Here is a 72,089-nt window from a genome sequence, read left to right on the forward strand (position 1 = left end):
TCCCAAATATAATTGGCTTTAATGGACGAATTTGTTTTAACACATCATCACCAGATAACCGTTTGGGTGCTGTCTTCCTTTCTCTTTTACCATTAAATTGTGACTTCTTATTACGCCATTTGTGGTCTAAGGCCAAAAAACGACGATGTCCCATATAACATATCTTATATCCATTTCGTAACCTACAATGAGTAGTTTCATTATGACAACAAGGACACGCCAAATTTCCCTTTGTACTCCAACCAGAAATAACAGCATATGCAGGAAAGTCATGGATAGTCCACAACACTGCTACTCTCATCTGAAAGTTCTCCTTTGTTGAAGCATCATATGTACACACCCCATCTTCCCACAATTCTTTCAGCTCATCAATCAACGGCCTCAAGAATACATCAATGTCATTCCCAGGACCCTTTGGACCTGGTATAAGTAATGACATCAATGAGTAAGGCTCCTTCATGCACATCCAAGGGGGAAGATTATATGGAAATAAGATAATAGGCCAGACACTGTATTTAATACTCATATTTCCAAATGGGTTAAACCCATCTGTAGCTAGTCCAAGCCTAACATTACGGGGATCCATTGCGAATGACTCATGAATTTGGTCAAATTTTTTCCAAGCTTCACAATCTGCTGGATGTCGTAACACTCCATCATTAACACGTTTTTCATGGTGCCATTTCATATCCGCAGCAGTCTTTGTTGACATAAACAATCGTTGTAGCCTTGATTTAAGTGGAAAATACCGCAAAACCTTCCATGGTACCTTTTTATTTTTCCCTTTACCACCCTTATTTGGCTGCCATCTTGAAAGTTTACAAACTGGACATTGAGTTGCTTCTGAATACTCCTTATTATAAAGTGCACAATCATCTTTGCACACATCTATCTTCTCATAATGGAGGCCTAGATCGTTGACAATCTTTTTTGCCTCATAGTTCGAGTTAGGTAGTCTCTCACACATAGGAAATGCATCCTTTAACAACTCCATTAACATACTAAAGGACTTGTTGCTCCATGATGATATGCACTTTATGTGCAATAACTTGACTATGAAGGACAAACTTGAATACTTTTCACAATCTGGATACAAAGGCTGTTTAACCTCTTCCAACAATCTATAAAATTTCTTTGCATCTCCATTTGGCTCTTGTGGTTCATTTCCACTTGATTCCTTGCCATGCACCACTTGTGGATAAGCATCCTTGATCATATCAAACATATCACCATATAACATACCATCATCATCATCACCTTCCACTTCACTATCACCTTCCTCTTCACTATCACCTTCTCCATGAAGGTACCAAGTAGTATAATCTCTCCTTATACCCCTAAATAAAAGATGATATTGGACCTCATCCCGAGTCCTACGATACCTGTTGCTACAATCAATACACAGACAGTTGATTATCATATCTCCATCTGTTGAATGTTTAAATGCATACTCAAGAAAGTTTTCAACTCCATTAATATACTCCGTGCAAGATCTAGTAGGAAGATGCATCCAAGATTTATCAACCGTCATTTTATCTACACCATTTAAAGCATTGTATTAATCATAACTAACATTGATGGTGAAAATAGTAAATATTCATAAGTCAATTTTAAACAAACATGAGCTAAGTTTCATACCGGATTGGAACAAAAACCACTCTTTATCGTTTCTTCAACAAATGTTCTGCAAACAATATTAAGGCCTGCAAATTGTAAAGAAAATCAATGCTTATGCTTCAACCATCTTGTAAGAAGCAACACCATACAAGCAATACAGGTCCCATACAGGCTCAAATATTGATTCAAACTACAAATATACGTTGGCTTTCATTATATATGCCCCATTCTTCCTTTCTTTCGGTGTTTTTTGTTAATGGGATTTCTTTTGGTATTTAGTGACAAAATACGTTGGTTTCCATTAAAGGGGTTCCCAAATGCTGAATCTTCCAGCATATTCCATACATTAATAAGGAATTAACATTATAGCAAGTCGTTGTTCAATGCAATCCCGTAACAAAGGAAGAAAGAGTACTGCAAACTTCAAAGTAATTAATGATGCTAGGTGTAACTATCAGTATTATCTTAATGAATTCAACCAATATCTGAAATATTCAACAATGAGAGCCAGAGAGAAGAGAAATAGAATCTTTCCATTAAGGGAATATTCTGACATAAAATCATAACATTGGCAGGTTAATTCTGCCTTATGTGCCAATAGAAGCAAAAGGTTTAAATTCAGTGTGTCTATATATATATATATATATATACGAACTAGAACGGTAAAAGGTAATGGGATTATGATGAAAGACCTAACTTTTCACACGAATAAAGACTAAAGAGCAAGGGTTTGGAATTAGGCGAAGTGGAATATGATTGAAAGATTAGAGAAAGACAAAAGTGGAAATTAAGGCATGAAATGCACCTAAATTGGGTTTTGTTTTTAAAGCCATTGTGGTCTCTAAGCAATTAGCATTTCCTTCCCCTGAATTGGATACAAATTAATAGGCCATGAGGTAGATACAAATAACGTTACCAAAACAAAAACAAACTTAAACCTTAATTACCCAACCACATCCCATAGCATTACCATGCACCTAAGCCAAATTTGATGATAAATAAAATCCAAAACAATCAAGCTTGATTACTATGCAGACCTAGATCGTTATTGAATTCTCGTTAATGAGACTTTTTAAACTTGAATATCTCGAAAACTTATCAACATAATAGTAACAGCCCATTGGCATATAATTTTGTTTCAAACAATTTATGTAAACTAAACTATATATATATATATATATACACACACTGATTTTGAAGGATTAGATTAATCACATGTAATCTATATATTCACTGTGTTTTTCTTATTTTATTGACCTCACAACGTATGGTTAAAATCAAATTAGTATCAGCATTAGAAGATCTTTTGTAGCACAAAATATAAAGCCATGCCATATAGCCAGACTATTGGTCCACACTATACAAATGTCTCTCCTGTAAAAACTCCATCTCCTCAAACCAAAACAACTAACTCAGTATAAGTGCTTTGAAACCCAAGTCTCTCCTCAAATTAATAACAAAGATATGAGCAAAGTTTAAGAACATACCAGTAAATAAATCTGCTTCTGCAGCTCTGCTTTGTCTTTTTCTATGCTACCTTGCACGAGGTTAAAGACAAAGTAGTGTCCAGTAATGGAGAAAAAGGAGAATAGTTCAAAGGAAACAAACCTATAAAAATTGTCTATTTAAGGAGATGAAAGTTGTTCATGTATAAATGAGAGCGCAAATTAGTCTGAACTAATCTGAACGGTTTTAACAACTTTTTTCTTAAAATTACTAGACAGAGACCAGGTTTGTTATTGAACTTTTTATGTTTTGTTGTTTGGTACACAAAATTAAAAGACCAAACAGTCATTATTAAGCAACTAATGTAATGAGGAAGATAATGAAGGTTAGAGATTCTATATATATGTGAAAGGTTGAGGCTTTTTCTTAGAAGAAGATGGGGAAAAAGGAGTGGGGTGGGGGTGGGGGTGGGTTCCTAATAATTTTGTAGCAGGGTTTGAGTGCTTCACTAAAATTCCCAACAAATATTTTAAAAATAATAATAATAAAATAAAATAAAAAACTATCCAAACTCATAAGTCAAACTTGTTTGAAGAAAACCATTTTCAAGAGTGGCCTTCTATCTTGCTGCAGTTTACCCAGGTACCATATATAATTTCCAACCATCTTGCTAGAGGCATTACTTGCTCTTTGCAACCAAATCCCAAAAGGGACTGAGTCTATTTTATTTCTATAGCCACTAACCCGGAAGAGGTTTGAATCCATTTTTCTATTGCCTATTTCCATTAACCATCCGATGACACCAGGTAAAATATGGACGACATGTTTTAATAAACGACACTTATTTGGTACTTAACAAAACTAATTATTGGCCCTTGCTTCATACAATTTTTCCTTTAATTTATTAATTTATAAATATTATAAGTAGACATGTTACAAGAAAAATTATTCTTCATTTAAAAGAAAATGTATTATTATTATTATTATATAAACGTTTGTTATTATTTTATGTTGTCCACTTTTAATTTGTGACTAAATTTGATTACACTCCACTGTCGGTACTCCGGTTCTGGGTTAGGGTCTCCAATTAGATTTGCTGATTGAGGCCATGGGATTGTGGCATTGGAGTTTAAAAGCATTTCAAATTTAGGGATTTTTTTTGAGATGGTTGAGGTTTGGATTGGGTTGTCCAGGTGTGGTGAGAGGGTAAATTTGTCTCACTAGTAGAACTGTTTAATTCATGTGTGCCAATAATCGTGTGACATGTGTTTACAATTTAAAAAAAATAAATTAGTTTGGTCAATATCAAATATCACGTCAGCATTCCATTAAGTCATGTAGGACCTAAATTAACAAACATTGACGGAAGAATGAAAGTAGAACATTTTGCAAAGTTTAGGAATAAAAAAAAAAAAAACTTTTGTATAAGTTTAGGGATAAAAATGATATTTTACCCTTTAATTTATTTTAATTTTTAGAAAATCAGAATACCCAAAATTTGAAACCCAATTTTGTTCCTCTCCTCTATTTTCATGGGATCTTTCCGGAGAATGACATAGAACTTGACCTCCATTGAATGCAATTTTCAAAGGTTTAGAACTCCCGTTATCAGCCTCCATCGTGCTTAGGTCCACACAGGTTTGTGAGCTATTGCACCAGAACTCACTTTTCATTTTCCATAACTCAAACAACTCAAGATTTGGATTAAGGACGGTGGTGAGAGTGGGTTTGCAAACATGAAGGTAAAACTAGTTGGACCATCTGTTTCCTTTGGTTGTTATATGGGATTTAGATTTGGGTTAATACAAAAATTAATTATCATAGAAAAATCAAAACACAAAATCAAAGATCAAATTGGACCTACTTGAATTATAAATGGTTTCTTAGAGATTTTATCGTAACACACGGTCATGAGCTGTAAGGTTGAATTTACTCAATCATTTTGTTAGCTTTATTCTATGCCAAATTTGCTTGTAATTCAATATTTAAAAGCCCTATATTTAGGTGGGAATCATGTAAGAGTAGTGTGTGAAAGAGTGTGAAGAAAAGCTCAAGAGTGTGCACTCAAGAAGGACCTTGTAATTGGATCTCGCGACTGGCGAGTCGCCAAAAATGGCGCACGTGTGAAGCATGCAAGGGAGTTGAAGAGTCATGTCAGCTATTGCACTACAAGACAAAACATCCAGTCTGACCAGGCCATTAGCTCGCGACTCAAACTTGCGACTCATTCCAATCGCAAGCTCGAGTCGCTAGAACATTCTGTTTGTTACAAAACTGACTCTTCGCATTCCATACACCCACTACTATATATACACCCTTATATCCACGAAATGTAGAGAGCTTTAAGAGAGAATTTTGAGAGATAAACCCTAAAGAAGAATAAGATTGACTCATCTACAATCTTCATCCTTTGATTCTCAAAATTCCTCTACTCTCACCCTCTCCATTGTTATATCCTTGAGAGGTACTTTAGCCAAATTCTTATCTCACCATACCCATATTTGTGAGAAGGCTTTTTGGCGCTAGGGAAGCAGTTAAGAAGATACCAATTTATTTTGATTGATGTAATGGGTGATTGCGAGATTCGGTAAACTAGAGAAGACAAGGTTCGACGTAACCCTGTTAGAGTAAGAAGCTTGGAGGGCTTAATGTACTGGGTAGATTAGACTTGGAGGGTCTTCTACTATTCATATATCCCAATTTTATTCTCTAGTGGATTATTGACTGCTTGGAGGGTGGCAGAGAGGTTTTTCACTAAGGACTTCGGTTTCTTCTTCGATAACACATCGTTGTATTGTCTTTGTGTTTGCATCTCTCTTCCCTTCATCTTTGCCTTTTAATTACTGCTGTGGTTTTGACTAATTTTGGTTTAGATTGTTTTACTGACTTTGTTTTAGCTTATCTTCATATTCCACACATATATTGTTTGATTATAAGCTTGTGTTGGTAATTTGTAAATTGGGGGTCTAAACGTTCATAGGTGTTTTACACACTTTTTGAATATTCATGAGCCAACAATCCAAAGATGCGAAAAAGCTAAACCTCTGCACAGCCAAACCAATGCTTCATACTGTTACCAAATCCACAAAAACAAAGTGTGATTGCATTCTATGGTTCTTGTTGCTGTGTTTTACCTTGCCATCTTGGTTTCTTGGGATTTTCATTTTAATTTCTAAAGTAATGTTTCATCTGCATGGCAGCGGTGAGATGGTTTCTGATTTTGGGATTTCTAAAATCTCTAATTTTCTTAAAACAACAAAAAAATAAATGTTAAGTTTTGACAGGTCATATGTTGAGACCCGATGTGTCAATCTATTTCCAACAACTGACATGGCACCTTTGTTTTAGTATTTTTATTAGTAGATTAATGACATGGTATAATTTGAACCACTTATTTCAAAATAAAAAGTCCACATTAAAATAAATTTATGTGGTAGAATATGTTAGGAACTCTTGATTTTGTCCTTTGATAATTGTTTTAACTTTTAAATGGTTTGGAATGAGAATTAAAATTTAGACCATTTTGCTTAAATGGTGTTTAATTATGATAGGCCAAAAACGAAATGACCCCTTGTGATAAATTAACCAATTAATTTAGCCAAGTGAATTAATTAAGTTAATTAACATGCAAATGCGTGGTAGCACAAACAAATCACCAATAAACTAAGTATGCAGCGGAAAATAAATTTGACACAGTGATTTGTTTACGAATGGGGAATATCTACACGGCAAAAACCCCATTGAGTGATTTTCAGGTCACCACTCCAGAAATTCCACTATTATCACAACAAGCGGTTACAAGTAAAGTAATTCTAGTATCTTATACCAACCTATAGTTGAACCCTTATCCCAATACCTAATTGGATTTGTTCTGTAGTGACAATTTCTCCTTTTGATGCACGGCTACCAAGTACGTGACTAACCAATTGCGTAGATCCCAATACACAACTTCAATCACCAACTAGAGAAGGTTGTTGGCTGCAAAGTTCTTCAGTTCATCCACACAATGAAGATCAAGAAGATGCTTAGTCACAAAACTCTACGGTGCACAAACACAGCAACTTCTTCAGAAGAGATGAACTAGGGCAAACTTTGTCTCCAATCACAATTTGCTTAAACAGACTTTTCTCAAAGTTTGTGCAACTTGTGTACTCTTTGACAGCCCTTAAAATAATCCTTTTATATGTCTAGGGTTAGAAGAAAAGAAGTCCCAAAGACACATTCACAGATTCCAAGAAAATAATACAGAAAATCTGTTTTACTTAAATCTCGACAGATAGAAGGTGTCGAGCAGGTGTCGAGCACACGAGCTGAAACAACTTTCTTAAGCTCGATAGATGCAGCTGTCGAGCTTTAATGAATTTGCACTGTTCAGCTTGTTTCTTGGATAGACTTGATGACTTCAACACTTGATCTTGAAACACAGTTTCTTGAAGTATTAAAAACACCTAGATCTACCCAATTACAAGTAAAGTGTATTTTGTCAAAGGATTAGCCAATTACATAAAATAGTGACATATATTCCTAACAAGTGAATCACATATGTCCTAACAATCTCTCCCTTTGGCAATCCGTGACAAAACCACAACAAACAAATGAACATATGAGAGAAGTCATAAAACACTCAACTCATATTCACTTGTTGAATACAATAAAATCTATCTTAACATAAACTCTTGAAAAACTTTGCAAGAAGAGAGTTTATGACAAGTAGACTTTGACAACCTGTATTTTTGAAATACTTTAAACAAAACTCATTAAGGCATCTTTGTGTAAAATAGAAATAATAGATTGCATACAAGTAATAAAAAGAATGTGCATAAAGAGAGAAAAGAAACAACACATGTAAGGGGTAGGTGAAAAAAAAAAACATACATCTACATATAGAGAAGAATAAGTACAATGTATGTCAATAAATGGTCACAAGACCTAAGGTACAAGAACAATGTATCTATAAAAGAAAGAAAAGAAAAGATACATAAAATCCTTACTATATCCCTCAAGATATCAACACTCCCCCTAACAAAAAAAAAAAAACTCCTATACTAACTCTCCCCCTAAGTATGACCACTCTCATATATCAAAACTACTCTCCCTTTTTGTCACGAGTGACAAAGGATAGAGTGTCAAGTAGACATCTCATCAGTAGAGCTAGCATCTCCATCATCATCATCATCCTCATCCTTAGAATCAAAATCAGAAGCCACTGGAGAAGGTGGAGGAGAAGCCTTAGAAGCAAAACCGCCTATGATCGCCTGCCGTCTAGCAATGCGGCCAACACGGACGTTCACCTGATACAACTTTGTAGAGAGTGTATCTAGGCAAGCACCCATGCCTTGAAGTTGCGCCATGATGTCTCCTAGTGACCTGAACTGCACCTCACTACTTTTAACGGTAGCATAGCCTATGGAACAAATATGAGTGAAGTGGTCGGACACAGGAAAAGGGACAGAAAAATGGCGTAATATCCTCGTGATAGCAGAAGGAAAGATGAGCTTATCACGGGACGTCGAATCTAGATGAACATCTATAATAGAAAGAATAAAATGAGAAGGGAAATCAATAATAAGATGTTCAAGGAGAGATAACAACAACCGAGCACGAGGCTCTGTGATGGAGTTATAATGAGAGAGAGGATGGAGTACAAAGGTCATCATCATGTTCAAAAACCGAGGGCCTTTTACAAAGCCCGAACAGTAAGTAAACTGGTGCTCACCCCACTCGAAAGGATGCTCACAAAAAGCAGATTTGAGCTCATCCTTGGACACAATCCGTAGAAGCTCACAACTAGGGTAGTTAAGGAACTCTACCCTAGGAACCCGAAGCATATCTGCAATAAGCTGCAGTGTGACAGGAATGCGCGTACCTCAAACACGAGTGAAGAAAAGAGGTACTGAATGATCAATCTCGTGCATGTTAAAGTAAAACTCTTGGATAAGCACGAGAAGACAAGTGATCGAGACGTCACACAGTGACTCCCATCCCCGACTGTGAATGACATCGAGAAGGTCAGTGTCGGTGAAATCCGCCAGAATGACTTGGCGTTCTGAATGAATGTCGTGCCTAGAAAAGTTCTCTGAGAATGCCTTGTGGGCATCATCATCATGGAACCGAAGAGAGATGGGAGCAGAATCAGAAGACGAAGATGTCCCGGAATGAAGAGGGTTCCGAGATGGAGTAAATTTACGCTTAGGTGCCATAGACACTCCTAACATAAACAAAGAGAGATGGAGAGACAGAAAGACAGTAAAAAAAGCTCAAAAAAAATTCAGATATAGCAAGTATATTGAAATGGAGTACATATGCATGGGAAATGCATGAACATGTGACATTCAAAGTAAATTGCATCATAGGCTCAACCTAATCCAATCCTACCAGCACACAATCAATTGAACATATCTAAAATGCATGATAATATAGTTATTATGCTAATGTGATGCAATACATGAGATTTTAAACTCATTTAACCAAATCCCATCCCAAAATTTCAATAAACACTCATCAATTTTGAAAAACCTCAAAATTTTTCAAAATCCCCAAAACCTAGGTTTCAAAACATGAAATTCATGAAGAATGAGAGATTAGAAGCTTACCAAGTGAAGAAACTCTTGAAAAAGCTTGAAGAAATCTTAAGGAGAAGATTGGGAGAGAGATGAGAGTGTTTGGGAGATGAAGAGATAGAGCTATCGAGAGAGAGATCGAGAGAAATGAGGTTCGGATCGCACGAGGAAGAATATATAGAACCTCAATAAAGCTAGACAAATGAAGGTGTTGAGAGGTGTCAAGCAAAGTGTCAAGCCAAGTGTTGAGGATTTGGCCGTCGACAGATACAGGTGTCGAGAAAGTGTCGAGGTACAAAAATATCAAACACAAGAGATGAGGCTCGATCAATCCACCAAGTGTCGAGAAGCTATCGAGGGGATATGAACTTTCTCGATCGACCCACTAGATGTCGAGATTGTGATAAGAAAAAGCTTGGAAGCTCGACAGACAGGCGGGTGTTGAGAGGTGTCAAGCTAGCTTTTAAAAACAGTTTTTCGAGAAGAGAAAAACACAGACATGAATGCAATCAACCATGCAATTCAACCAATGATCCAAACACCATATTAACCTCTCAAAATCATCTCTCAACAGTAATTTTAAGCACATGGATCCCAAAAATACACACACACACTAAACAAGTCTAACCAATTTTATATTTCAAAAACAAGTTAAGACAATTTAGTGAGCATACATTAATACATATAAAACCTTATAATGGCCAAATCACATTATACTTGCACATGTATCAAGAGTAGCAAAGAATATTGCGTGTTGTGTGTGAAAAACATCGCAAGATCGCATAAGTGTATACATGTTATGACGATTTGAGATATGAGAAAATCACTTTAACTCACACACAATCATAAGTGTTTGATGGGGACTATCATCTTCGCGGTACATCCTATAACTCCCACATCTCTTAGAATACACGCTTGCAATCATATTTAAAAGCATTTTGATTTTTTTTCTTTGCATATTTTTCTTTTTAAGCAAATCATAAATGGGCATATAAGAGATAGAAAAGAAATACTCAATTTTGTTAAGCTTTTGACATTCCAATTTTGCTATGCTGAAGCACATAAATGTCATTGACATTGCACTTTTACTATGCCGAAGCATACAGATGTCATATTATGATTGGCGAGCAACAATAGTGAAATGGTTATTTATGCCTTTCTCTTACAATTTTCTAGTCCTTCCCGTCAAAAAGAGTGATATGAGTGTTAAGTACAAGAGATAACTTAATCTTACTCATAACAAACAAGAGTCACAAAACTTATTTGCTTAGTTGTGCATGGAGATGCTCATTTAAGCTACAAAAGATATAAAATTTAGAAAACTTTGTTTCAATGGCCATCCAAGGTACACAAGTACCAATTTACACAAAAAATACATTGTTTTTGTATTTTTCTGATTTTTCAATTTTTTTTTATATAAAAAAAATAAAAACAAAGCAAAACTGAAAAATAACCAAACAAAAACATGTTAAAACAAAGCAAAGCAAAGCATAAAACTAGACTGACTCAAAACTTGAAAGTAAAACAAACAAGTAATGCACACACAAAAACAAGAAGAAAGAAAGAGAAAAGTGATAGAATCACTTGGAGTCCTTTTTCTTCTACACCTTGGAATAACCTTTCCTTTGATTAAACCCTTGAACCGACAATGAGGAGGAAGAATTAAAACCGTTCAAGTTCGAAAGGAACATGAGGGCTTTGAGAAGATCTCCAAGGGGAGCAATAGAGGATTGAAGCTGATTCTGGCTTCCAGATGCTATCATGCCGTTGCTCTATTGAGTGATTAACCACTTATAGCAATTTGGTCGAGTATGACTGGCAACTCTATAATGATGATAGAGATGCTGCTTCTTTTGTTTAGGCTTTTAAGAGTTAGCCTTCTTAGCCCTAAGGTTCTAGCTTCCTTCTTATCTTTCTTAGGAGGTGTTCCTAAGATAGATTTACCCTTGTCTATGTTCTCACTAGCTAATTCATTTTTAACAACATTGTTTTCAATTTCAACATTATTAGCAAGAGGAACAAAAATAGTAGTACTAATTGGAGCAATATTAGAGGAAAAGAAACAATACCCTAAACTTGTTCGATCAGAAGCAGATTTCTGAAAACTGAGCATCTCATCAAACTTTGCACTTAAAGTCCTCTCCAATTGAGCCCTGACTTGAAATAGCCTCGCTTCAAGCTTCTTAGTCTTCTAAGCCAAGAAATTATTCTCCAACCTCAGTGCTCCAATAGTCTGATTAACTTCATCAAACTTTGTGGAAAACACTTCACGATCAAGTTCCATATCACTGAGCTTCTTGGTGGTTAGCCTATAAAGTTTCTCATGTTTCTCAAAAGGCTTGTATAATTTCTCATAGGTTGTATAGATATCATCTTAATCATCCATCTTCTCAAACTTAGACTCCACCAATTCCTCTTTTTCATCCACATCTTCAACAATCCCATCAGTAGGATTGACAGTGATAGTGAAGGCATTCAGGATTCTCTCATCCTCATTGTTGGAATCATCCTCAGGCTCTATGTCACTCAAAGTAGTAGCAAGTGCCTTACTCTTCCCAATACTCTTAAGATATGTAGGACACTCCTGTTTCGTGTGACTAAAGCCTTGACACCTAAAGCACTTAGGTCCTGTGGGAACAGTGTACTAACTGCCATCCCGTGCATCCTTCTTCCCTTTGTCTTGGCTCTTGAACTGAGAAGAACTAGATTGCCTACGGTCCTTATCAAAACCCTGTCCATTGGCATTCTTCATAAACTTTTTGAACTGCCTAGTGATGTAAGACTTCATCTTAGAATCTTCATCGTCGGAAGACTAATCTGTATCACTGCTCTTGGCCTTCAGTGCCATACTCTTGCCCTTACCTGTTTTGCCAATCCTAGTCAACCCTAACTCGTAAGTCTGCAGATTACCAACCGACTCAATCAAAGGAATCTTGTCAATAACCTTTGATTCCTCTATCGCCGTGATCTTGGCATGGAATCTCTCAAGCAAAGATCTGGGCACTTTTTCCACAATCTTGGGTTTAGGAATGGTTTCCCCAAGATTGAATGCTGAGTTTACTATGTCTTTGAGCTTGGCATAGAACTTATTGAACGACTCATCCTCCTCTATCTTAATCTCTTCGAAGCTTGTAGTGAGCCTCTATAGTTTCGAATCCTTGATAGCCTTTATTCCCTCATAGGTTGTTTAGAGAATGATCCAAGCCTCCTTAGCAATTTCAGTGGAGGATATCTTCCTGAACTCCTCATTGGTGACCACACTAAATAAGGCATTCAATGCCCTGCTATTGAAGTTTGCCGCCTTAATCTTGGCATCATCCCAATCTGCTGGTACTTCCTTTGGCTTGGTCTAGCCTATCTCAACAACCTGCCACACTTTCTTATCTAAAGACTGCAAGAAAGCTCTCATGCGTACTTTCCAATATACATAGTTAGAGCCATCAAATAAAAGAGGTATGATTAAAAACTATCCTCTATCCATGACAAACAAGGGTCAATGGATCAACACAACAAAGATTAACTCTAATAAGATTATGCCTGCTCTGATGCGACTTGATAGGCCAAAAATGAATTGACACCTTGTGATAAATTTAACCAATTAATTTAGGCAAGTTAATTAATTAAGTTAATTAACATGCAAACGCGTGGTAGCACAAACAAATCACCAATAAACTAAGTATGCAGCGGAAAATAAATTTGACACGGTGATTTGTTTACGAATAGGGAAAACCAACATGGCAAAAATCCTATCTGGTGATTTTCAGGTCACCACTCCTGAAATTCCACTATTATCACAACAAACGGTTATAAGTAAAGGATTCACAGTACCTTATACCAACTTATAGTTGAACCCTTACCCCAATACCCAATTGGACTTGTTCTGTAGTGACAATTTCTCCTTTTGATGCACGGCTCCGAAGCACGTGACTAACCAATTGCGTGGATCCCAGTACGTAACTTCAATCACTAACTAAAGAAGGTTGTTAGTTACAAAGTTTTTCAGTTCATCCACACAATAAAGATCAAGAAGATGCTTGGTCACAAAACCCTACGGTGCACAAACACAACAACTTCTTCAGAAGAAATGAACTAGGGCAAAACTTTGTCTCCAATCACAATTTGCTTCAACAGACTTTTCTCAAAACTTGTGCAACTTGTGTACTCTTTGACAACCCTTAAAATAATTCTTTTATATGTTTAGGTTTAGGAGAAAAGAAGTCCCAAAGACACATTCACGGATTCCAAGAAAACAGAATAGAAAATTTGTTTTACTTAAACCTCGACAGATAGAAGGTGTTGAGTAGCTGTCGAGTAGGTGTCGAGCACACAGGCTGAAACAGCTTTCTTAAGCTCGATAGATGCAGTTGTCGAGCCAACTGTTGAGATTTAATGAATTTGCATTATTCAACTTGTTTCTTGGATAGACTTGATGACTTCAACACTTGATCTTGAAATACAGTTTCTTGAAGTATTAAAAACACCTATATCTACCCAATTATAAGTAAAGTGCATTTTGTCAAAAAATTAGCCAATTACATAAAATAATGACATATATTCCTAACAAGTGAATCACATATGTACTAACAAATTAAACTGTGTTTTATAATAGATTCATGTCTTACTAGGAGGGTTTGTGAATTGGATTCAAATCCTCTAGATTTCTTAGGGTACTTTACTAAATAAATTTTCTTAAATCTTAATCATTCTTTAATGATTTAATAGTTTAGATGTTGCCATGTCAACATTCTACTAACAATAATCTTAATTGTTTTGTTTGCAACATTATTTTATTATTTTAAGTGTATTGTTTTTGGAATGCAGACATGGCAGAATCTAGACCCTTAAATCATAAAAAAAATGGTTAAGATTTAAAGAAATTTATTGGTAGAGTACCCAAAAAAATCTAGAAGATTTGAATCCTTTGAATTATGCATCTTTTCTTTTCTTTTTCTTTTTTTTCTTTTGTAAAAAGATTTGAGTCATGTTTTGGGTTTTCGGGGACTTTTTTAATCTATTAGCAATAATAACATGTTCGAAGTAGATATTTAGTGTTTTAGAAACTTTTGGCTTGAAAGAGGTAAGATAGGCAAAAATATTAGGTGTTTGTGTTTTGATGGGAAGAAAAGAGAGAGAGAGAGAGAGAGAGAGAGAGAACTAACTAAGTCCACAAATATATGAGTGTAGCCAACCCATATCCTGGAGGTGTTTAAAAGAAAAGAAAGAAAAAAACAATCCTCTAGACTCATGTAGAAGGCAGACTTCTACTTACATAATCCATGCCTTACTCTTAATGCGGGCCTTGCTTTGTAAAGCATTTTGATCTTTTCGACGTACCATTTCCTTGTTGGGTTACACTTACACATGCATGGACTTCAATTTACAACAGAAACACATGCAAGGTTAAGCAAATCTAGAGTGACCAAGGATTATTTTTTAGGGGTCAATAGGAAACATAAATTATACAAAATTTAAAACAAAAGAGTGCTTGAATATATCAATATCACAAAAAACAAAACCGAAATACATAAAGTTTTACAATTGCTTTCTATGGTTTGTCATATTTTGAAATTGTTACATGATTTTTGCATTATCAATCCTACAACCTACATATTTTTTAATGTACACAACCAAGTTATTATTCATTTATTGATCTCCCATTTAATTGATTTATTTCAAATTTGTTAAGATCTAAAAGAGCTTTATTTATTTATTAAGGTTTAAGATTAACAAATTTCTACTTATGTTGTTGGGCTCATTATTTTTTTTCCCAAATTTTAAATCAAATTGGTTTTTTGTGTGTGTGTGTGTGTGTGTGTGGTGTTTAGAAATGCTAAGATATTGTTAAGAGGATTATATTCAAACTTATTTTAGCTAAGCTTAAAAAAATTCCAAAATCAAGGTGTTTAAAATTTTATTTTAGAGAGGTCTTTTTTTTTTTTGGAACCCCTGGGATCCAAGTGGAGCTGCCCATGAGGGTGACCATTGTGTTATCCCGCCGCCACCGGTGGATCAAATGGATCCATGTTAATATTTGGCTAACCCATTTGGAGACCTTAAGTCAAATCGAGTCAAGTCTACCGCCTTGCCCAGCAGCAGAGCTACACAGCCAAGGATCCTTTATAATATTTATAATTATTAAACATTTTTTTAAGATATAACCTATAAAATTAGGAGTTGGCCACGTCAGCACCAAAAATTCATAGGTCTGGCCTCATCCATCAACTTGTGGGTTTAAAATCAATGTCATGTGTTCTCATGTGAAATTTATGTTCCAACACCAATTATAACATACCATGTATTCATGTTTATTTTCTTTATAAAAAATCAAAGTTTAAAATTTTATAAAAATAAAAAATTAGAGAATTAAATTGGATAGAAAATTTGTGTTATGAATCTAGTATGTCAAATGAGAACCAAGCCAAGAAAGTCATCATTGACTCCAATATAACCATCCATGCATGAACCTAATTACCAAACCAGTAATTCTAAAGAATATCCATTTGTCCATACGTAGTTCTTCTTTCCTTGGAACAAAGACAATGTTGTTAATAAAATAGAGGTATAAAAGGTTTATGTCTTGCTCATATAAAGTTAATTTAACATTTTCACGCATATGGGGGATTGAGAAAGCATTTCTGCATTTAAAAAATAAAAGCCGTCTAGCTAGTTGCTCGCAGACCTTTGAAGAGTCTAAATTGATTATAAATTGTAACCCCTAAATCTTGATTTCATCGTCACTGTCTAACATTATTATACAGTCCACTTGTTGTTTGCCTCATGTGAAAGGGAGGGTGGACACGTTACCTTGCTTGTAGACTGGAATATGGATGACTAGCCCCAAATCCAAGTGAAATTATTATCGAGGCATGTGTGAATGTATGAAAAACCAATGTTTTATGAGAAATTTGCCTTTTTTTTTTTTTTTCCTCTTTTGAGAACGTAATCATCTTACGTAGAAAACTTATTATTTTATATAATAATGCTACTATTGCAACTAAAAATTTTATTATTTTATGTAAAATGAAGTCATTCATATGTGATGCAAGATCATATTTGCAACAATCAGCATAAAATCCTAACTTGATTTATCGTAATAAAGAGCTTAAATTTATTGGTACCATATCATATACTATATAATCAAAATTAGGTTTTAGAAGTCATGGTTGATCCTCCTCCTCCAAGTGAAAATTATATTAACCGTCTAATGGAGATTACAACATTGCCTCAAGTAAATATCATATTTAATTATCAAATGTACTATTTTATCAATTTCCAGATAGAAACAAAAATTTAATCATTCTTATCAACTTTTCCTCTATGGCTTCGTCATTTTTTTAAAAAAGGTTTAATTGTTGTTATCAACTTTCTTGTCTTTTCACTTTTTTCTAAATTATATAATGAGTATGAAATCACAAGTCTATTGTTAAGTGACAAAAAAAAGTGGTAATCGGAAAATCAGCAAGATTATGCCAAATCAAGTTGAACGATTTTTCTTTGCTCACTCTCGATCTACTTCCAATGATTCGATTATATATATCTTTCATTTTGTAGTGAATTGAACGAATTTACACATTCATAATCATCAGGATTATGCCAAGTCAAGTCAAAGTCTAGATGTATCAGCCAAATATTCTAAATATTTTTTATTTGAAATTCTAATATTCGAGTGACGAAATGCATGTGTTTTGAAAACTTATATTTTCCATTATTTAAAACTTCTACCAAAAATAATTATTGTGTGTGTAATTACAGTTTTTTCTTTTTGAATATGTAATTGCATTTGATTAGGAACTTCATTTTCTTCCAATGCATTTGTTTTGTATTTCCACGCTTAATCTGAGAATTTTTTTTTTTTTTTTTTTGTAAGAAAAAAATTCCTTCTAGACATTTTTAATTGAAAAACTTATATCACTAACCTTTTTGTACTGACAAATTCTAGTAAGCTTCCCATCAGATTGACAGAATCTAATTTGATGTATCATGTGAACCCAAGAAAAGTCATCATTGACGTTGGTATTAATGGTCAATACAACCATCCACGAATCTAAATCCTCTTTCCTTAGGAACAAAGGCATAGTCGGTATTAAAATAAATGTATTAAAGGTTTTTTTTTATAAATAATATATTTTAATGTTGGTATCATGCTCATGATAAACTTAATTTAACATTTGCATGCACATGCCGAATTGTGAAAGCATTTCTACATTAAAAAAAAAAAAAAAAAAAAAAAAAAAAAAAAGCCGTATTGTTTCATGCAAAGACTTTTCAATTGTCCGAGGATTTCCATGTTGACTAATTCCTTGCATGAGTACCAGTTTTGTTTTTTACTTGCCAACACTCATTGATGGTCACTATAATAAATCATCTATAAATAGTTACAAAAGTGATTATTTTGTGCAACCCAATTCAACTTTCAAGCTACTAATTGACATTCTTTCATTTAGTTTTCTCCCTTCTCTGTTCTCACCCTTAGAACCCACCAAATTTGAAGAAAAAAGCTCCTAAGATTGAGGGAGATGATGGAAATTATTTCTCATCTACTTGCTGCAAGCTCGAAATGTGTGAAAATACAAGAGCTTATTTAGACCCCCAATTCAAATTATGGCTTGGTTGATTTTACACTAACTTAATACTAAGTGCGGAATAGTGTAAACGCAAGCAAACAAGCAAGAGAGCTACTCTAATTCATATTTAAAGCAACACAATAGTAAAATGAAACGAGCAAGAGTAGGGAAGAAAGATGCAAACACTAATAACAACGAGACGTGTTATCAAAGAGGAAACCGAAGAACTCGGCGAAAACCTCTCCGTCGCCCTCCAAGAGGTAATCGATCCACTAGACAATCAGTTGGGATACATAGGTAAGCAAGAGACCCTCCAAGCCTAATCTATCCTCTGTACCTAAGCCCTCTAAGCTCCTACTCCAATAAGGCTTCTCGGAACCATGTCTTGTCTAGCTCTCCAGATCCTGCAATCAACCTGATTGCATCCGCCAAGCCTCACTGGCTTCTTTTGGCAATTACCTAAAACTTCCCCAGCTCCAAAACACTCTCTACACTTTGAATAGGTGTGGGTTATGTTTGGGTACAAATCTCCTCTCAAGGTATGACAATGGGAGAGGAATGGAGAAAATGCTACAATGATTTCTCACTAAGAATGAGTAGCTTTCTCTCAAAAAGATGAGTGTGTGTGTTGTAGACAACCTATCTATGGTTTTTCTCTATAAATGGCCTCGCTTACATTTGTGGGTAATAAGGGTATATATAGTATGGGTGAAGGGTAAGGAATTCACACATAAAAATCCTCCAAGCAGAATCTTTCACGACTATCTCGCGGGAAGGCCTTACCCGCGAGACACTCGCGAAAACAACAGCCTAGCACGACTCTTCAGCTTCCAGTGATGTGCTCCTCACGTGCTCTTTTGCGGCTTAGCTTCTCACGTGCTTCTCGCGAAATCCACTGATTCTTCATTTAAGCTTGAGTCTTCACCAATCTTAATACTAAACCCAATACAATAAAATCCCACAAAATATAAGGAATAAAATAAGAACAATTACAACACTTTTTGTCATGAAATAAAGCCAAGATAAAACATAGTTGTAAATTACAACTTTACAATCTCCCCCTTTGGCTATTCCGTGACAAAACACCCTATAACAGACTCCAGACTTAAATGTGAGTTTGGGAATAATAGCAAAACTCACTCACACCTAAATCTAGAAGTTGTGTAGTACTTTGAACATATATACTTGTAACCTGAAATACTTGCACAAAACACACTAGACCCTCAAGGTAAATCAAGTGATAAAAAGACAAGTATAATGTAACAAGTAAAATGCAATCAAGTAAACATGTTGTGAAACATATGAACAACTTGATCAAACACATAACAGTCATATAGAAATGACCACAATGATCATATAGCAAAGCAAATGATCATCCGAACATGCAATCAATGAAGCATAATAGTATAAGGATAAATGCATGTCCAACACTCGACCAATGCAAAATAGATGAAGTATATGCATCTAGGAACAAAATCCTACTGGGGCATAAGAGCATGATGCAATGAGAGCAGCAAAGCATAGATGATACTAAACAAAACTCAAAGCACCATAAAGCAACGAGAAAACAAGCATAAAGTAAAACAAGGTTTTCTCATAAAAGAATGTCTTCTCCCACTTGGTATATGCATCTCCCCTATGATTTTCTCCCCCTACGAATGTGCACAAGGTAAAATTACTCCCCCTAAGAGTGTTCCCATGAGTCATATAGAAATGACAACACAAACCTGTATACTCTTCGGTATACTCTCCCCTTTTTTGTCATGAATAGAAAAAACAATCAAGAGGAATGAGGGAAAGAAAAGAAGATATGAGCAAGGGTATGATGCATGAGGGGTGCAAGATGAATGAGAAAATGAAGCTCAAACATAAGACAAAAACATAAAGAAAATGCTACAAAGCATAAAGAACATGACATGCTAAGGATGATGGAACATGATTGAAGAGGAAAGTTTCAAGGATCTCAATGAAATCAAATCATATGATTGTTAATCTCAAGATCCTTTATTTTGGTGGTAAGCAATACACCTAAGTTTATTGATTTTATTGGTGTTGATAGATTTGATTCAATTGTCAATTCTTATTTGGTAAATCTCTACAATTATTTGAAGACTAAGGAAAAAGAAATTCAAGTTGATTTGTTTATTCCATTGATGAGTTGCAAGTATGGAAAGAAAATCATGGGGCTCAAGAATTCGAAGTATTTGTTTATTTGGAGTGGAAGATTTTAGATTTCAAAGATGAACTCAATGACGAGTATGTTTCAAGTGGAGGGGTCTGATGTAGGACAAAATCTACAATTTATTTTTTGTAATTATTTAATTTTAATATTTTATGTAAAAAACGTTATTTTAGATTTAGGTGATTTATTTCCTTATTTTTAGGTGCTTTTACTGCTTTTAGGTCAAATTTGGTTCCTATTATGGTTAGGTATTAATTAGGAGTTACTTTAGAATATAGGCCCCTAAGTCTGTACACATTTTTTAACAATTATTCAATCAATAAAATTCAAAATTTTGTCTTTCTATTTTCTGGTGGATTCTAGACCCTTTCTCCTTGTGGATTTAAGGAACTCTCATAGATTCGAGGTTATTTTCAGAAGCAAATGTGTTTTGTTTCTTGTTTTCTAGAAGTAGACGTGTTCCGCTTCTTGCCACTTCCGCATCACACATCACTTTTCCAATTTTATGACAATCCCCTGGTAACAAAAGATATATATAAAAATAAAATAAAAAAACAAACTACACCACATGCAAATGTTACTAATGACATTTCAACATCAAAACGTTAATTATTTTTAAAAATTTTATGAAATATAAATTAGCAATTCAAACAATTCCCTACTTTTCCTGTAGCTTGTTACAAAACAGAACATAAACATTCAACATCAATCATAGGAAAACTAAAAAATTATATAATTAAAGAATAAAAATTATTCACAAAAAAAAGAAAAGGAAATGATAGGTAGATGAAAGAAATGACTAATCAAACCTTAGGAATTGTTGGAATGCGTTTTGCTGAGCATAAATCAGGACTATTAAAATTGTGAAGAAAAATAAAATTGGAATAGAATGAGAACCTCTTCCTATATAAGATACTGGAATATGGATGAGTAGCCCCAAATCCAAGTGAAATCATTATCGAGGCATGTTTGAATGTATGAAAAACTAATGTTTTATGTGAAATTCACCATTTTTTTTTTTTTTTTTTTTTGAGAACGTATTCATCTTATGTAGAAAACTTATCATTTTATATAATAATCCTCCTATTGCAACTAAAAATTTTATTACTTCATGCAAAATGAAGTCATTCATATATGATGCAAGATCATATTCGCAAAAATCAACGTAAAATCCTAACTTGATTTATGGTAATAAGGACCTTAAATTTATTAATACCATATTAATAAAAGTTAGGTTTTAGAAGTTGTGGTTGATCCTACTCTTTCAAGTGAAAATTATATTAATTATCTCATGGAGATTGCAACATTGCTTCAAGTAAATATCATATTTAATTACCAAATATACTATTTTATCAATTTCCAGATAGAAATACCAATTTAATCGTTTTTATCAACTTTGCCTTTATGGCTTCATCATTTTTTTTTAAGGTTTAATTGTTGTTATCAACATTTTTGTCTTTTCACTTCTTTTTTTTTTTTTTTAATTATAAAATGAGTACGAAATCACAAGTCTAGCTCCACTGTTTAGTGACAAAAAAAGTGGTAATCTGTAAATCAGCAAGATTATGCCAAATCAAGTTGAATGATTTTTCTCTGCTCACGCTCTCGATCTACTTCCAATGATTCGATTTATATATATATATATATATATATATATATATATCTCATTTTGTAGTGAATTGAATGAATTACACATTCATAATCAACAGGATTATGCCAAGTCAAGCCGAAGTCTCAATGTATTAGTCAAATATTCTAAATATTTTTATATGAAATTTTAATATTCGAGTGACGGAATGCATGTGTTTTGAAAACTTACATTTTCCATTATTTAAAATTTCAACCAAAAATAATTATTGTGTATGCGTAATTACACCCTTTTTTTTTTTTTTTTTTGAATATGTGATTGCATTTGATTAGGAACTTCATTTTCTTCCAATGCATTTGTTTTGTATTTCCACGCTTAATCTGAGATTTTTTTTTTGGGTAGAAAAAAATTCCTTCTAGACATTTTTAATTGAAAAACTTATATCACTAACCTTTTTGTACTAACAAACTCTAGTAAGCTTCCAATCAGATTGACAGAATCTAAATTGATGTATCATGTGAACCCAAGAAAAGTCATCATTGACGTTGGAGTTAATGGTCAATACAACCATCCACAAATCTAAATCCTCTTTCCTTAGGAACAAAGGCATAGTCGGTATTAAAATAAATGTATTTAAGGATTTTTTATTATAAATAATATATTTTAATGTTGATATCATGCTCATGATAAACTTAATTTAACATTTGCATGCACATGCCGAATTGTGAAAGCATTTCTACATTAAAAAAAACAAGCCGTATTGTTTCATGCAAAGACTTTTCAATTGTCCGAGGATTTCCATTTTGACCAATTCCTTGCATGAGTACTAGCTTTGTTTTTTACTTGCCAACACTCATTGGTTACTATAATAACCCATCTATAAATAGTTACAAAAGTGATTATTTTGTGCAACCCAATTCAACTTTCAAGCTACCAATTGACATTCTTTCATTTGGTTTTCTCTTTTCTCTGTTCTCACCCTTAGAACCCACCAAATTTGAAGTAAAAAGCTCCTAAGATTGAGGGAGATGATGGAAATTATTTCTCATCTACTTGCAATTTCGGGAGTCTTAGTATTGGTGTCACTTTTATACAACCTTAGGAGGGTTAGAATTGTTAGTAACAAAAATAATGGTATCTTACCCCCAGAACCATCAGGTGCCTTACCAATCATAGGTCACATTCATAAATTTCTTGGCAAAATCCCAATGTTCCGAACCATGGCAGCCATGGCTGACAAACATGGTCCAACCTTCATGTTCCGATTCGGCATGAAACGTGCACTTGTGATTAGCAATCACGAGGCAGTCAAGGAGTGTTTCACTACAAACGACAAGACTTTCGCATCTCGTCCAATGTCCAGCCATGGAAAGTACCTTGTTTACAACTATGCAGCATTTGGGTTTGCACCATATGGAACATATTGGCGAGAGATGCGAAAGCTAGTCATGATTGAACTCCTCTCTAGTCGCCACCTAGAGACTCTTAAAAGCATGAGAGTCTCTGAGGTTGACACTTTGGTTAAAGATTTGTACTCTCTTTGCAAAAGCAACAAGCACAACAACAACCAAGCTAAGGTGGTTATTAGTGACTGGATTGGACGCCTAGGCTTGAATATAATCACCAAAGTGATTGCAGGGAAGAGATATTTTGGTAATGATGGAACTGATGAAGAGGCACAACATATAGGGAAAATTATTAAAGATTTTATGTATGCAGCTGGGGTCCCAGTAATTTCGGATTTAATTCCATTTCTAAAATGGATTGATCTGTTTGGGCAAGTGAAATTCATGAAGCGTGTTGCAAAGGAATTTGATTCTCTAGTAGGAAGTTGGGTTGATGAACATACTACGAGGAGGGTCAATGGTGACGAGCCAAGTGACAAGTTGGACTTCATTGATGTGATGCTATCTAAGATTGAAGAGAACTCTATGTTTGGCCACACGCGTGAAACCATCGTCAAGGCAACAGCAACGGTATGTTTTTGTCTTATAAAGTTAAAAGACATTCAATTTTACAATTTGTTAATTTGTGCCATTATAAGCGGTAGACATCTTTTGCCCTCTACTCCACATACACCCAATGTCGAGTTTTTTTTCATCTAAATATGACATCTATCTAGAGATTGTTTGAGAGGAAATTATAACATACTAGCTAGCGAGATCAATAAAAAATTCCACTTAATTTAAAAGAGGCAAGTCTTCCACCTAGTACTCCCGTGCACAGAGAACGGAATACAAAGCCCACATGTGGCAATTTTAGAACACATGTTGTGCTTGTGCCACACTAATACACAAGAGCCCAAACCAAGGCCCTTTATAAATGTAAACCTTAAACCCATAAAAAGAATATTCCTTAGTAAGTAACACGGAGGACAACAAAATAAAACCCAAAATTACAAGAGGAAAAACCAATACCCTGGCTACTACTATTGAAACATCCTTCAACTAAAGTGATATTCTTTGTTTGTCCTAACCCCTAATTTGATAAATCTTTGAAACAAGCAGAGCTAGTACTTCATTCATAATGGACTAAAGAATTTTAGAAGTTGCACACCGTAATTAATCAAGGTCCGAGTCCTGGTCCTAGTTCGACTTCTTGACATTGGTTCATTCCAATAATATCATAGTTATAAGTTGTAAAATATATAATTTATTTTACTTATAAATGCAGTGCACTAGAATGAAATTCTAATTCTAATTGTGGTCTCAATTACTTGTTGTAGATGCTCATCTTAGGTGGGTCAGACACTACATCTATTAACTTGACTTGGCTCCTGTCTTTATTATTAAACAACCGACATGCTTTAAAGCATGCCCAAGAAGAGCTCGATCTCAAAGTAGGAAGAGAAAGATGGGTGGAAGAGCATGATATAAATGACCTTGTTTACCTCCAAGCCATAATCAAGGAATCCCTGCGCTTATACCCACCAGTCCCTCTGTCTGTCCCACATGAGGCAATGGAAGATTGTCATGTATGTGACTATTACATTCCAAAAGGTACTCATTTGTTTGTAAATGTGTGGAAGTTGCATCGAGACCCAAGAGTTTGGGAGAACCCTGAAGAGTTTTTGCCAGAGAGGTTCCTCACAAGCCATGCAAATGTAGATGCCTCAGGTCAACATTTTGAGTTCATACCATTTGGTTCTGGGAGACGATCTTGCCCTGGTTCAAAATTTGCCTTTCAAGTGTCACACTTGACACTAGCTCGCTTGCTTCAGGGATTTGAGTTTCAAACACCATTGAATATGCCAGTGGACATGACTGAAGGCCTAAGCATTAACTTGCCTAGAGCAACTCCTCTTGAAGTTCTCCTCACTCCACGCCTTTCCTCCAAACTCTATCAAATCTAGACAAATATACAAACAATGCTTGCCCAAAGTATCTGTAGTGTGCACCTTATTTTGAAATTAGTTTGCCTTAACATCTTTCTATTTTTCTTGTTTACAATCAATAAATTGGGTTTGCTTCATGAAATGCTATAAATTTTGAAGTTCACTTGGTGTGTAAAACACTAGTGAATGTTTAGACCCCCAATTTCAAAATAACCAACACAAGCTTATATCCAAACAATATATGTTCGGAATGATAAGTACAAGCTATACCCAAATAAACAAACTACTCTAAACCATAAATAATCACATCTACAACAACATTTAAAAGGCAAGAGTAAGGGTTATAGAAATGCAAATACAAAAATAACACCAGCACGTGTTATTGAAGAGGAAACCGAAGAACTCAGCAAAAAACCTCTCTGCTGCCCTCCAAGCAGTAAAATGATCCACTAGAAAATTAGTTGGGATATATGAATAGTAATAGACCCTCCAAACCTAATCTACCCGATGCACCTAAGCCCTCCAAGCTTCTTGCTCCAACAAGGTTAAGCCTAACCATGTTTTCTCTAGCTTTCCAGATCCCGCAATAAGCCCATTTCATCAACCAAATGAATTGGTCCTCTCTAAACTGCTTCCCAAGCACCAAATAACCTTCTCATTGATATCGGTATGGTGAGGTGAGGATTTGACTAAGTATCCTCTTAAGGGTATGATAATGAAGAGGGTGACAGTAGAGGAATTTGGAGAATCAAATGTCTAAGATTGTAGATGAGTCAATCTTGTTTTTCTCTATGGTTTATCTCTCAAAATTCTCTCTAAAAGCTCTCTACATTTTTTGGGTATAAGGGTATTTATAGTAGGTTATGTGAGGAATATGAAAAGTCATTTTTTTTCTGCAAAACAGGGGTTTTGGTGACTCACTTGCGACTGGGACAAGTTGCGAGTTTCACTCACGAAATAACTAACTAGCCATACTATCCTTTTTGTCCTATAGTGCTCCAGCTGTCATGACCTTTCAACTTCCTGCATGCTTCACACTTGTGGCACTTTGGCAAGTCATCAGTTGTGAAAATGCTCTTGATTGCACACACACTTGAATTCTTTACACTCTCTCACACACAACCCTTACATGATTCCTACCTAAATATAAGGTATCTTTTTGCTGAATTACAAGCGAATTTGGCACAGAATAAAGCCAGCCCATGGTTGAATAAATTCAACTTTACAAATTTTATTAATTATAAAAACCTCATAAACTAATGTAATAATTAATAGATGTGATTGATGAAACTTTCCTTTCAAGTTAGTAGAGTATTTTTCTTAATTATAATGAGATTTGTTGCATGGGATTAAAACAATTAAGTTGATAATATTTAAAGGCTGTAGATAATTAGGCTTTTGGGATAATTATATTCAAAATAATTATTTTAAAAATCCTAATTATCTCTTTGGGATGAGGTTTATCATGAACATAACTCTAAAATTCGTCCAAATACAGTTTTAGGTTTGGAAAACACTTAAAAAACGTATCAATCAAGTAGCAACTTTCAGATTCACGTTCCAAGGCACTTTGGTATAGTAGAACTCAAAATTCGGACTAGGCTATTTCTGTCAAAGTTGTAGAGAATCAAACTTCCCTTGAGCTGTCAAAATTTGAGCTCAATCCGAATTTTGAGTAAAAGGATATGATCAAAATACTGAAACTTATCCAAATCTCCATTTTTTATGATTTTCCCCGTACGTTTATTAAGCTGATTGGACTTAATTTTTAAGCAAACCTAGCTTATTTTCTAAGTAACTAACACCTCTATAAATAGGGGAGGCCTCCCAACATTAAGGACCCTTTTTCTTACTACTCTCTCCTCTTACATTAAAGTAGTTTTGGAAGCTTTGCTTTGGGAATTTCTTTTTTGCTAAGAGGCTTCACTTAAATCCTTAGAAATTCACTCTCTTTAATCTTTAGGATGGTTCTCCGCTAGTGGATTAAGTTCATGCAAGTATGATTTTCACTTTGTTTCCATAGCATACTTTAATGTATGCTTTATTTTACATGGATGTGATGTTGTTTTTGTGTTTAGATAACCATGTTTGTCATATGATATTATGTGTTCTTCTTTGCTTTCCAAAATTTTTCACATGATTAACTAATGACCATGCCTAAATCTAGGGTTGAATCTTGCTTTAAGATTTTAGATCTGCAAATTTTCTTTGTGTTTTTCTTAAATAAAAGTCAGATCTGCAATTTTTCTCATGTTTTTCTTAAACTAAAATCAAATTTGCAATTTTCTCCATGTTTTCTTAAATTAAAAACAGGAAACCGAATTTGTATTTTATTTATAAAATCTTATTTGTAATTTATTACAAAAATCTAGTCTGTTTTTAATAAAAAATCTGATCTACATTTTTTTAAAATAAAAATCTTATTGTTTTTTTAAAATAAAAAAATTAAAAACTAGATCAGTTTTTCTTTCAATAAAAAATTTGTGTTTTCAACTTATTTTAGTTTTTAGTTTTTTTTGGTAAATCTTTTTTTCTCCTCTCCGTAGGAGTCTTTTTTCTCATCTAGGGTGAGACTTTCTTTCCGCCGCCACCTTTCGTCTAAACCTAAACCCATCTCCGATCTCTACCACCCCCACCCTCCACGATCTTCTTTCCTTACTCTTCCCTTTCAACACGATGGACTATGACGTTATCGCCAAACTCCAAAGAATATCTTTGACGGAGACAGAAGGCAGAACAATCACGGTGAACCCCAGGCAGCAAACCAAAACCTTAAACGACTATTCCCTTAGCCTCATTGGCCGCTTCCTCACTGACAAAGATCTCAATCATAGAGCCGCAAAAACGCTTCTGCGTTCTGTCTGGAAGCTTGGTACAGACCTCCGGATAGTCGATGTGGGAGAGGGCCTATACTTGTTCCGTTTTAAACTTGAGAGCCAACTACAGTGGGTCCTTGACAACGGCCCATGGAGCTTTGATAACTACCTCTTGGTACTTCGGCGGTGGCAGAAGGGTATGACAGCCCATGCAGTGGAGTTTACGCATGCAACGTTCTGGGTGCAGGTATGGGGTCTGCCGTTCGACCTCATGACTGAGGATGTAGCGAGAGACATTGGTTCAGAACTGGGCTCGGTTACTAAGGTCGACAACAAACCTTTTGACTCAGATCAAGCACGCTTTCTGCGCATCAGAGTGGACCTCCCGTTGGACCAACCACTTAGACGAGGAAGCCCGATTGTGAACCCGGAAGGTGATAGTTTCATGGTTGCGTTCAAATACGAGAGGTTGGTGGGCCTTTGTTTTACTTGTGGTTGTCTGGGACATGAGATGAAACAGTGTACTGTTCATCAACCAACTGGTAAGCAGGAGCGCCCATATGGGTACTGGATGAAGGCGGGCGGGAAGCGATGGGGAGACCGGTCTGAAGAGACCCCGGCTAGTCCGCCACCGCACCATGAGGAGCCAAGGACAGAGTCGGCGCCGAATGAAAAGCCACCGCAACCACCAAGCCACCTAGCCGAGTGGTCACCTAGGGGCCCACCATTGACCATGGCTCCTGTACACTCTGACAAAGAACACGTCCCGACCTCTACGGCTGACCTTATTGACCCCACTACCCAAGACGAATTTCCCGAGGATATCAATGTAAACCCAGTGGCAACTCCCTTATGCTCTCAGGTCCAAACTTTGGAACCACCCATGCCATGCAAAACTATTGCACCATCCTTGGACATTGACCACCTACGTAAAACCCATATGAATACTCCATCCCCACAATATCCCTGTACAAACCCTGTTCAACCTTCTTGGAAAAGAATAGTACGAACCCCGACACAGTCTATGGTGGTGGACGAAGGTGGCTCTGTGCACATTGGTTCGAAACGTGGACATTACCTGAATGGGGACACTGATTTGGCTAATCTGGGATGTGGAAAAAGACCAAGAATTTCGAGTACTCATGATTCTTTAACTGCGACAACGGCGGAGGCTGCTATCCAGCCCCGCCGAGCACAATGATTGTCCTAAGTTGGAACTGCCGGGGGCTTGGGAACTGCCGTGCAGTTCAAGTACTCGCTGACCTAGTGAGAAAACAAGGACCCAAAATTTTGTTTCTCATGGAAACAAAATTAACTAAAACTGAAATGGAACCCATACAAAGAGAGCTGCACTTTCATTCCATGACCATAGTACCTAGTAGAGGAAGGAGTGGAGGGCTTGCACTCATGTGGAAGGATGATGTCTTGCTTAACACCCAAACTGTATCTCCTAATCATATTGATGCCTATGTTTCTTATCCTGTGCAGGTGCAGTGGAGGTTGACGGGGATTTACGGCCACCCCGAGGACCATCGGAAAAGTGAAACTTGGTATCTTATGCGTCACCTGCACAGCTACACGTCCCTACCATGGCTATGCATTGGTGACTTTAATGAGATATTGTCCTCGGATGAAAAGAATGGTCGAATACCTAAGCCGTTGGGACTGATGCAAGCCTTCAGGAGCACACTTCTCCATTGCGGGCTAGTTGACTTGGGTTACAGTGGGAGGATCTTCACGTGGCGAAATGGGAGGCAGGAGATGGAGTTTGTGGAGGAGCGGTTGGACAGAGCTTGTGCGAATAATGCATGGTCGGAACTCTTCCCTAGAGCAAGCGTGGTACATCTTAATGTCGCATACTCAGACCATGACCCCATCCAACTGAATATTGACAACTCAAGCCCACAAATTGTTCGTCGGAAACGTTTACAACGTTTTGAGGAGAAGTGGGTGGCTCATACGGAATGTGAAGACAGAATTAGAACTTCTTGGGCTCAGGAGGTACTGCCAGGAAGTCCGATGTTTCGCTTATTCGAAAAAATAAAGAGGTGCCGCCTGGACCTTCTTAGCTGGAGCCGGGTCACTTTCGGGGATACTAGAACCAAGTTGAATCAAAAGCAGAGGGAGTTAGATGAGCTTACAAGTGGGGACTTCTCATCAAATTTGGGCAGGATTACGGAGGTCAAAAAATCCATCACCGAGCTTTTACATCATGAGGAGGTCTTCTGGAAACAGCGGTCTAGAGCTGTATGGCTTCCTGCTGGGGATAAGAACACAAAGTTCTTTCACCAGCGTGCAAGCCATAGACGACGCCTAAATCATATCAACGGTTTGCATGATGGGCAGGGAGTTTGGCAAACAGATGAGGGTAGGGTGGCCTTTATAGCTGAGGAGTATTACAGAGAATTGTTTACCTCCAATAATCCGATGCACATGGATGAGGTGTTAGACTCTATAGACCGGGTTGTCACAGACGGCATGAATGAAACTTTAGTGCAGCCGTACACTGAGGATGAGGTTCATACAGCATTGTTCCAGATGCACCCCTCAAAAGCCCCGGGACCGGATGGTATGTCTCCTTTTTTCTTTCAAAAGTACTGGCATATTGTAGGGCAAGATGTTATCTCTGCTGTGCTCTCGGTTTTACATTCAGGGAGATGCCTCCGTAAAATGAACTTTACTCACATTGTGCTTGTCCCAAAAGTAAATGACCCCCAGCATATTACTGAATTCCGTCCGATCAGCTTGAGTAATGTGGTCTCTAGAATTGTATCTAAGGTGTTAGCAAACAGGTTGAAAGCTATCCTCCCTTATGTCATCTCGGATTCACAAAGTGCATTTGTACCAGGTAGGCTTATTACTGATAATACGACAGTGGCATTTGAGATGTTGCATCGAATGCGTAATAGGAGGCGCGGACGTACTGGGCACATGGCTGTCAAGCTGGATATCAGTAAAGCATATGATCGAGTGGAATGGGCTTTCCTTAGAAGGATAATGCTCAAGTTGGGGTTATCTGTGCAGTGGGTAGATTTGGCCATGGAAACTGTTTGCACAGCCTCCTACTCCATTCTTATAAATGGAGAGCCAAAAGGTTTCATCACCCCAACCCGAGGGATAAGGCAAGGGGACCCCCTATCCCCCTATTTATTCTTATTATGTGCTGAGGGTCTTTCATCTTTGCTTAGAAAAGCCACAGAAAGCAACCAGATCCATGGGTTAATGTCATGTCGTGGGGGTGTAAAGATATCTCATCTTCTCTTTGCTGATGATACTTTGCTCTTCTGTGAGGCTCGCACTAGGGAGTGTCAAAACCTTTTAACCATATTGGCACAATATGAAGCTGCTTCTGGCCAAGCTATCAATAGGCAAAAAACAACTCTCTTTTTTAGCCGGAACACTGCACCTGAGGTTAAGCAAGAGATCCAAGCCTTACTTGGTGCACAAGTGATGAATGACCGTGAGAAATATTTGGGGCTGCCAATGGTAGGGGGACAATCCAAGGTGTCTACTTTCAGGGGGTTGTTGGAACGTATAACGAATAAGGTGATGGGGTGGAAGGAGAAACATATTTCCAAAGCTGGAAGAGAGGTATTGATCAAGACCGTGGCACAGGCTATTCCGACTTATTCTATGAGTCTTTTCAAAATTCCCAAGGCCATTTGTGATGGTATAAATTCTGTCTTGGCTAAATATTGGTGGGGTCAATCTCGTAATGAGAGGAAAATTCATTGGATTAATTGGAATAAGCTTTGTTCCCCCAAGAATAAAGGTGGTATTGGATTCCGGGATATTCATGCTTTTAACCTGGCTATGCTTGCCAAACAAGCTTGGAGCCTTATTCAGGGGTCCCACTCTTTGTTTTATAGGGTGTATAAAGCTCGATACTTTCCTTCCTGCTCATTTATGGATGCTGAATTGGGTAGTAACCCCTCCTTTGTTTGGCGCAGCCTCCTGCAAGCAAGAGAGCTCATCACTGCGGGTTCTGCCTGGAAGATTGGTGATGGCGAAACTGTTGGCATAGAGAGTCATAAATGGCTCCCACGGCCTCCTAGTTTCAAGCCTGGAGCGGACCGATCACTTAAGGTTAGTCATCTGTTTGATGCTGATACTAGACAGTGGAATAGACCGTTGATTCAGTCACTGTTCCATGCTTCCACAAGGGATGATATCCTACGGATTAAGCTAGGGGATGCACGAACACGAGATAAGCTTCAATGGATTGAGACAAAGAGTCGAACATTCTCGGTCAAATCCGCCTACCATGTTGCATTTCGTCTTTCCAATGCAACCATTGGGGAGCATTCTCTTGCTAACCAGGATAAGGGATTGTGGAACAAGGTTTGGTCCCTTAATACTCCCCCGAAAGTTCGGAACTTCATTTGGCGTGCTTGCTCTGATATCCTGCCTACTAGGGTCAATCTTCAACGGCGGAAAGTACAAGTTGACCCCAAATGTGCCTTCTGTGGTGAACAGGATGAAACAACATGCCATGTCCTGTGGGAGTGTCCGTTTGCTCGGTGCACTTGGTCCCATGTCCGAGGCAAAATTCAGAAGTCCAACTCCGTAGCTTCATGTTTTCACCTACTGACTAGGCAGATGATGGGTAGACTTCCAAAGAAAGAGCTGGAAGCGTGGGCTATGATTTCCTGGTCCCTGTGGAATGCTCGTAATAAGGTCCACTTTGAGCAAGTTCGGCCTCACCCTGCTGGGATCCACCGGGGAGCGATTGCTTTCCTTGAGGAGTATCAACGGCACATGGCAGCTATCCGTCCTATGTAGTAGTAATCGTACACACATCTTGCTTAGGATCCTTTCGTGTTTTGTTTTTTCTTTTTCTTTTTCTGAGCCTAGTAGCTATCATAGCCTCTGCGTAGGCTTTTTGCTTCTGTCATTCTTCTTACTAAGTAGTTTTGTAATTTTTTTGATTACTTAATAAAATTTTATCGCCTTTGGTCAAAAAAAAATTTGTGTTTTCAAAATAAAAATCTGTTTTTTTTTTTTTTTTACATTAAAAAATCCCAACCAAATTTGAATTTCTATTTAAAATCCATTCTCCTTTTCTTTTATGGAAACTAAAAATTAAAATTTTCATTAAACATTCTCATCAAATTTTTTTACACAAAATAAAGTGGCAAATCTAAGTTTCTTGAATAGAAGTTTAATCCTAGGTCTAGGATTTGGCATAGCATCTATTGAATATCATTTCATACTTCAAATATGGGTACTTAATAGTCATTAAGAGTCTAGAAGACTAGACTCGGTCTGGGCAGAATGGGTGATCAACCCTAAACTCATGGTTATGATCTTTTCTAGGATGTGCAAAAAACCGACGAACTAAAAAACCGCTTTAAACTGACCGAACCATTGCAAAAATTTTGGTTTCGGTTTTATTATATATAAAACTAAAAATTTTGGTTTGGTTTTCAGTGGCAGATTTGAATGCACTGAACCAAACCGAAATATATTATTATATTATATTTTATATTAAATATATAATATAAAGTCTATAACGTGGGCTTGGCCTTGCCAAAATTACTCAAGCCCACTGCCCTATTTTTTTTGAAAGAAGCCCACTACCTATTAGATAAGTTAGATTAACTAACTAAAATTAATTAAGTTAAACATAAACTAATTAAAAATAAAGAAAATAAAAACCCTACCTACCCCATTTTAACTTACACGCCTCCATCTCCCTCACGCCTCCATCTCCCTCATCTGTCATCTCCCTCCTAACAACTTGTCATCTATAGTATGTCCACATCTTCACAAACTTGTCTATTTCATCGAGTCTCTCTCCGAGACAGTGCCCAGATCGTTACGCCTTTCGTGCGGGTTGGAACTTACCCGACAAGGAATTTTGCTACCTTAGGACCGTTATAGTTACGGCCGCCGTTCACCAGGACTTCGGTCGCTGGCTCCCCTGTCATCAAGTCACCAACTTCCTTGACCTTCCGGCACTAGGCAGGCGTCAGCCCCCATATATGGTTTTACGACTTTGTAGAGACCTGTGTTTTGGGTAAACAGTCACCCGGGCCTGGTCACTACGACCCCCTTTGCAAGGAGGCACCCTTTCTCCCGAAGTTACGGGGCTATTTTGCCGAGTTCCTTAGAGAGAGTTGTCTCGCGCCCCTAGGTATTCTCTACCTACCCATGCCTCCATCACTCCCTCTCACACACATGCACTAGCCTTCATCAGTCAACATTTGCCACCGGCCTCCACACTCGGGCCTCCACGGCTACTCCACACGCCAGCCTCCACAGCTTCTCCACATACTGCACAGCCCACAGGTATTCACTGTCCATAGCCTCCACTCCACACGAATCTGCCTTTGCTGCCGCCTCCACATGCCGGCCTCCCCACGCCGTCCTCCCCACGCGGCTTGATCTTTTCATTCTCACGGTGACTTTCTCTCTTTTTAATTTCTTGATAACCCTCTCTCTTTTTTTTTATTTTGGGTTTTGTTTAATACTGAATCAATGCTATTTTTTGTGAATCTGTGACTGTGATGTTGAGTTGTTATTTTCTTATTGAAAAATCGATAAACCAACGCAATGTTAAGTTGTTATTTTCTTTTTGTGACTGTGATGTTGACTAAGAGTTTTGGAAAAATCGATAGCCCCATGTGCTTAACTGAAACCAACGGAACCAAAATACCACTGAAATCGATTGATTTCCAATTATTTCGGTCAGTTTCAGTTAAGAATTTCACAAACCGAAAATTTCGGTTTCGGTTGGCCAACACTTAGAAAACCGACCGAAACCGAACCGACACGATTCTTTTCGAATATGGGTTCTTAATAGTCATTAAGAGTCTATCGCCCAGATTGTTATGATCCTTTTGATGTACCATTTCCTTATTGGGTTACACTTACACATACGTGTACTTTAATTTACAACAGAAACACATGCAAGGTTAAGCAAATCCATGGTGAGCATTGTGTCATCCCACCAGTGGATCAAATGGATCCATGTTAATAGTTGAAGTGACTAACCCCATTTCACTACCCAAAAAAAAAAGTGGTCTACAGCCGCATTTTTAAAACACAGCTATAGCTCCTAAAAACACACTGTGGCAATAGACCAACTTGGAGACCTCCAGTCGAGTGGAGTCTACGGCCTTGCCCAGCAGCGGAACTACACAGCCAAGGATCCTTTATAATATTTATAATTATTAATTATTTTTAAAGATATAACCTATAAAATTAGGAGTTGGCCACCTCAGCACCAAAAATTCTTAGTTCTAGCCTCGTCCATCTACTTGTGGATTTGAAATCAATGTCATGTGTTCTCAAGAGAGATTTATGTTCCAACATCAATTATAACATACCATGTATTTATGTTTATTCTCTTTATAAAATATCAAAGTTTAAAAATTTATAAAAATAAAAATTAGACATATGACATACCATAATTATAGTATAAAATGAGATTGAAGATTTGTGTTATGAACTTAGTATGTCAAATGAAAACCAAGCCAAGAAAGTCATCATTGACTCCAATATAACCATCCATGCATGAACCTAATTACCAAACCAGTAATTCTAAAGAATATCCACTTGTCCGTACGTAGTTCTTCTTTCCTTGGAACAAAGACAATGTCGCTAATAAAATAGAGGTATAAAAGGTTGATGTCTTGCTCATATAAATTTAATTTAACATTTTCACGCATACAAGGAATTGAGAATGCATTTCTGCATTTAAAAAATAATAGCCATCTAGTTGCTTGCAGACCTTTGAAGAGTCTAAATTGATTATAAATTGTAACCCATAAATCTTGATTTCATCGTCACTGTCTAACATTATTATTTAGTCCACTTGTTGTTTGCCTCATGTGAAAGGGAGGGTGGACACGTTACCCTGCTTGTAGACTGGAATATGGATGACTAGCCCCAAATCCAAGTGAAATCATTATCGAGGCATGTTTGAATGTATGAAAAACTAATGTTTTATGTGAAATTGGCCTTTTTTTTTTTTTTTTTTTGAGAACGTATTCATCTTATGTAGAAAACTTATTATTTTATATAATAATCCTAATATTGCAACTAAAAATTTTATTATTTTATGCAAAATGAAGTCATTCATATATGATGCAAGATCATATTTGCAACGATCAACGTAAAATCCTAACTTGATTTATGGTAATGAAGACCTTAAATTTATTAATACTATATTAATAAAAGTTAGGTTTTAGAAGTTGTGGTTGATCCTACTCCAAGTGAAAAGTATATTAATTATCTCATGGAGATTGCAACATTGCTTCAAGTAAATATCATATTTAATTACCAAATATACTATTTTATGATCAATTTCCAGATAGAAATAACAATTTAATCGTTTTTATCAACTTTTCCTTAATGGCTCCATCATTTTTTTTTTTTTTTTAAGGTTTAATTGTTGTTATCAACATTTTTGTCTTTTCACTTTTTTAAAAAATTTATAAAATGAGTACGAAATCACAAGTCTAGGCCACTGTTTAGTGAAAAAAAAAGTGGTAATCGGTAAATCGGCAAGGTTATGCCAAATCAAGTTGAATGATTTTTCTTTGCTCACACTCTCGATCTACTTCCAATGATTCGATTATATAAATATATATCTCACTTTGTAGTGAATTGAATGAATTTACACATTCATAATCACCAGGATTATGCCAAGTCAAGTCGAAGTCTCAATGTATTAGCCAAATATTCTAAATATTTTTATTTGAAATTCTAATATTCGAGTGACGGAATACATGTGTTTTGAAAACTTACATTTTCCATTATTTAAAACTTTTACCAAAAATAATTATTGTGTATGTGTAATTACACTTTTTTTTTTTTGAATATGTAATTGCATTTGATTAGGAACTTCATTTTCTTCCAATGCATTTGTTTTGTATTTCCACGCTTAATCTGAGAATTTTTTTTTTTTGGGTAAGAAAAAAATTCCTTCTAGACATTTTTAATTGAAAAACTTATATCACTAACCTTTTTGTACTAACAAACTCTAGCAAGCTTCCAATCAGATTGACAGAATCTAATTTGATGTATCATGTGAAAACCCAAGAAAAGTCATCATTGACGTTGGAGTTAATGGTCAATACAACCATCCACGAATCTAAATCCTCTTTCCTTAGGAACAAAGGCACAGTCGGTATTAAAATAAATGTATTTAAGGTTTTTCTTTATAAATAATGTATTCTAATGTTGCCACCAAAACGTTTTCAGGCTTCTCAGAATGAGGAAGGAGTATCTATTTTATTGGTGGAGGCTGATCATCAGCCCCGCCAAAACCAATGAGTTGCTTAGCATGGAACTGTCGTGGGCTTGGGAACCTACGTATAGTGAGAGAGCTCGGGGAGATAGTACGGGCAAAAGATCCCTCTTTAGTGTTCTTAGCCGAGACACTAACAGATGAAGCAAGGCTAGAATTTGTTCAAGGTAGTTTAGGGTTTGATCATAGATGGGTGGTTCCGAGAGTGGGCAGAAGTGGTGGATTGGTTCTTTTTTGGAAGGCTTCGGTGAAACTAACGGTGGTGGGATCATGCAAAAACTATATTGATGCTTTTGTTGATAAAGGTGAAGAGAGTGAGTGGAGGATAATGGGGTTTTATGGTGAGCCAGAGACGGCTAACAGGATTGAGGCATGGAACAAACTTAGGTGTCTTAATTCCCACCCAATTTGTCCATGGCTGTGTTTGGGCGACTTCAATGAAATTGTCAGACAAGATGAAAAGGTGGGGGGTGCTTTAAGGTCTCATAATCAAATGCAGCTTTTTAGAGACGTTTTGGATGAGTGCGGCTTTATGGACTTGGGATTTGTGGGTCCAAAGTTCACTTGGGCAAGACACTATGAAGACGGTAGCTCTATTTGGGAAAGATTGGATAGAGGCTTGGCCACAAACAATTGGTTCCTTAAATTTTCGGGATCGAGGGTACATCACTTGCATTGTGATTCCTCCGATCACCAACCCATCCTTGTTGTCTTTTCGGGTTTGGAACATCCTAAGAGGAAGAAACCATTTAGATTCGAGGAAATGTGGCTTTCTAATACCAGTTGTGAAGAGGTTGTCAAAGCCGCTTGGTATTGCACTAGTGGGGCCGAAGATGGGAGAGATGTTTTGAATAAAGTGGAGAAGTGTGGTAAGGATTTAAACTGGTGGAATAGGAATGTTTTTGGAAATGTCTGAAGGGAGCTAGAGAAAGCTAAAAAAATGCTCATCAAGGCAGAAAGGGAGGCCATTCTCAGTGGTAATAATTTTCAAGTAAGGCATTTGAAGGCTGAAATTGAGGTTTTGCTTGATAGGAAAGCCATCATGTGGCAACAACGGTCCAGATTGTTATGGGCAAGGGAGGGGGATAGAAATACTAAGTACTTTCACAGTTGTGCGACAAGGAGGCATCGAAAAAATTTGATTGAGAGTATTAGAGATGATGATGGGGTGTGGAGAGTCCAACAAGAGAAGATAGGTGCAGTTTTAGTTGATTATTATAAGTCACTCTTTGCATCCACGGATCAAAGTGTGACTCCAAGTGTATTGGAATGTGTGCCAACAATGATTATGGATGAGATGAATGAAGTATTGTGCTGCAAGTTTGAAGAGAGTGAAGTGACCAAGGCGTTGAATCAAATGGCGCCTCTCAAAGCACCTGGACCAGATGGAATGCCTCCCCTTTTTTACCAGCATTTTTGGGGCACTGTTAGTCATGATGTCACCTCTTCCATTCTGATGTGGTTGAACTCAGGTACCTTACCCACTCCTTTAAATCATACCTTTATAGCTCTTATACCAAAGGTTAATTCACCCGAATATGCAAATCAATTTCGCCCTATTAGCTTTGTAATGTGCTGTATAAAATTTTTTCCAAAGTTTTAGCCAACCGTTTAAAAAAGCTGCTTCCTTCCATTATTACAAAACACCAATCTGCTTTTACTAAAGATAGATTAATTTCTGATAATATTCTTGTGGCCTTTGAGACCTTACACTGCCTTCAAAAATATAATGCTGGTTCCCATGGGTATATGGCAGTTAAATTAGATATGAGTAAAGCTTATGATCGGGTTGATTGGGGTTTTCTTGAAGAGATTATGAGGAAGATGGGTTTTAATGAAAAATGGATAAATCTTATGATGGTGTGTGTGAAATCAGTTACGTACTCTGTTTTGGTGAATGGTGAACCGTGTGGTATGATCAAGCCCACAAGAGGAATAAGACAAGGAGACCCCCTTTCTCCTTTCCTATTCCTGTTGTGTACTGAGGGGTTAAATGGGATGATAAAGCAGGCTGAGAGGAGGGGTGATATCCATGGCTTTTCTCTATGCAGACGAGGTCCAAAACTAACACATCTGCTTTTTGCAGATGATAGTTTCCTTTTTTGCAGGGCAACTATGGAGGAGTGTGGAAAGGTTTTGGAAGTGCTGAATAAATATGAGGAAGCTTCAGGTCAAAAATTGAACAAGAGCAAAACCACAATCTTTTTTAGTAAAGCAACAAATGTTGAAGCAAAGAGGGCTATCAAGGAGGCTTGGGGTGTGTCAGAAATAACGCATTATGAAAGATACTTGGGTCTCCCATCTTTTGTGGGTAAAGGAAAAAAGGCTAGTTTCAATTATATTAAAGAAAAGGTGTGGCGGAAACTCCAAGGGTGGGAAGGGAAGTTACTTTCTCAGGCGGGTAGAGAAGTGTTGATTAAGTCGGTTATCCAAGCTATTCCTACCTACACAATGGGGTGTTTCAAAATTCCTATTGGCTTATGTAATGAGATCGAGGGCCTAATCAAGAAGTTTTGGTGGGGTCAAAGAGGAGACCGAAGGAGGATTCATTGGGTTAAATGGGAAGATATGACAAGATCAAAAACAATAGGTGGAATGGGTTTTCGAGAGCTTGCTTTGCACAATGATTCTCTCCTTGCAAAGCAAGCATGGCGTTTATTGCACAATACTGATTCACTATTTTACAAAGTTTTCAAAGCCCGATTTTTCCCTAACACTACTATTATGGAAGCCACAGATTCACGGATGGGCTCCTACGCTTGGAGGAGTATCCTTCATGGTAGAGAAGTTTTACAGAGGGGTGCTAGATGGCGGATTGGTAATGGGCAAAAGATTAAGATATGGCAGCACCATTGGCTGCCAAGGAAGCACCCACCTTATTTACCGGAGTGTCCAATTCAAGACTTTGAGGATTCAACGGTAGATACACTCATTGATCCATTGAATAGGCAGTGGGTAGGGGAGCTGGTTGACGGTCTTTTCACAAGGGAGGATGCCGAGATGATTAAAAAAATTCCTTTAGGCCAAGCTTCAACCGAGGATACTCTGTTTTGGCCCCATTCAAGCAATGGTGTCTACAGCTGTAAATCCGGCTACAGATTTCTAAAGGAGGAGGCAGCTACTCTGGGTGATGTTGCACAAGATCATCAAAACAGGGATAAGCACATTTGGAAGAGCATTTGGTCTATGCATACACCACAAAAGGTGAAGACCATGCTGTGGAGGGCCTGCCGTGACGCTCTGCCAACAAAGCAAGCCTTAGTCCGTCGCAAAGTCATTGACGATCTAGTTTGTGAGCGTTGCTGCAACTCGACAGAAAATTCTTTACATGCTCTGTGGCGGTGTCCTGAGCTGGATCTGGTGTGTGCCAATTCGGAGTTATGGGGTTTCAAAAGTTCAGTGCAATTCCTGGACTTCAAAGAGCTATTGTCGTGGTTGATTCTGCAGAAAAAGGATGTTGAATTATTTGCAGCAACGGTATGGATGATCTGGAACCAGCGGAATAGAGTAAGACTTAATATACCAGCTGAAAGTCTTCACCAACTTGCCCATACCGCCAGGACGTGGCTACTGGAATTTCAAAGGAGGAATGTAGATCATGCACCCCAGGTACAACAGGAAACACGACGGACCAGAAGCAGGTGGAAGCCTCCGAGGAGTGAGTTTTTGAAAATAAATTACGACAGCGCGATCTTTCCAAAAGAAAATAAATCAGGGATAGGTGTGGTGATAAGAGATGGAGATGGTGAAGTGATAGCTTCATGCTCGAAACTGTTGCATCAAGCCTATAGCAGTAGAGAGGTTGAGGCAATGGCGGCTGTTACAGCCCTTTCTTTGGCATCAGTCATAGGAGTTCAACAAGCTATCTTAGAAGGAGACTCACTGGAAGTTTTTAAGGCTCAAACGGATGATTCGGTCCCTTTAGCTCCATTTGGTTTATTCATAGATGAGGTGAAAAGTTTATCCTCACAATTTGTTAAATTACTTTATTCTCATACATTTAGAGAAGGTAATTCTTTAGCTCATGGTCTGGCTAGACATGCCATTGGCATACCAGATTTCCTAGTGTGGATGGAGGATGTTCCACCACATCTTTATTCTGTAGTTCAAACCGATTTAAGAGGCGTTTTTTAATAAAAATTTCGATGTTTCCCCTAATAAAAAAAAAAAAAAAAAAACATTTGCACATGCTGAATTGTGAAAGCATTTCTACATACCGTATTGTTTCATGCAAAGACTTTTCAATTGTCCGAGGATTTCCATTTTGACCAATTCCTTGCATGAGTACTAGTTTTGTTTTTTACTTGCCAACACTCATTGGTCACTATAATAAACCATCTATAAATAGTTATAAAAGTGATTATTTTGTGCAACCAATTCAACTTTCAAGCTACTAATTGACATTCTTTCATTTGGTTCTCTCTTCTTTGTTCTCACCCTTAGAACCCACCAAATTTGAAATAAAAAGCTCCTAAGATTGAGGGAGATGATGGAAATTATTTCTCATCTACTTGCAATTTCGGGAGTCTTGGTATTGGTGTCACTTTTATACAACCTTTGGAGGGTTAGAATTGTTAGTAACAAAAATAATGGTATCTTACCCCCCAGAACCATCAGGTGCCTTACGGACAAAATGGGCTTCTGCCCTTTTCAGGAAAATTAATTAGCCTTTTGCCCTTCTTCCCAAACTAAATAGGGAAATGCCCCTCTTTTGAAACTTGACTTTTTCAAAATCGAGTTAAAAAAAAAAAAATTCTGGAGCCCTATAGTGACGTTTTTAAGGACCTATAGTAACATTTTAAGAACCTATAGTGGCGTTTTATAACTTGATATCCATGAAATCGAGTTATAGGCAATAACTCGATTTCATGGATATCAAGTTACAAAACACCACTATAGGTCCTTAAAAACGTCACTATAGGTCCTTGAAAACGTCACTATAGGGCTTAACTCGATTTTGAAAAATCGAGTTTCAAAATATGGGCATTTCCCTATTTAGTTTGGGAAGAAGGGTAAAAGGCTAATTAATTTCCCTGAAAAGGGCAAAAGCCCATTTTGTCCGGTGCCTTACCAATCATAGGTCACATTCATAAATTTCTTGGCAAAATCCTGAACCATCAGGTGCCTTACCAATCTTATTCTACCTTTTTTAGAAATATTTATCTTTTTGAATTGTCAACATATTTGTTTAGATTCTATATGTTTTTTGGCAAAATCATAATTTAGTCATAAACTTTTAATTGTTATATTTGACTTTTTAAATTTTAGATTAATAGAAAAAGAGAGCTAAATAGTATTTTGATTATGGATTTTGTAATTTTTGGACAAACAAATTATTCCTTTTAATCTGACCCAATAACAATTTAGTTCTACGAACTTTTCCATTCTTATTTTGAGCCCAACTAAATGCTTACAGTTTGATCCCAGAGTAAAAATGACATCATTAGGCATACTTTGGACAGAATCCTAACAATTTCACTTTTAACCCAAACCTTAAAAGGTAAAATGTGTCGCTCGAAAGTTTGTAAACTAAATTGTGGTCTGACCAAATTGTTAAAAGACAAATTATAATTTTCCCTTTTATTTTTCTTCCAAAAAAAAAAAAAAAAGGGTCGAGTTTCTTTTACTTTATTGACTAAAGTCTAAACATCAAGTCCGAGGAGGGCATGCATATTTGGGAATTACGTTTATATCAATGACCGGTCTTTTTTTTTTAGTAGCACAACTAGGATTTTAATGATTAAAGAAAAGTAAGTAGCACAATTAGGACTTTTTTTTTTTTTTTTTTTGATAAGACACAACTAGGATTTTAATTCAGGGGAAAGATTAAAAGAAAATGTTGACAAGTTATTAATTTTGAACTTATCAAAAAATAAATAAAAATATAATTTTGAAAATATAAACTAATATAATTAACAAAAAATTAAACAAAATTTTTTATGATATAACATATAAGAAGAATAAATTGTAATTTGAAAATATCCCTTGCTGCGAGTAATAGGTGGAGTCAAGGCCATCACCTCAATAGACGGAGTTGGGGAAGACGAAATAATCTGAACAGGCGAAGAAACCGCTGCCTTGCCTTTCTCATCGTGCAATTTTCGCCTCTTCAGGTCTGAAGTGAGTTGAGAAAGGGGTTCATTCTTCATCCCCCTAATACGTGCGTACTTTTACTATACCGCATGGCCATCTCTACACGCGCACACACACACACACACACACACACAAAAAAAAAAAAAAAAAAAAAAAAAAAAAAAAAAGAAGAAGAAGAAAAAAGTGTGTAAGTTAAAGAGAAAGAAAAAGACAGGAAGCAACAAATACAAGACGACTCAATTTTTTCTTCTCAACGGATCTTTTCCAAGACGTATTCAGAAGGCTCGAGTCCCAGGAAAAAGGCGAACAAATGACAAGGATTGATCAGGTCATCAAAATCCTCGATCTTTCGAGCAAAGGCAAGGGTAACCTGGATCCGTCCATAATTTGGACCCTCCAAGTCTAGACGATCAAAAATTGCAAAACAAGAAGGTAAAGCAAGTTGTAAAAGCACAAATTAGGAGAGGAAATTAAGAAAGCAACAAAAAGTACGCACCAAGGGGTGGAACTTCCCATTTTCGCAATAACCTCGAGACTTTACCCCAAAGGTCATCGGACATGGTTTCACAGCCAGTTCTAGAGATAAAAAAGTATCATGATTTCTAGTCACAAAAAGAAGAAGGATACCCAGAATTAACCCTAGACTTCTTATCCTAGGGTAGAAGTTCAAAATACCCATAGTGGGTAGAGGGTTTCAAACGATACAAATGTAAAAACTTGTTTAGGGTTATCATAACCCCTTCACAAGCTGACATCCAAATCGACATACAACTCATAATCATCCTCTAGGCATTGGGGACAAGATGAAATTTGCAAATGAAAGAGAAGTTTCATAAAAAAAAAAAGGATGAAGGGGAAAATGAAGACTGCACAGAAAGGTGGCCTCATAAAAACACACCTTGCCATGGGAAAAAGTGCAGGCCTTTTCGCTAGGACAACGTAAACAGAGGATAGTACCTTTGGGGAACTGAAACCTTTTTCTCAAACTCTTCAAATGCTTTTCTTTTAAAGAGCAAGACTCGGAAAGAGCATGCAAAGGAGGAGAGGAGGAAGACGAAGGTGGCTTTGACACGGCCATGTCAACTTCCTTACTTAGAGATTCTGCATTCGATGACAGCCCTGTTTCTAATTCACTCGTCCTGACATCATCCTTACTATATTCTACGGTAGTCATCATCAAATGATGCTCTATCAAAGAATGGTAGATCAACGGGTAAAGGGTAAGCAAAACGGGTTTGAAGGAAGTGAAACCAGACATAAACAGACCAGCCTGGGGATGTCGACCAGAAGAATACTCATGGTAAACCCCTAACCTAGCAAAGAAAAAGGAAATTGAAGGACACTCTCGCCTGACAAAATCAAAACCAACCATCAAAACATAGAGAAAGAAGACCTTACTAGGAAAATTTGAAGTTTGGAAACTCCTCAATGCTTCGAATGCAAACCAAATAAGGCGGAGGAAGAGGAATAGAAATAGAATATCTGATACATAACTTATTGTAAAATGGTGTATTAAAATTGATAAAGTGAGTTTTGATGTGGCAAAATGGTATTTGGCATAGCACACCTGATGGGAATGCTCTTAAAACTCCTGTTATTGGCCTCCATCGTGCTTAGGTCCCTTCAGGTTTGCGAGCTATTGCACCGGAACCCACTTTTCATATTCCATAACTCAAACAACTCAAGATTTGGATTAAGGACGGTGGTGAGAGTGGGTTTGCAAACATGAAGGTAAAACTAGTTGGACCGTCTGTTTCCTTTGGTTGTGATATGTGATTTAGATCTGGGTTAATACAACAATTAATTATCATAGAAAAATCAAAACACAAAATCAAAGATCAAATTGGACCTACTTGACTTATAAATGGTTTCTTAGAGATTTTATCGTAACACACAGTCATGAACCAACAATCCAAAGATGCGAAAAAGCTAAACCTCTGCACAGCCAAACCAATGCTTCATATTGTTACCAAATCCACAAAAACAAAAACAGAATGTGATCCCATTCTATGGCTCTTGTTGCTGTGTTTTACCTTGCGATCTTGGTTTCTTGGATTTTCGTTTAATTTCTAAAATAATTTTTCATCGGTGTGGTGGCGGTGAGATTGGGTTCTGATTTTGGGATTTCCAAAATTTCTAATTTTCTTAAAACAACAAATAAATAAATAAATGTTAAGTTTTGACAGGTCATATGTTGAGACCTGATGTGTCAATCTATTTTCCTCCAATAATTGACATGGCACCTTAATTTTAATATTTTTATTAGTGAATTAATGAATTGGTATAATTTGAACCACTTATTTCAAAATGAAATGTCAAGATTAAAATAACTTTATGTAGTAAAGTATGCTAGGAACTCTAGGGGATTTTGATTTGTCTTTTGATTGTTGTTTTAACTTTTAAATCGTTCAGGATGAGAATTAAAATTTAGACTGTTTTACTTAAAAGGTTCTTAAATTTTAAACTATATTTAATAATAGATATGTATTACCAGGAGGGTTTGTGAATTAGGCTTCTTCCATTATATATAGTAATAGATTTGTGTTAACAATGTTTTCTTTAAAAATTCTAAATGAACAAAATCATCGAAATTCACAGGCTACGAATAGTTTAAGCTAGAAATGCACTTTCAATTTAAAAGTACCTATAAAAAATATCCCGTCAATTAAAAATATATGGTGAGATAACATGCAAGCAATACTATTAAGAATACTAGCATTTAACTCATGTAATACAATATTATTAATATTATTTTTTCTAAAAAGATAAAAATATATATGAAGTGTGTAAAATTGAAATAGATTAGTATGTGTCTTTTCTTTTTTCTTTTTCTTTTTTGGTAAAAATATTTGAGTAGTGTTTTGGGTTTTCGGGGACTTTTTTTAATTCTATTAGCAATAATAACATTTATGAAATAGAAATTTAGTGATTTAGAGACTTTTGGCTTGAAAGAGGTAAGATAGGCAAAAATATTAGGTGTTTGTGTTTTGATGGATATGGACAACCTTTATAGATAAGCGTGAGGAAAGTATAAAAATAACAAATAAAATAAAATAATCCCTTTAGAGATCAACGGGAATGAGAGAGGGAGAATTTGGAGGTTTCTAGAAATTTTGGATCAAAACTGTGGATAATCTCTTCGAATTTTGAACTATATATACAAGGGTACTTAACCAGAACAAAAGTTTTGTAGACTCCAAAAAAAAAAAAAAAAAAAAATTAAAAAAAACCGAACTTACTAAGTCCAGAAAAACAACAACCTTACAAATATACTAGTGTAGCCAACCCATATCCTGGAGGTGTTTGAAAAAAAAAAAAAAATCCTCTAGACTCTAGTATGGACAAAACAGTCTTCTACTTCTACTTACATAATCCATGCCTTACTCTTAATGCGGGCCTTGCTTTGTAAAGCATTTTGATCAAGCCAAAACTTATGGAAATCCATGGCTTTGTCGCCCAGATTGTTATGATCTCTTCGATGTACCATTTCCTTGTTGGGTTACACTTACACATGCATGGACTTCAATTTACAACAGAAACACATGCAAGGTTAAGCAAATTTAGGGTGACCATTGTGTCATCCCAATTTTGGGTTTTCGGGGACTTTTTTATTCTATTAGCAATAATAACATATTATGAAGTAGAAATTTAGTGTTTTAGAGACTTTTGGCTTGAAAGAGGTAAGATAGGCAAAAATATTAGGTGTTTGTGTTTTGATGGATATGGACAACCTTTGTAGATAAGCATGAGGAAAGTATAAAAAAAATCCCTTTAGAGATCGACAGGTATGAGAGAGGGAGAATTTGGAGGTTTCTAGAAATTTTGGATCAAAACTGTGGATAATCTCTTTGAATTTTGAACTATATATAAAAGGGCACTAAACCAGAACAAAAGTTTTGTAGACTCCAAAAAAAAAAAAAAAAAAAAAAAATCCTTCAGACTCTAGTATGGACAAAACAGACTTCTACTTCTACTTACATAATCCATGCCTTACTCTTAATGCCGGCCTTGCTTTTTTTTTTTTTTTTGGAGAAAATGCCGGCCTTGCTTTGTAAAGCATTTTGATCAAGCCAAAACTTATGGAAATCCATGGCTTTGTCGCCCAGATTGCTATGTCTTTTCGATGTACCATTTCCTTATTGGGTTACACTTACACATGCATGGACTTCAATTTACAACAGAAACACATGCAAGGTTAAGCAAATTTAGGGTACCATTGTATCATCCCACCGATGGATCAAATGGATCCATGTCAATATTTGATGTGACTAACCTATTTCACTACCCAAAAAAAAAAAAAGGGTCTACAGCCGCGTTTTTAAACCGTGGCTATAACTCCTAAAAACACAAGTACCTATACACTGTGGCAATAGACCGACCTAGAGACCTCGAGTCGAGTGGAGTCTACGGCCTTGCCGAGCGGCAGAACTACACAAACAAGGATCCTTCATAATATTTATAATTATAAAATATTTTTTAAGATATAACCTATAAAATTAGGAGTTGGCCACCTCAACACCAAAAATTCTTAGTTCTGGCCTCATCCATCAACTTGTGGATTTGGAATCAATATCATGTGTTTTCTTGTAAGATTTATGTTCCAACATCAATTATAACATATGACAGTTTTTAGACCCCTTAAACAATTGAATTAACCCTAGGTAATTAGCCAAGTTGTTACTTAGTCAAATTAACAAGTCTAGGTTAACACCAATATATCATATCATGCATAGCAGCGGAAAATAAATAAGACAATGATATGATCACCCAGGAAACCAAACCGGTAAAAACCTGGGGAGGATTTGACCTAGTTATCCTCAAGGTAAACTTGAATCCACTATCAGAAAAAATCGAAGTTCATACAAAAGGACTTACAAGCACCCCCGCTCGACTTCCTAATGCTACCAACCAGTAGAACTTACTGACACGACCACGTGCAAGCTCCGAATCCACGGACTCCTTCTTTCTTGGATTCCCACCAGCTACAAGCACCCCCGCTTGTGTATTCTTTAAGCTTTAATGACAGCAACTGTTTTGATCATCAAGGTGTAGAGAATATCTCCTTCTTGAAAACCCTAAGTTTGTGTAAAGGAAAGCTCCTCTAGATCTCACAAGAGATTTACACAAACCGCAATATGAGCAACCTTTAGAGAGCCTTTGGGTACAAAACCCTAAATATAAAAAGAGGCACAAGAGGCACTCTAATCTCTCTAAAAACTTCAAAAAACGTTCTAGGGTTTCCCTTATATATAGGAGAGTTTTACTTGAACCCTAATACGTTTAAGTAGAGTTTGGGCTGAACTGGAACTCTGCAGAAAAATAAATCTACACGTGGTTCGATTGATCGAGTCTAATTTTCGATCGATCGAGCCTTACAGATTTAGTCCAATAAATTCTGCAATCACTCGATTTCAATTTCACAAATAAACATACTTTGAGCAAGCCTAAACCTAGACTCTATGTTTTGATCATGGTTTGCCAACATAATACAAATTGAAGTTCTAATATATTAGTTCCTAATTTCTTAGAACCTAACAACATACCATGTATTTATGTTTATTCTCTTTATAAAATATCAAAGTTTAAAAATTTATAAAAATAAAAATTAGACATATGACATACCATAATTAGAGTATAAAATGAGATTGAAGATTTGTGTTATGAACTTAGTATGTCAAATGAGAACCAAGCCAAGAAAGTCATCATTGACTCCAATATAACCATCCATGCATGAACCTAATTACCAAACCAGTAATTCTAAAGAATATCCACTTTCCGTACGTAGTTCTTCTCTCCTTGGAACAAAGACAATGTTGCTAATAAAATAGAGGTATAAAAGGTTGATGTCTTGCTCATATAAAGTTAATTTAACATTTTCACGCATATGGGGAATTGAGAAAGCATTTCTGCATTTAAAAAATAATAGCCATCTAGTTGCTCGCAAACCTTTGAAGAGTCTAAATTGATTATAAATTCTAACTCCTAAATCTTGATTTCATCGTCACTGTCTAACATTATTATTTAGTCCACTTGTTGTTTGCCTCATGTGAAAGGGAGGTGGACACGTTACCTTGCTTGTAGACTGGAATATGGATGACTAGCCCAAATCCAAGTGAAATCATTATCAAGGCATGTTTGAATGTATGAAAAGCTAATGTTTTATTTTAAATTCACCTTTTTTTTTTTTTTTTTTTTTTTTTGAGAACGTATTCATCTTATGTAGAAAACTTATTATTTTATATAATAATCCTACTATTGCAACTAAAAATTTTATTATTTTATGCAAAATGAAGTTATTCATATATATATGATGCAAGATCATATTTGCAAAAATCAACGTAAAATCCTAACTTGATTTATGGTAATAAAGACCTTAAATTTATTAATTTCATATTAATAAAAGTTAGGTTTTAGAAGTTGTGGTTGATCCTACTCCTCAAAGTGAAAATTATATTCATTATCTCATGGAGATTGCAACATTGCTTCAAGTAAATATCATATTTAATTACCAAATATACTATTTTATCAATTTCCAGATAAAAATAACAATTTAATTTTTCTTATCAACTTTTCCTTTATGGCTTCATCATTTTTTTTTTTAAAGGTTTAATTGTTGTTATCAACATTTTTGTCTTTTCACTTTTCTTTTAAATTATAAAATGAGAACGAAATCACAAGTCTAGGCTACTGTTTAGTGACAAAAAAAGTGTGTGGACGACTAAATTTCTCGTTCGAAATAAAGTCAAACAAGTGAAATAGTTTCACAAATGCGAATCTGTATTGATGATTGTGTGGTACAATTCTCTGTAATTACAAAAGATTGATCCTCTGATTCGATCTCCTTCAAAGATTTGTTGATTGGATTTGTAGTGATGTGATTTTGATTTAAACACAAGATATCCTTCAATTTGGTTGAGGGATGGATCGAAGATCTTTGGAACAGAATTACAATAAATCTCTGGCTATGAGCTTGTTAGAAATCCTTTGTTCTTCACGTTCTTTGTGTTTTTCGTGTGTTCTTCGTCTTCGAAGATTTGTGGTGGAAGTTCTTCGGGGCTTTCGAGGCTTGAATCCGTGGAGCTTCACTGATTTGTGGTTGTTTGAGGTTTCTGGAGGCTTTTGGGTTTGATTCCAGTGACCTTTGAGATCTAGGCAGGTAGTTTGGATGATTCTGCTTCGAATGTTCTTTGTATTTGAAGGTTTGTGGTGGAAGTTCTTCGAGGCTTTGGAGGCTTGAATCCGTAGAGCTTCACTGATTTGTGATTTGTTGATGTTTTCAGACCTTTGAACTTAATTCCCGCAAACTTTAGGATCTAAGCAGATGGTTTGGATGATTCTGCTTCGAATGTTCTCCGATTTCGGGGTTGAAGTTCTTGATACTCTTGAAGGCTTTGAGGCTTGATTCTTGTAGAGCTTGGGGGTAGGTGAGCGACACGTGGCGGAGTCTGATTGGTGACACATGTCACAGCCTGATTGGTCCGCTTATGTCATTGCTTACACGTGCTGGACTGCTTATGTCATCGCTTACACGTGCTGGACTATTTGTGTCATCGCTTACACGCGCTGATGTGTGATTGGTTTTTGCATGACGCTTGGCAAATTTATGTTGGTTTCGGAATAGTGATAGCAAAACCTAGCAGCAATACGTAGTGCTTTGTAATTGTCTGTATTTTGTGGACTTGATAATGTGACATGTCAGCTTGTGATAGGTCGGGAATTTTCCCTCTCTACAAATGCCCCCTCGAGACTCATTCACGCACACAGTCTCGGAGTGTGGTGTGGGAATGAGTTTTGAAAAAAATGGATTTTTGTACTTGGCTCTTTAAGTGAAGTAGTTGAAGGTGGTGGAGCTTTCAGCAGGATGAGATAATTTCCGAAAAGTAGACCCACCCATATGAAAGGCTTTGATGAGACCGAAAATGGGTCTGCCAGTATTTGAATGTACTTGCGTGATCGAGCCTTCTCAGCATAGTTTAAGTTGAAGTAATTTCAAAAGAGTGTTCTATGGTATTTGAAGTGGGTTGGTGAGGTGGCAAAAAGTTGGATGTACTTGCAAGATTGACTCATTTCAACAGAGGTTAAGTTGAGGTAATTTCAGGAGAGTATTTTGGATCATTGGCAGCGATCACAAGGTGTAGAAGATGGGGAAGATGAGAGAATGGTGGCTGGGTACAGTAGGCACCGAACGGGATTGGTAAGTTGGAGATTGGTAGGCGTCAAATGGGAATAGTAGGTTGAACTAATGACCCAGTGTAATTTGAAGTTCAAGACACACTTGTGAGAGTTTGTTTGTACTTTGAAAGGGAAGCCTTGATGAAGTCTGGAGAATAACCTTGAGGGAATCCAGACCAAGTGGATGAATCTCAAATTTTGATCTTAGGAGCTTAAGTTTTGGACATTGCTAATACTTTGGAGAAGTGGGTCACATAGGTGGTTTCCAAGTCCAAAAAACTGAGCAAGACAAGTTTGGCTTGAAAATTTTGACTTTAGGTAGACTTTAACACAAAAGTCAACTCCCTTGGAATTGAGCCATTTGTGTAATTTCCGAGTCTCAAATGACGGAACGAACTCCAAAAATTGAAATGAACGCGAAAAATTGAACAAGATAGGTCCATCTTAAAAATTTTGACATTTGGTCAACATTTGCGCAAAAGTCAACTTTTGGAAATTGGATGTTTGCACAATTTCTAAGCTTCAAATGAAGAAAAGGGTCCCAAAATCGAAATGTACTCAAAAAATTGAGTGGGACAGGTCCGTTTTGAAAATTTTGACTTTTTGGTCAAGATCAAAGGTCCACTTGGTCAAAGCATTTTCTCTCTCTCTCTCTCTCTTTTCTCTTTTCTTTTTTTTTTTTTTTTGGGTAGGCGGTTCGAACCGGGTTAGGTGAACGAGTCAAACCGGGTCGGCCTGGACAAACGGGTCAGACCATAGGGGTAGTTACATCATCCATGACGTCATGGCACGTGCCAGCACGTGAGAAATCCCGACGCTTGTGAGCGCGTGAACTAGGATGAAGGCGCGTGGGAGCGCGTGTTTGTTTGGAGCTGTGCATGTCGGCTTATTTGGAGGCGCGTGGAGGCACATGGTAGCTCTTTTGGTCCCGAGATTTTTGGGTTTTGTCGATCTAAGGCCGTAGAAGATCATGGTATTGTCCGTGTTCTAAAATTGTGGCCAGAATTGCACAAATTTGAAGGACTAGACTGCGGGTCGTTAGAAAGATCGTGGCTTCACGTGGGGGTGCATGCAGCTGGTTTTGGTCTTGAAATTTTTGGATTTTGTAGACCATGGGCCGATGGATCTAGTGGTGGCATCGTTTTTGTAAAAAATTTGTCAGATTTGCGCAGACTTGAATGAGAAACCTGCGGTTCGTTGGAAATTTATGGCCGCGCATGGTGGCTCCGTTGTTGATGACCTTTCTGGGTTTTGTAGATCGAAGTCCTTAGAAGACTTCTGTGGGTCTTGAGGTAGTTGGTGAGCTACCGTATGCTGTATGTCATCTTGCATTTCAACATTCGGTGCAGTTTTCTTTGATTTTGAGTGCATTCAAGTTGCAAAGGCTGACTTCAAACATTATCTGTTTGGGAGTAGCATTTAATGGCTTGCCCACTCTCCCTTTTGTTTCTTGTCCGTTATCTCAGAAATGTTTCTATATAAAGCCACCTGGGTATTCATTAAATTGTACAAGCAGCGTTCAGTGGGTAGTATGATAAGTTTAGAGAAATTATGTAGAGAAATTTTATTTTTTTATTTTTTATTTTTTTGACAGGCTAGTGATTAAAATTGAAGCTCTCTCTTTTTTATTTATTTATTTATTTTTTGGTTGTTTAGTCGTGCCATGAGATTTTCTTCTGACAAGTTCTTTGTTGTTGCTTGTTTTTGTTATGCAGCATGCTTTCCTTGGCAATTAAGCTGCACCAATACATATCTTTTCAACGCAACCATTTCAAGAGTCTTTGCAACGTAGCCATATCAAGAGTCTTTACCATAAAGTCATGCCAGCATTTGTCCTTGTACTGAAGCCATGCCAACATTCATCTTTGCCATGAAGCAATATTTGCACTTGCATCTGCTATGAAGTCACACTATCATTTGCCTTTGTAATGAAGCTGCACTAGCACTCTTCTTTTGCCATAAAGCTGCACTAGCACTCTTCTTTTGCCATAAAGCTGCCTCAACATTTTATTTGCATTGAGGCCACATCTACACTTCATTCATACCGAAATCGTGTCATCATTCATCTTTGCCATAAAGCCACGTTAACACTTCATTTGCACTAAAGTTATGTCAACGTTCATCTTTGTCATGAAGCCAAGTCAACACTTCATTTGCATCGAAGCCGTGCCAACGTTCATCTTTGTCATGAAGCACTATTTGCACTTGCATTCGTATTGAAGTTGCACCAATATTGACCTTTATAATAAAGCTACAACAGCACCAATTTTCAAAGGCAACATAGCTCAGACGTCGAGGGTGCATAGCACTATAGCCAAACATCAAGATTTTAGAGATGTCAACAAGACATTGAAGATGCAAGGAGTCCCTTGAAGTTTCAAGAAGCTCCCATCAAAACTTTGAGGATGCAAAGAGATGCTGACAAAACCTTGAAGATGCAACGAGATCCTATCAAGACTTTGACATTGCACGAACATGCCCTTATAGGAGAGATGATGCAACACTAACTTTAGATGTTGAAGGAAGGTGATGTTGTCCAGATTTCAGAGACATGATGTGAAACGGCATCACTCAGAAGAGAGATGACGAGTTTTTTTTCACCTAAATATGACATCCATGTAGAGATTGTATGAGAGGAAATTATAACATACTAGCTAGCGAGATCACTAAAAAATTCCACTTAATTTAAAAGAGGCAAGTCTTCCACTTAGTACTCTCGTGCACACAGAACGGAATACAAAGCCCACATGTAGCAATTTTAGAACACATGTTGTGCTTGTGCCACACCTAATACACAAGAGCCCAAACCAAGGCCCTTTATAAATGTAAACCTTAAACCCATAAAAAGAATATTCCTTAGTAAGTAACACGAAGGACAATAAAATAAAACCCAAAATTACAAGAGGAAAAACCAATACCCTGGCTACTACTATTGAAACATCCTTCAACTAAAGTGATATTCTTTGTTTGTCCTAACCCCTAATTGATAAATCTTTGAAACAAGCAGAGCTAGTACTTCATTCATAATGGACTAAAGAATTTTAGAAGTTGCACACCGTAATTAATCAAGGTCCGAGTCCTGGTCCTAGTTCGACTTCTTGACATTGGTTCATTCCAATAATATCATAGTTATAAGTTGTAAAATATATAATTTATTTTACTTATAAATGCAGTGCACTAGAATGAAATTCTAATTCTAATTGTGGTCTCAATTACTTGTTGTAGATGCTCATCTTAGGTGGGTCAGACACTACATCTATTAACTTGACTTGGCTCCTGTCTTTATTATTAAACAACCGACATGCTTTAAAGCATGCCCAAGAAGAGCTCGATCTCAAAGTAGGAAGAGAAAGATGGGTGGAAGAGCATGATATAAATGACCTTGTTTACCTCCAAGCCATAATCAAGGAATCCCTGCGCTTATACCCACTGGTCCCTCTGTCTGTCCCACATGAGGCAATGGAAGATTGTCATGTATGTGACTATTACATTACAAAGGGTACTCATTTGTTTGTAAATGTGTGGAAGTTGCATCGAGACCCAAGAGTTTGGGAGAACCCTGAAGAGTTTTTGCCAGAGAGGTTCCTCACAAGCCATGCAAATGTAGATGCTTCAGGTCAACATTTTGAGTTCATACCATTTGGTTCTGGGAGACGATCTTGCCCTAGTTCAAAATTTGCCTTTCAAGTGTCACACTTGACACTAGCTCGCTTGCTTCATGGATTTGAGTTTCAAACACCATTGAATATGCCAATGGACATGACTGAAGGCCTAAGCATTAACTTGCCCAGAGCAACTCCTCTTGAAGTTCTCCTCACTCCACGCCTTTCCTCCAAACTCTATCAAATCTAGACAAATATACAAACAATGCCTGTCCAAAGTATCTGTAGTGTGCACCTTATTTTGAAATTAGTTTGCCTTTACATCTTTCTATTTTTCTTGTTTACAATCAATAAATTGGGTTTGCTTCATGAAATGCTATAAATTTTGAAAATTCACTTGGTGAGAAAAACACTAGTGAATGTTTAGACCCCCAATTTCAAAATAACCAACACAAGTTTATACCCAAATAATATATGTGCAAAATGATAATGATAGGCCAAAAACGAATTGACTCCTTGTGATTAATTAGCCAAGTTTATTAATTAATCAAATTAACATGCAAACGCATGGTAGCATAAACAAATCACCAATAAACTAATTATGCAGCGGAAAATAAATTTGACACGGTGATTTGTTTACGAATGGGGAAAACCTAACGGCAAAAACCCCACCAGGTGATTTTCAGGTTACCACTCCCGAAATTCCACTATTATCAAAACAAGCGGTTACAAGTAAAGGAATCCCAGTAACTTATACCAACCTACAGTTGAACCCTTACCCCAATACTCAATTGGAGTTGTTCTGTAGTGACAATTTCTCCTTTTGATGCACGGCTCCTAAGTATTTGACTAACCAATGCACGTATCCCAGTACGTGACTTCAATCACCAATTAGAGAAGGTTGTTGGCTGCAAAGTTCTTTAGCTCATCCCAACGATGAAGACCAAGAAGATGCTTGGTCACAAAATCCTACGGTGCACAAACACAGCAACTTCTTCACAAGAATGATGAACTAGGGCAAACTCTATCTCCAGCTACAAATCGCTTGAACAAACTTTGCTCAACACTTGTGCAACTTGTGTACACTTTGACGGCCCTTGAAATAATCCTTTTATATGTTTAGGGTTAGAAGAAAAGAAAGTTCAAACACATAATCACGGATTAGAGTCAGAATAGAACTGGAATTCTGTTTTTCATAAAGCTCGACAGATACCTATCTCTCGAGATACTGTCGAGTAGCTGTCAAGCCACGGGGCTGGAATAGCTTCTTAAGCTCAATGAATAGCTAGCTGTCGAGATTTAATGAACAACACTTCTTCAGCTTAAATCTTGGACAGACTAACATGTCTTCAATACTTGATCTTGAAACACAGTTTCTTGAAATATTAAACACATCCTAGATCTACCCAAATACAAGTAAAGTGCGTTTTGTCAAAGGATAAGCCAATTACATAAAATAGTGACATATGTTCCTAACAAGTGAATCACATATGTCCTAACAATCTCCCCCTTTGACAATCAGTTACAAAACCACAACAAACAAATGAACATATGAGAGAAGTCATAAATCACTCAACTCATATTCACTTGTTGAATACAATAAAATCTATCCTAACACAAACTCTTGAAAAACTTTGGAAGAAGAGAGTTTATGGCAAGTAGACTTTGATAACCTGTATTTCTGAAATACTTTAAACAAAACTCATCAAGGCATCTTTGTGCGAAACAAAAATAATACATTGCATACACGTAATAAGAAGCATGTGCATAAAGAGAGAAAAGAAACAACACATGTAAGGGTAGGTGAAAGAAACATACAACAACATATATAAAAAAGATAAGTACAATGTATGTCAAAAATGGTCACAAGACCCATGTATAAGAACAAATGTATCTGAAATAGAGAAAAGAAAAAAATACAAGTAATCCTCACTACATCCCTCAAAAAAAACAACACTCCCCCAAACAAAATGTCCTATACTAACTCTCCCCCTAAGAATAACTACTCTCATATCCAAAACTACTTCCCCTTTTTGTCACGAGTGACAAAGGGTAAGAGTGTCAAGTAGACATCTCATCGGTAGAGCTAGCATCTCCATCATCATCATCCAAAGCATCATCGTCATCACCATCATCATCATCCTCATCCTCAGAATCAGAAGCCACTAAAGGAGGTGGTGGAGGAGAAGTCTCAGTAGCATAACCACCCATGGTCACCTGTCGCCATGCAATACGACCGACACGAACGTTCACCTGATACAACTATGTAGAGAGTGTATCAAGGCGAGCATCCATGCGCTGCAGCTGCGCTATGATGTCTCCTAGAGTCACATTGCCCGTAGTAGAGGAAGGAGCAGATGGGGATGGAGCTGAATGAGATGGAGCTGAACGGGAGGGAGGAGCTACTGAATCCGATTGCCGTGACCTAAACTGCACCTCGCTACATTTGACGGTAGCATAGTTTATGGCACATATAACAGAAAAATGGTCGGAAGAGGGAAAAGGAACAGAAAAATGGCATAGAATCCGCGTAATAGCCAAAGGGAAAATGAGCTTATCACAGGTAGCCGTATCCCTATACACATCTAAGATAGAAAGAATAAAATGTGAAGGAAATTCTATAGTGAGGTGCTCTAACAAAGAAAGCAAAAATCGAGCACGAGGCTCTGTGATAGAGTTATAGTGAGAGAGTAAGTGCAAAACAAAAGTTATCACCATGTTCATGAATCTAGGACCTTTAGCAAAGCCTTACATGGTGTAAACTGATGATGACCCCAATCTGCGAGACGCTCACAAAAAGTGGAAATCATCTCGTCTTTGGACATAGTCCTCAGACGCTCACAACCGGGGTAGTCAAGATGCTCTACCCTCGGAACATGAAGCACATCCACAACAAGCTGCGGTGTGACTACAATGCGCGTACCTCAAACGTGAGTAGAAAAGAAAGATACTGAAAAGTCGAATCCATGCATGTTGGAGTAAAACTCCTGGATCAGCACGAATGGACAAGTGACCGAGACGTCATATAGTGACTCCTATCCCCGACTGTGAATGATAGTGGGAAGGTCAGAGTCGACGAAGTCCACCAAAAGGACTCGGCGTTCCAAATGAACACCTCGTCGAGAAAAGTTCTCCGAGAAGTCCTTTCGGGAATCCTCATCACGAAACCGAATATGAGAAGGAGTAGGATCAGAAGAAGACAATGCCCTAGAATGCAAAGGGTTCTGGGACGGAGTTGACTTACGCTTAGGTGCCATAGACACGAATAACGTAAACAGAAAGAGAGGGAGAGAAAGAGAGACAATCAGAAAAGTCCCAAAGCAATTCGAATATAACAAGTATATTGAAAAGAGAGTACGTATGCATGGAGAATGCATGAACATGTGATATGCAAAAGAAATTGCATCATGGGCTCAGCCCAATCCAATCCTACCAATACACAATCAATTTGCACACATCTAAATGCATGATAATATGTTATAATGCTTATGTGGTGCAATGCATGAGATTTTAAACACATTTAATCAAAAACCCATCCCAAAAATTTCAACAACAACAACTCATTAATTTTGAAAAACCCCAAAATTTTTCAAAAACCCCAAAACCTAGGTCTAAATGCATGAAATGCATGAAAAATGAGAAAAAAAAAAAACACATACCAAATGATTTGAAGCAAGGAAAGGTCGAAAATCACGTGGGTTGAAGGTTTAGATGGAGAAGAAAGTGTTTGGGAGGTGAAAAGGTGTGGATAGATCGAAAGAGATCGAGGAAATAAGAACCGAATCGCGAAAAACCTATATATAGATCCTCAGTAATTCTCGACAAATAGAGGTGTCGAGAAAAACAACATCGACAGATGCAGCTGTCGAGAAGGTGTCGAGAAACAAAGCAAAGACACAAGAACAGAAGCTTTATCGATCCACCAACTGTCGAGAAGCTATCGAAGGTCCAGGAACTTTCTCGATCGATCCACCTAGTTGTAAAGGATCTATCGAGATTGCGATAAGAACAAAGCTTAAGAGCTCGACAGATAGCCAGGTGTCGATGAGGTATCGAGGAGGTGTTGAGATAGCTTAAAATCTATTTTTCAAGAAGGGAAAAACACAGATATGAATGCAATCAAGCATGCAATTCAACCAAAGATCTAGTCAACATTTTAAGCTCTCAAGATCATCTCTCAATAAAAATATTAAGCACAATGATCCCAAAAACACACACACACACTAGACAAGTCTAATCAATTTTATATTTCAAAAATAGGTTAAAACAGTTTAGTGAGCATACATTAACACATGTAAAACCTTGTGATGGCCAAATCACATTGTACCTACACATGTATCAATAGTAGTGAAGAATATTGCATATTGTGTGTGAAAAATATCGTAAGATTGCATAAGTGTATACATGTTATGACGATTTGAGATATGAGAAAATCAATTTAACTCACACATAATCATAACTATTTGATAGAGACTATCACATTCGAGGTACATCCTATAATTCCCACATCTCCTAGAATACATGCTTGCAATCATATATAAAGCATTTTTGATCTTTTGCTTTTCATTTTCTTTGCAAATTTTTATTTAAGCAAATCATGCATGGGCATATAAGAGAGAAAAAAGAAATACCCAATGATGGTAAGTATTTGACACTCCAATTTTGCTATGCCGAAGCACACAAATGTCATTGCCACTGCACTTTTGCTATGCCGAAGCATACAGGTGTCATATAATGATTGGCGGGCAACAGTGGTGAAATGGTTATTTATGTCTTTCTCTTAGGATTTTCTAGTCCTTCCCGTCAAAAAGAGTGATACGAGTGTTAAGTACAAGAGATTACTTAATCTTACTCATCACAAACACGAGCCACAAAGTTCACTTGCTTAGTTGTGTATAGAGATGCTCATCTAAACTACAAGAGATACAAAGTTTAGAAAACTTTATTTCAATGGCCATCCAAGGTACACAAGTTCCAATGTACACATATACACACTGTTTTTGTATTTTTCTGATTTTTCAATTTTTTTTATTTTTATATTAAAAACAAAATAAACAAAATTGAAAACAAACAAAAACATGTTAAATAATGCAAAGTATAAAAACTAGACTGACTCAAAACTTGAAAGCAAAACACACAAGTAATGCACACACAAAAACAAGAAGAGAGAAAGAGAAAAGTGATAGAATCACTTGGAGCCCTTTTCCTTCCACACCCTAGAAGAACATTCCTTTTGATTAAACCCTTGAACCGGCAGTGAAGGAGAAGAATTGAAACCGTTCAAGTTCAAAAAGAACATGAGGGCTTTAAGAAGATCTCCAAGGGGAGCTAGAGAGGATTGAAGCTGATTCTAGCTTCTAGATGCTATCATGCCATTGCTCTGTTGAGTGGCTAACCACTTATAGCAATTTGGTCAAGTATGACCGACAGCTCCATAATGATGACAGAGATGCTGCTTCTTTTATTTAGGCTTTTGAAAGTTAGCCCTCTTAGCCCTACGGTTCTTAGCTTCCTTATTATCTTGCTTAGGAGGTGCTCCTAAGATAGATTTACCTTTGTCTAAGTTCTCACTAGCTAAAACAGTTTTAACATCATTGTTCTGAATTTCAACATTATTGGTAGGAGGAACAAAAACAGTAGTACTAGTAGAAGCAGTATTAGAGGAAGATAAACCATACCCTAAACCTGTTCGATCAGAAGCAGATTTCTGAAAACTAAGCATTTCATCAAGCTTTGCACTTGAAGTCCTCTCCAATTGAGCTATAACTTGAAATAGTTCCGCTTCAAGCTTCTTAGTCTTCTCAGCCATGAAATTGTTCTTGAACCTCAGTACTCCAATAGTCTGGTTAGTCTCATCAAACTTTGTGGAAAGCTCTTCACGATCAAGTTCCACATCATTGAGCTTCTTGGTGGTCAGCCTATAAAGTTTCTCATTTTTCTTAGAAAGCTTGTATAATTTCTCATAGGCTATATGGATATCATCTTGATCATCCATCTTCTCAAACTTGGACTCTACCAATTCCTCTTCTTTAACCACATCTTCAACAATCCCGTCAGTAGGATTAACAGTGGCAGTGAAGGCATTCAAGATTTCGTCATCCTTATTGTCGGAATCATCCTCAGGCTCAGTGTTGCTCAAAGTAGTAGCAGGTGCCTTGCTCTTCCCAATGCTCTTGAGATATGTAGGACACTCCAGTTTCATGTGATTGAAGCCTTGACACCCAAAGCACTTAGGTCCTGTAGGAATAGTGTACTGACCGCCATCCTTAGCATCCTTCTTCCTTTTGTCTGGGCTCCTGAACTGAGAAGACCTGGATTGCCTACAGTCCTTGTCAAAGCCCTTTCCATTGGCATTCTTCATGAACTTCTTGAATTGTCTGGTGATGTAGGACTTCATCTTAGAATCTTCATCGTCTGAAGACTCATCTATGTCACTGCTCTTGGCCTTCAAAGTCATGCTCTTGCTCTTGCCTGACTTACCAATCCTTGTTAACCCTAGCTCGTAAGTTTGCAGATTACCAACCAGCTTTGTCAAAGGAATCTTGTCAATGTCCTTTATTTTCTCGATCGCAGTAATCTTGGCATGGAATCTTTCAGGTAGAGATCTGAGCACCTTTCTCACAATCTTGGGTTCAAGAATGGTTTCCTCAAGATTGAAAGCTAAGTTCACTATGTCCTTAAGCTTGGCATAGAACTCATCGAATGACTCATCCTCCTCCATCTTAATCTCTTCAAAGCTTGTAGTGAGCCTCTGAAACTTTGAATCCTTAACAACCTTTGTTCCCTCATAGGTTGTCTAGAGGATGGTCCATGCTTCCTTAGTAGTTTCAATAGAGGATATCTTCTTGAACTCCTCATAGGTGACCGCATTGAATAAGGCATTCAACTTTCTGCTGTTGAAGTTTGCCACCTTGATCTTAGCATCATCCCAGTCAGCTGGCGCTTCTATAGGCTTAGTCCAGCCTATCTCCACAGCTTACCATACTTTCTCATCTAAAGACTACAAGAAAGCTCTCATGCGTACTTTCCAGTATACATAGTTAGTGCCATCAAATAAAGAAGGTATAATTAACGACTGTCCTCTATCCATGACAATCAAGGGTCAATGGATCAACACAGCAAAGATTAAACCTTAATCAAAGTGTGCCTTCTCTGATACCACTTGATAGGCCAAAAATGAATTAACCCCTTGTGATTAATTAATTGATTAATTAGTCAAGTTTATTAATTAATCAAATTAACATGCAAACATGTAGTAGCACAAACAAATCACCAATAAACTAATTATGCAGTGGAAAATAAATTTGACATGATGATTTGTTTACAAATGGGGAAAACCTAACGGTAAAACCCCATTGGGTGATTTTCAGGTCACCACTTCTGAAATTTCACTATTATCAAAACAAGTGGTTACAAGTAAAGGAATCCCAATACCTTATACCAACTTACAAATGAACCCTTACCCCAATACCCAATTGGACTTGTTCTGTAGTGACAATTTCCCCTTTTGATGCACGACACCCAAGTATGTGACTAACTAATGCACGGATCCTAGTACGCGACTTCAATCACCAACTAGAGAAGGTTGTTAGCTGTAAAGTTCTTCATTTCATCCCAACAATGAAGATCAAGAAGATGCTTGATCACAAAACCCTACGATGCACAAACACAGCAACTTCTTCACAAGAATGATGAATTAGGGCAAATTCTGTCTCCGATTACAAATTGCTTGAACAAACTTTGCTCAACACTTATGCAACTTGTGTACACTTTGATAGCCCTTAAAATAATCCTTTTATATGTCTAGGGTTAGAATAAAAGAAAGGCCAAACACATAATCACGGATTAGAGTCAAAACAGAACTGGAATTCTATTTTTCATAAAGCTTGATAGATACCTGTCTATCGAGATGCTGTTGAGTAGCTGTTGAGCCATGGGGCTGGAACAGCTTCATAAGCTCGATGAATAGCTAGCTGTCGAGATTTAATGAACAGCATTTCTTCAGCTTGAATCTTGGACAGACTTGCATGTCTTCAACACTTGATCTTGAAATACAGTTTCTTGAAGTATTAAACACATCCTAGATTTATCCAAATACAAGTAAAGTTCGTTTTGTCAAAGGATAAGCCAATTACATAAAATAGTGACATATGTTCCTAACAAGTGAATCACATATGTCCTAACAGATAAGTACAAGCTATACGCAAATAAACAAACTACTTTAAACCATAATTAATCACATCTACAGCAGCAATTAAAAGGCAAGAATAAGAGTTAAAGAGATCCAAAAACAAAGATAACACCGGCACATGTTATCGAAGAGGAAACCAAAAAACTTGACGAAAAAGCTCTTCGCTGCCCTCCAAGCAGTAAAATGATTCACTAGAAAATCAGTTAAGATATACATGAATAGAAATAGACCCTCCAAGCTTAATCTACCCGATGCACCTAAGCCCTCCAAGCTTCTTGCTCCAACAAAGTTAAGCCTAACCATGTCTTCTCTAACTTTTCGAATCTCATAATAAGCCCATTGCATCAACCAAAAGAATTGGTCCTCTCTAAACTGCTTCCCAAGCACCAAATTACCTTCTCACTGATATTGGTATGTTGAGGTGAGGATTTGGCTAAGTACCATCTCAAGGGTATGACAATAGAGAGAGTGAGAGTAGAGGAATTCGGAGAATCAAATGTCTAAGATTGTGGATGATTCAATATTGTTTTTCTCTATGGTTTATCTCTTAAAATTCTCTCTGGAAACTCTTTACATTTCGTGGGTATAAGGATATTTATAGTAGGGCATGTGAAGAATGTGAAGTCATTTTTCTACAAAATAGGGGGTTCTGGCGACTTACTCGTGACTGGGTCAAGTCGCGAGTTTCAATCGCGAAATAATTGACAGGCTAGACTATCCTTTTTGTCCTGTAGTGCTCCAACTATTATGACCCTTCAACTTCCTACATGTTTCACATGTGTGGCACTTTGGCGAGTCATTAGTCATGAATCACTTATGAGTTCCAGTCGCGAGAATGCTCTTGATTGCACACACACTTGAATTCTTCACACTCTCTCACACACAACCCTTACATGATTCTCACCTAAATACAGGGTATCTTTTGCTGAATTACAAGCAAATTTGGCACGGAATAAAACCAATACATGGTTAAATAAATTCAACCTTACAAATTTTATTACAAAAACCTCATAAACTAATGTAATAATTAATAGATGTGATTGATGAAACTTTCCTATCAATAACATAGTAATAAATAAATAAATGTTGATTTGCTTTTTCTTTTTCTTTTTTAATATAATTGGTGAACATTAGTTTGTATTTCTTCTCTACTATCAATGGGGACAAATAATTCAAATTTCAAAACATTCACAATATCAAGCCAAAGCAAAAATCAATCTTGGACCTATCTATATTTATAATATTTCATATGCTAACTCTATAATAAAATTTGGATATCACAAATTGTGTGGAGCCAAATGGATATACTCTCTTTATCATGTGAACAAACTTTTTACTCTTTAGTTTTATTGAAAATGATCCTCTCAATTTGGAATGGATTCATTTTATAAAGTTGTTATTTACAACTATGTTTTTATGTTGCCTTTAATTCCGTATCAAATTTGTTTGTATTTTTGTTCAATCATTTCTCTGTATTTTTTGTGGGATTTAACGTAAGGGATGTGTGTGAGAGTTTGGTGAAGATCTATGAAGAATGAGATTTCGTTAGTAGCTCGCGACTGGCTCGCGAGTGCCAACTCATGAAAGGCCATGTGAGAAGCATATGTTAGAATCTAAAAAGTCTCATGATAAGCTGGATTTTGCGAGTCACTTTGCGACTTAGGCCAAGTCGGTAACTCACGAAACTCACTGCCTGGAGCTTTTTAAATTGTGTTTATCTCATACCTTTATCAACCTTATATAAGCCCTCATTACCCACTAAATTGTAAGGAGTTTTTCCAATGAACTTTTGAGAGAGAAAACCCTAGCTACACACTTGAGAGTTAGAGATTGTATACCCACAATCATCTACACTATTTCTCTAAAGTTTTCCTCTACTCCCACATCTCCATCTTAGCCCAAACATTTACCTAACCCAATCTGAGTGTTGAGAGAAGTTTTGGTGCATATGGGAAGTATTGGAAGAAGCCATCGATTGACAGATGCAATTTGGAGCTAATTGCGAGATCCAGATAACTAGTGAAGACATGACTCCGTGAAGCCTATTGGTAGCTGGAACTTAGAGGGTTCAGGTACATTAGGTAGATTAGGCTTAAAGGGTTTTTTTGATATTTGTATACTCCAACTTTATTCACTAATGGATCAATTTCCGCCTAGAGGACCGTGGAGAGGTTTTTCACCGAGTACTTCAATTGCTCTTCGATAATACGTCTCAATGTTATCTTGTATTTGCATCTCTCTTCCCTTACTCTTTAAGCTTTATATTTGTTATTGCTGCTTGTAGTTATGGCTTAAAGTGTAGTTTTGGTTATTGCGTATCATTTACTCTTGTTCCGTACTTAAATAAATTAGAGTAAAAGCAATCAAGCCATGTTTTTAAAATTTGGGGTCTAAATAAGCTACAGTATTTTACACTATTTGAGCCTTCACATTATATTGTTCAAATTAAATTTTACAAATCTAAAAAAGTATAGAGTGTCACATCATTACAATTTAAAATGACATGACAGTCTATACAATATTATATCTACAAAATAAAATTTTAATCGTAAAATAAATGAAATAGAGAAAATTTTAAATGGAAAGGATTATGTTCCTTACATTACATACTTAACATTGTCATCCAATGTGCTTCGTCATGTATCTTACTCTACAAGTATATTAAAATTACTAAGATAGTCTACTATATGTGATACAGCATTAATAAAGTTTCAAAAATTCTAAAAATTAAAATTCTATTACTACAATTGAATAGACCCCATATTTAAGCGCCAAATTACAATTTATCATGTTATTTAATCTATTCATCAAATAGACATACTATGGTAGTATGGTGTGCTTCATCATGTTTCTCACTCTAACACTGTCATACAATGTGCTTATATGTAATATATTAAAACAAAGAAGTTCAATAAAGGATTCAAATCAAATTCTAATTGTACTCTTATTTTTTTTGCAAATGCTAGCTATTCCAATTAAATTTTGCAAGAATTCAAATTTTGCACCAAGTGTCCCTACCAATCTATTTCAATTTTGCAAGCACTCTAGTTCAACGGAGAAGTTTATTACTCTTATTTCCAACTTATTTAAAATTCCATTTGAAACTATTTCCAGCCAATTTGAAACTACAACCTAATTTGTTTCAATGACATTTTGGCCAATTTTGTGGATTTGGGCATATTTCAATCATCCTAGAGGTTTTTGAAGGATATTTTTGTCATTTTGGAGGTTTATGGTGTATTTCATTCATCTTTTTGAAATTTCAAGGATATTTTAGTCATTTTGGAGGTTTATGGTGTATTTCATTCATCTTTTTGAAATTTCAAGGATATTTTAGTCATTTTGAAATTTCAATCATTATAGATGAATTTTTTCGCAAGTATTTTGACATTTAAAGGTTTTAATGATATTTCGATCATTTAGAAGGTTTTAGGTATATTTTGTCATATTGGAGGTTTTAGAACTATTTTGGTCATTTTGAAGGTTTTGTGTTTATTTTGATCATTTTAAAGGTTTTATATATATTTGGGTCATTTTGGAAGTTTTGGGTATATTTTGATTATTGTCAATGTTTATAGAGGTATTTTGGTTGTTTAGAGGTTTTAGGAGTATTGGAAGGTTTTGATGTATTTAGGGCAATGTCGATTTTTTTAAAAGGTGTATTTTGACTATTTTAAAAGTTTCTAAAGCATTTTTGTCATTTTAAAAGTTTTAGCGTATTCAACTATTGTTGTGGTGGTTGTGAATTTTGGTCATACATACATAATTGATTAGATAAAAATGTCTGTTGGGTTTTATCTTAAATAATTGGGCTGTATTGTGTATGGGTAATTAATAGTATATATGCTTTTTTGGCCAAAATGCAGAATTGACCATTTAAATTTTGCCTTTTGTCAATTCAATTCTTTAAGTTTCAGTTTTGTCATTTCAGTCCTTTAAATTTTAAATATAGTCAATTCAGTCCTCCTTTAAGTGTTGTCGTCTACTAACCAAAACGACCACGTTATGGATGATTTTTTTTTTGTTTTTAACTTCTCTTTAATTAATAAAAAATAAAAAATAAAACATTAATTACAAAAAAAAAAAAAAAAAAAAAAAAAAAAAAAACTTAAGTGTAACAACATCGTTCCCCAACCCTGAACTCCGTCGGGCTAGGGTCTACTTGGCGGCTCAACACCGTTGAGCAAAGGTCTGCTCGCGGTCCCTCTTCCTCTAGAGCCTCATCACTTCCCAACAAAACCTTCAGCTGCTTCAAGAATGGTGACCCTGTACACCCACACACACCATAGCACCATGGAATGATGTACCTGTCAACCATGGTTTAAATCATTTTTGTGATTCTGATATTGCCAATGATGTGGAAGTGTACTAGATTCTGATTTCTAGGCTATATAAATGAAATAGAGTATTCATTTCTAGCATTTTCAACTAGCAAAGTTTTGAATTTTGGATTCGTCTTGATTTGCTATGTGGGTCTAGTGTATTATAAGCTCATCGTCATTCAAAGCTTAGGAATTCTACTTATTTCCTGCCTTACAATACAGATTGTTATGGTACCTGGTTAGACCCCAACGTCAGAATCGGTCAGATAAAAAAAAGAAAGGCCTTTTTTTTGTGTTGTGTATTTGATCAATTGACCCGATTGGAAACTTTGTGGTGTTTTGATGTCATTTGGGGCGGATTGGTGGTTTGTACGGTGGTTTTGGAGTGTAATGGGTAACGGATTGAGGCGGTGACAGGCCAACAACAATGGGTCAGCTGTGTTTGTGTGGTTATGGGATGAAACGGTTGTGGGTCTACAGGGTCTCTTCTCCCTCTCCGTCTCTCTTCCCTCTCTTTATTTATCCCTCAGTACCTTAAATTTCTCAAATCACGGGCTGAGGACTTGTTTTGTTTTTCCAATGGGCTGGGGATCGACGTCGTTCACTCTTTTTTTTTTTTTTTTTTTTTTTGTAATTAACGTTTTTTTTAAAGAAATTTAAATAAATAAATAAAATCATCCAAAACTAAAGGCAGCACCTAATGGAAGACTAACGGAGAATTGAATTGATTATACTTGAAATATTGAAAATTGAAATGACAAAACTAAAATTTATAAGTACTGGATTGGCAAAAAGTAAAATTTAGAGAGTTAGTTTTGCATTTTGACCTTTTTTTTGTAATGAGTAATAAAATTGGTATTTAAGTGTCCAACCCCTTTTTTTTGTCAAAATATGTTTAGGTGAGGGGAGGCTACCCCATACTAGAGCTAGGGCAAGTCACAAGCCTCATAGGAAATTTACATTGGACTTATAGATCCCTCATCAAGGAGGATTGCTGGCAACGGGACACAAATTGAGGCCTTTTGGACGAAATGTTTGAGCCTTACCAACTAAACCAATCCTCGTGGCCAATCCACCCCATTTATGTCAATGCTTGAACTCATCTGTTTGCTGCCCCTACATTAGTGAAATTATAAAGTGTGCTTTGGAGGACCACGACTACAATGGCATATGGTAATAGCAGTAATCCACTTCCCATCGATGCTAGCTAGACTAGCTCTTCTGCTTTTTTTTTTTTTTTTTTTTGTAATTTATTTATTTATTTCTGTAATAATATGAGAATTGCACTAGCTTGGCTTAAGAACAAAGAAGAGTTTGTATTAGGTCCATAATAAGTTATTAACCAATCCCATCAACATTAATCTTAAGATTTTTCATTGATTAGGGTGTGTTAGAATGCCGCTTATTTTGCTAAAACTAAAAACTTATTTCTAAAAATACTGTAAATAAAGGTAAAAATTAGTTGAAATAGTAAGTGAGACTATGAATAGTACCAAAAAGTGTAGTGAGATCCATGAGTAATAGCAAAAATAAGCTAAATAGTAAAATAATTTTAATTTTCCATCCCAATTCAAATGCACACTTAGGTTGCATTTGGTAAGATGTAAATTATTTTCTGAGTGTAAAATAATTTCAGGTGAAAATATTTTCTAGTGTTTGGTTGCATTTTAAAAATTATATTAGAAATTATTTTCAAGTGTTTGGTAACATTTGGAAAATGCAAATTTTCTACTAGTTTCTCACATTTTCTCAGCCATTTTCTCAACTTCCAAACAAATTTTATAATAGAAAATGGCAATATATAAACTTTTAAAAGAAACAAAAATCATATTAAAACCATTAAAACTCTCAAACTTGGTCAAACCAGAGAGAGGGAGGAAGAAAGAGTGAGAGATTGAGGGAAAGAGAGAGGTAGATCGAGAAACTTGGTTGAAATCGGGTCAAGGGGGGGTTGATCTAGAGGCGGTGACGATGAGATCGGTCATGGGTGGGTCCATCTAAAGGGCAGCGGCTGGGTTCATTAGGGAAATGCAGTGCTTGGAGATGGGTTTGAGCACGACGAAGGAGTTGAGGTGGCGCGATCAGGAGAAGAAAAGCCAAGGAAGACAAGGAAATAATACTGACTAGCGCATGGAGGGGAATGAACGGCGTGATCTGATCGGCGATGGGTTTGTGTGGATCGGAGATTGGACCAACTTACCGCTGCTCTCTCTCTCTCTCTCTCTCTCTCTCTCTCTCTCTCTCTCTCTCTCTCTCTCTCTCTCTCTCTCTCTCTCTCTCTCTCTCTCTCTCTCTCTCTCTCTGTGTTTGCAGTCCATAAAATGAGATTTGAAGGTAAAATAAAAACTGAAATGGTTTTACGGGTGAGGAGGCTTATTTTATGGTCAACGCGTAAAATAATTTCCGTTTGACCCAATTTTCTACAAGTACCAAACACACAAACTAGTGTAAAATATTTTCCTGAAATCCTTTTCAGGCGAAACAAACGCAGCCTTAATGTAGAGATATCACTGGTTGTAACTGCCAAGGTAGCCATATTGGACATTGGTCAAAATCTGCTAAAGTTTGACTCATAAACCAAAAATTAGATCTAGTTAGCCTGAAGTTCATCGTCCAAATAATGACAAGGAAGAGCAAAGCGGTTGGGTTTGAAATAGGCTACATTGGTTTGGGCATATACCTTTATCTTTATTAAAAGATCAAACAAAATTGCCATGTTTCATTTTCTAATTTTAACAACTTTTGGCTACCTTTTTTTCAATGATTCAAAATTTTATTTAAAATAAAAATTTTAAAAAAATCACCTAAAATTATGTCATCTTAGTTGGCGTTATGGAAAATTGTCTAACAGAAGTAGACAATATGACTGCATTAACCTCCGGATGCAAATTTGAAGGGTGAAATTGACAAAATTCAAACTTTGAACACCAAAATGATAATTGATCCAATCTTAGAGGATTTAGAATGAATTTTATCCTTTTATTATTTTGTGTGAATTTCAAAATTGTTATTATTAAAGTATTTTCTTTATTTTATATATGATTTTAATTAATCTATATATATATATATATATATATATAAAACCGAAGCTTTTGAAGCTTCCACAATTTCCCACGTCAGCACAGCATTAAAAAAAATAAATAAAACACATCACATTTTTTTTTTTTATAATTCTTTTTAATTTAGAGACACATGGTTATTATCTGCCCTGCTTATATTAGTGAAAGCCTTCTTCTCTCTAGCCTCACGATAAAACCCTAAACCTCTTCTTCAAAAGTAAGTATCGTTATACCGTCATAACGCTCCCAATCAAACTCACAAACGCACTCCATCTCCTTTTTCTTCTTCTTCATGCAATCTTATCTCCCATCTCAGTACTTAAGCCATCATGCCGCCAGTTACCTTGCCGCGAATCTGTGGTTGTCCATCGACTCTAGGCTTCATTGCAGTACCAGTAGTATCTTTCTCTGTCTCTAACTCTGTCTGTCGGTTTAACCTGTGAACACTTAAGAGTTATACTAATACTAAACTATGAACTTTGTTTACTGCTTTTGTTAAATTGCGTGTTGTACAACTGTATTGTTGATTTTCTATACTTTAGTAATTTAAACAAGGTTGAGTTTTATTTGTGGGTTTGCCGATTTTCAATAAAAGAAAAAGTAAATCTTGCGGCTGTAATTTCTTTTTGTTTACTGCTTTTGTTAAATTGCGTGTTGTACAACTGTATTGTTGATTTTCTATACTTTAGTAATTTAAACAAGGTTGAGTTTTATTTGTGGGTTTGCCGATTTTCAATAAAAGAAAAAGTAAATCTTGCGGCTGTAATTTCTTTACCGTGTAGTGTTGTGTTGTTGAGTAATGGGTGAATCAATCATCTATGTGTTGTGCAAAGTAAATATTATATAAGATTATCAAAAAAAGTAAATATTGTATAATATAAAATCTATAATAGTGTTCCGTATTATATGTTAATATATTTATATTTGGTTTTGAAATTTGCTTAATTGTTTGGCTGTTCATACTTGACTGTTCATACTAAATTTAATATCATTATTATTTTAAAGTGTGAATAATTTATAGAAAAACCATTCACAATTCAGGCATATTTTAAAGGAAGAAATGTTCTAGATTCAAAAGATACGCTTTCGCTCTCTATTCCAAATGTTAGTTTTATTAGTTTTATAGTTTTACTTAAACTAAGTGATATTTAAATGCCAGTGGACTTTTCTTAGTAAGGTTGTGTTTGAAATTGTAACTTTTAAATCAATATGCTAGATTATGATACATTTTCAGTTACTAATATTGTTTGGTTCCTTAGCATAATAGTTAGAACTTAGAAGCTATAT

General features: G+C 36.4%; 4 protein-coding genes across 4 annotated transcripts in view; 3 read left to right on the forward strand and 1 right to left on the reverse strand.

The window, feature by feature from the left end:
• The window catches only part of LOC126701200 (uncharacterized), a 4,256-nt gene extending 440 nt beyond the window's left edge, over positions 1-3,816 (reverse strand). The window contains exons 1-3 of the mRNA XM_050399315.1: positions 3,105-3,816; positions 1,639-1,703; positions 1-1,536 (exon numbers count right to left, since the gene is read on the reverse strand). The exon at positions 1-1,536 is cut by the window's left edge and continues 440 nt beyond it. Coding sequence (XP_050255272.1) covers positions 1-1,531 — 1,531 coding nt within the window. The 5' untranslated portion in view covers positions 1,532-1,536; positions 1,639-1,703; positions 3,105-3,816. The remainder of the gene's footprint in view (positions 1,537-1,638; positions 1,704-3,104) is intronic.
• Positions 3,817-22,885: 19,069 nt separating this feature from the next.
• LOC126699062 (cytochrome P450 CYP82D47-like) lies at positions 22,886-25,413 on the forward strand. The gene is made up of 2 exons (XM_050396618.1): positions 22,886-23,933; positions 24,683-25,413. Exons 1-2 carry the CDS (start codon positions 22,986-22,988, stop codon positions 25,307-25,309), a joined length of 1,575 nt encoding a protein of 524 aa, XP_050252575.1. The 5' UTR covers positions 22,886-22,985; the 3' UTR covers positions 25,310-25,413.
• An 11,972-nt stretch (positions 25,414-37,385) lies between these two features.
• Positions 37,386-38,279, forward strand: LOC126701201 (uncharacterized). Its single transcript, XM_050399316.1, has one exon. It carries the CDS (start codon positions 37,386-37,388, stop codon positions 38,277-38,279), a length of 894 nt encoding a protein of 297 aa, XP_050255273.1.
• Positions 38,280-38,303: 24 nt separating this feature from the next.
• Positions 38,304-55,480, forward strand: LOC126701202 (uncharacterized). Its single transcript, XM_050399317.1, has 3 exons — positions 38,304-38,835; positions 38,961-41,314; positions 54,854-55,480. Exons 1-3 carry the CDS (start codon positions 38,304-38,306, stop codon positions 55,478-55,480), a joined length of 3,513 nt encoding a protein of 1,170 aa, XP_050255274.1.
• The last annotated feature ends 16,609 nt before the right edge of the window (positions 55,481-72,089 follow it).

Source organism: Quercus robur, chromosome 9, assembly GCF_932294415.1.
Source record: "Quercus robur chromosome 9, dhQueRobu3.1, whole genome shotgun sequence".
NCBI classification, from domain to species: Eukaryota; Viridiplantae; Streptophyta; class Magnoliopsida; order Fagales; family Fagaceae; genus Quercus; species Quercus robur.

Coding starts and splice junctions, on each gene's coding strand:
- LOC126701202 (XM_050399317.1), top strand. CDS start 38,304: ATGCTCATCAAGGCAGAAAGGGAGGCCATTCTCAGTGGTAATAATTTT. Junction 38,836..38,960: donor TCTGATGTGGTTGAACTCAG/GTACCTTACCCA, acceptor TTTTTTCCAAAG/TTTTAGCCAACCGTTTAAAA. Junction 41,315..54,853: donor TTGGTTTATTCATAGATGAG/GTGAAAAGTTTA, acceptor TACTTGTTGTAG/ATGCTCATCTTAGGTGGGTC.
- LOC126699062 (XM_050396618.1), top strand. CDS start 22,986: ATGATGGAAATTATTTCTCATCTACTTGCAATTTCGGGAGTCTTAGTA. Junction 23,934..24,682: donor TCGTCAAGGCAACAGCAACG/GTATGTTTTTGT, acceptor TACTTGTTGTAG/ATGCTCATCTTAGGTGGGTC.
- LOC126701201 (XM_050399316.1), top strand. CDS start 37,386: ATGAGTTGCTTAGCATGGAACTGTCGTGGGCTTGGGAACCTACGTATA.